We start from the raw sequence: 60948 nt of genomic DNA, 5'->3' as shown, positions 1-60948 counted from the left end.
CGCCATTTATCCCCCTTTCCTTCCTTCACCTCCCCCACCCCCTCCCCCCAGCAATCACCACACTCTTGCCCATATCCAAGAGTTCTTTCTAAATCCCTCAACCTGCCCCCAGTATGATTTGTATCACCATAGATCCATTTTGCCTTTAGGGGTGTGTTGTTTTTAAACATAACTTTTTTGCCTGGCCCCTAAGTTATAAATACTATATTCTCCTATAGACACTATATTCTCCTATAATTTCTTCAGTTTTAGCTTTCATATTTAAGCTTATAATGCACCTTGAACTAACATTTGTGTGTGGTGTGAGGTAGGGATCAAGGTTATTTTACACCCCCCCACACACTCCAGCAGCATGTGCTGCATAGGATTGCAGCCATGTCTTTGTCATTACTTGAGTGACTGCATGTGAAACTTCTGTTTCTATACTTTATTCTGTTCCATTTGGATTCCTTTCTATCAGCAATATAACATGCCTAAACCACTCCCTGCCTGAAAATCCCCAAACCTTTCTTAACTCCACACTTTCCTCTACTTCAAAGCAAAGTTTTTTTTAAGAGTTACTGTTTCCATTCCTTACCTCCCACTTTTCCCATAGTCACCTCCAGTCTGCTTTCTGTCACCCCTATTCCATCCAAACAGCTCCCTCTACATTCCTGATGGCCTTTTTGTCAGTAAATCCAATAGATCCTTTATATTTTCCCCTTTATTCCAGGTAGCCACAGCATTTGACACTAATTTCAACTTTCTACTCTGCGAATCCACTTTCCTTTTCTTCTGTGACCCACTCTCTTGATTTTTCACCTACCTCTTCAGGTTCTCTTTCTCCAGCTACTCCTGGTTTCTCACTACTCTCCCTTTTCCATCTCTTTTTTTTCCTTTAATTTTTATTTATTCATTTCAGGGAGAGAGAGAGAGGAACAGAGAGAAGTATTGGTTTGCTGTTCCACTTATTTATGCATTCATCGGTTCCTTTTCCATCTCCTAAAGTTGGAGTTCCTCAAAGCTTGCTCCCAAACCCTCTCCTCTCCCATGCCCCACCCTGTGCTCTGCGGAGCTCATCTTCTTCCATGATTTCACTTACCATCCACGGTGAGGGCTATCAACTCTGGCTGCATGTCAGAATGTCCTGGGAGCTTTGGAAAAATTCCAGTGCTTAGCAGCATCCTCAGAGATTCTGTTGGTCCCGGGGTAAGAACCAGGTGTCAGTATTTTTTTTTAACTTTTAGTTTTCATTCCAACATGCAGGCAACATTAAGAGCCACTGGGAGCTCTGGCTAGTGTAGTTCAATGGATTGAGTGTGGACCTGTGAACCAAAGGGTCACCGCTTGATTCCCAGGCAGGGCACATGCCTGGGTTGTGGGCCAGGTCCCCCACTGGGGGCACATGAAGGGCCACCAATGATGTTCCTCTTCCTCTCCTTCTCCTTCCCTTTCCCTCTTTCTAAAAAATAAATGAATAATATGTTTTAAAAAAAAAGAGCCACTGGGAGAGATACTGGTAATTCCTAAACCCTTCACTCCAGCATATCTGTCCCCATACTTTGTCCCTAGCACTACAAACTCAGCATCCCCAAGTCTTAAGCACCCCCCCCCATTTCTCTCCTTTACAAACCTGAACCCCAGTAGTATATACTTGAGCTGGAAACAGGGGAGTTATTTTTGGTTCTCCAAGCTCCTCAGACACCCTCGGGTCTGGCCAAGTATCTTCTAAATTCCTCTGGAGACAATCCACTTTTCTCTGACCCAGTGTCTACTGCAAGCTAGGCATTGGGGCCATGGGGTGAACAAGACAGACTTCAGTATTGCCTTTAGGAGACTTACAATTTAGCAAAGGATGAGTGAGTGTGGGAGTGAGAGAGTGACTGAATCATCACGTGTTAACATTTAACCTCCCAGCCACGGCCATGGCCATCAGTCACCTCCTGTCTCCTCCCCAGTTCCCTGCTCTAATTTGTATGGTGGTTGGTTTTTCACAGCTCTATTGAGGTTCAATCAACATATATTAATAGCAATGATCTAAAATGTACAATTTGATATGTTTTGACATATGTACACGTTCATGAAATCATCATCACCTTTATGATAATGAAGGCATCCAGGCATCAGCCCCAGAAGATTCCTCCTGCCCCTTAGTAATCCTCCCCTCCAGCCTCCTAAAATCTCCCAAACAAGTCACTATAGGATTTGCATTTTCTAGGATTTCATACACTCTTTCCAGGGGGTCTGGCTTCTTTCATTCAGAAAGATTATTTTGAGATTCATCTATGTTGTAGCAGGTATCAGGAGTCCATTTGTTTTATCACTAAGTCGTAGTCCACTGTATGATATAGCTCAGTTTGTCTACCCATTCACCCAGTGATGGACATTCTCAGCTTCAGGCTCTTACAAGGACAGCTGCTATGAATATCGATGTGTTGCTTTCTGTTGTGGATGGATGTCTTCACTTCTCTTGGGAAATACCTAGAAATGGAGAGGCTGTGTCACGTGGTAGTTACATGTTTAGCATCTTAAGGAGCTGCTGGGCTGTTTTCCAAAGTGGCGGCCCCATCTAACACTTCACCAGCCATGACCGAGCATTCCAGTTTTTGTCCGTTTTTTGGTCTAAAGTGTCTTCATATACTATAGATACACGTCCTGGGTTGGATATACGTTTTATAGAAATTTTAGTCTGGGCTTTGCTTTGATCATTTTCTTTTTTAAAAATACTTTATTTACTTATTTTTAGAGATGGCAGGAAGGAGGGAGGGAGAAAGAGAGGGAGAGAAACATCAATGTGGGTTGCCTCTAGCATGCCCCCTACTGGGAACCTGGCCCACAACCCAGGTATGTGCCCTGACTGGGAATCGAACCAGCCACCCTTTGGTCCATAGGCTGGGACTCAAACCACTGAGCCACACCAGCCAGGACTATCATTTTCTGAATATGATAGTCCTGGCTGTCTTAGAAGTGTCTTAGAAGAGCTCAAGTTTTTCATTTTAATGAAATCTAATTTATTGATTTTTTTCTTTTGTTGTTTGTATTTTTTGTAATGTATTTCAGAAATATTTGCCAAACCCAATGTAATTAAGGCTTTTTGCCTATGCTTTCTTCTAGAAGTTTCATAGTTTTTGCTCTTACTATTTTTAATTAATTTTTGTGTATGGTGTGCAGGACAGTGACTTTCACCAGCCTTACTTCTTCTCCAAACCACTCTCCTCACTACAGGGTGGTTTTGCCAACATGTAAACCCTTCTATGTCACTCCTGGGCTTAAATTGCCACCGTCGAGGCAAATTCCAGTCTCTCTACGGTAGATGCCTCTGCTCGCAGCTGGTCCCAATCAACACCCATCCTTCATCCCCCTGTTCTGTGAACACCACAAGCCATTTCTCAAACACATTGAACATCTCTTTTTTGCTTGGTTTTGCACATGCTGTTGAAGTACCACCCCCACCACCTCCCTTCTGTCACCACGCACTTTTGACATTTCTTGTGAGTCCTTCAAGGATCAACTAAGATGTTGCCTTCTCCAGGAGACCTGGGCAGAGGCCGACGAGGCCTCTGAGTCCCCGTGTCCTGCTGAACACCGCTGAGCACCGCTCAGCACTGGAACCATAATTACCTAGTTACCTGTCTGTCACCCTCTCATCGACCCCCCTGGGGCCACGGCAGGTGTCTCCCCATTCAGGATGCCAGTCAAAGTATGTAACAACTTAGATCCCCTCTCCGGGATATACCACCTGAAAGTCAGCCTGGCCTTTTTCTGCGTCCTCGGTGGCGCAGAGGAGGCCCGGCCTGGCCGTGGAGGGAACCACCCTGGACATTTACCCCTGCACACCTTCCCCTCCACCTGGATCTTTTCCTTCCAGGACACACTGTTCACTTGGAGGTGGGGGTTGGGGGTGGCAATGTCCTTAGGAAAAGCAGGAGCTGGGCTGGAGAGGGAAGGAGGAGAGGGAAGCAGAAGCCAAGGTTTTTGGCAATACAGGTTCTGGAAGTTGAGGACAAACAGGCCTGGGACCACAGGATGGGGTGAAGTCAGGGCACAGAGGGACAGCCTCCAGTCAGGGCCTGTGGCCCCTCAGCAACTTCCCTGTGAGGCTGTGGGCCCCTGGGCAGCTACAAGGCTTTTGCACGTTTCTCCCTGCTCCAGCCAGGCAAGGGGGTGAACCTGAGGTCACCCCACGCCTCTTGCTGCTTTCTCAAACAGCCGCTTACCACAGGGGACCTGGAAAGCCAAGTCAATAACGTGAAACCATAAAATATCGAAGGCGTTGAACGTTTGGACAGAGGAGCAGACGCGGCAAATGGGGCCTTTTCCCAGGCAACTCGTGTGGAACAAGCAAAACAGATTTATGAGCGTCTGGTTGAAACGGAGTTGTGGGGCGGGTGGGGTGAGGGGTGGGGGCTGGCTTCAGACAGGGAAGTCTGTAGCGCAAAGAAAAGATGAAAAATGGGAATTAATTGCATAGCCCCCATGACCATGATTTAAAATGAGTGAAACACTGTCTCTTCTGTAGTGGGGCTTGTTTTGGTGTCATTTGGAGAAACATAAATGCATTTGTCGGCACTTTTATGGGCTCTCCCAAGACCTTCAACCCCTGATCCTCTGTTCTCTGAAAGGGGGCAACTGGAGGGGGTGCTGGCCTCTGTGTGTGTACGGGGCTGGGTGGGCTGTGAGCCCATCCTTGGCCGGGACTGTGGACTCCCAGATGTAGCCACACGGCCTGCATCGGAGTCACGGGGCGTGTCTAATTCTCGCTATAGACTTTGGACAGACTCTGAGGCTTCGAGTGTGCATGCATACACACACGCGTACACACATGTGCACACTGTGTGCACACTGAGTGAGCTTTACTGAGTGCCAGGCTTTGCTGAAGGGAGAAACGAGAGGCCTGACTCTCTAGAACCATCTTCCCCTCCAGCATCCCTCAGGGATCAGCTCATGTGGGAGCAGGGCTTCCTGACCCTCTGGGGAGCCTCCCAGCTCCCCTATAACTTCCAGCACAATCCAGGAAGGTGTTCGGCAGCTCCTCAAATGCCCTCAGCTGGTATGGAACAGGTGGAAGTTTCTCAGGGTCCGAGGCAGTCTTTGGAGGTGGGAGGGGCAGAGATCGCCTGGGCCTGGTCATCTCAGGTTCTCAGGGTCCCTAGGGGAGGCACCTGCCTACCTAGGTCAGTGGAGTTGGGTTAGTCAGAGTCAGAAGGCCCAGAACAGAGCTGCCTCCTAGGGGCTCCATGTCCTTGGGGTGACTTTTCTTCCCTAGGGCACCCCTGAGCCACCCCTATCTCAGTCATAACCACATCTGGTGCCATGGGATGCCCCAAGGCCACAGGAGCACAGAGGTTGTGGCTCCCAGGGAGGGAGACCCTGGGGCAAGAACCTAGGCAGGGGCCCTGGGGAACAGATGCCTCCTCGGAGTTTACCACCCTCCAAACCTGCCCTTGGGAGTCCCGAGCTGTAGTCATGTGACCGTCACTGTCAGCTTCTAGGGGCTGCAGTCCCAAGGGACAGGGATGTGCTTGAAAAGAGTTACACTGCATTGCCTGGCTGTCAGCACACCATAAGGAATGAGCAAGATCAACAAAACTCTGCCACCTCACACACCACCCGGCTCCACTGCCCGTCTGTGTGCTAACCTACGCTTTTTCTTCCTACCTGAGACCTTCCAACCCCTCTTTCCATGGTCTCCCCTGGCCACCTCAGCCAGGACCACACAGACTTGTGAGCACTCCAGCCCCCTAATTTCTGGAGATGGGGATACCAACTTTTGCCATCAATGGTCTCCCCTGGCCACCTCAGCCAGGACCACACAGACTTGTGAGCACTCCAGCCCCCTAATTTCTGGAGATGGGGATACCAACTTTTGCCATCAAACAATTCAGGCCTTGTGTCTATAGCCAGAGCCCAGCACGGTCCTTCCAGACTCCTAAGGCACGCTGTGAGGCCAGCATCAACACCACCTCCATTTTACCCAAAAGGAAACTAAAACCTGGGGAGGTGAATGACTTGGCTAAGGTCTACACCACTGTGAAGGGGACGACCAGCCTGGAAGCCCGGCCTGGAAGCCCAGCCTGGAGGTCTGCAGGCATCCATGTGCTTAGCTCTCCGGGCTCTGTCTCCAGCAGAGAGGAAGCAAAACCTGACAGGCTGTGGTGTGTGTGTGTGTGCTCGCCTCTTCAACACCAACATACACACACACAGGCACACACAGCACAAGTGCACAAGCACACACGGGCACACAAGAATGCACACATGTGTATGAGCACATAAACACATGCATGCACACATACGTGTGCCCATAATCCACACACGTGCGTGCACACATGTGTCCGCAAGCACATCCCCACACAAAGCACACACATGAGTGCATACATGCCTGCACATGAGTGTGCACACACATGGACACGTGCATATGAGGGACACACCCCCTCCACATGCAGCAGAAAGTGCACAGGTTCCCACCCTGCTCACCAGTTGAGCTCTCGGTTGCTCCCCTGTAGGTGATGAGCCCTCCCACTGCTGCTGTTCAATGAGATGATGGATGAGGAGCCCAGGGGCCCAAGGCCTGGGTGATGAGAGAGGCCTCAGTAGGATGGCATGTAGGCCCCATCCAGACTGGGGCGTCACCTGGAATAAAATCATGAGGCAAACATGAGCGAGGCTGTAAACACGGGCAGACAATAGGGGAGACAGGCCCTGAGGCTCCATAATGAGCGTCCGGCCAGGCCAGAGCTTAGGCCCTGCTTGGCTCAGGGGTGGCTGAGGGGACGGCAGGCGGGGGCTGCTCTGTGCTTGGCTGGGACGGCCGTCTCGGCTGCGGCTGGCCGGTCCAGCTCCGAGTTGGCTGGAAGGCCTGGCCTCCACACAATAAACAACAGAGAAAGATAAATCGCAAATGTGTCTGGAACGGGTGGGGAGTGGGGAGAGGTGCAAGGGGGTCACCAGGGGACCTGTTTCCTTCCTTGGCTGCTTCACTACCCCCCTGACTGGAGGGCCCAGCACTCCAGGGGGCTCAGTCCTGGAGCCCAGGACTACTGGGGGCTGGGATGGTGGGACCAGAGACAAGATGTATTGAACATGTGGAGCCAAAGAGGCCCTTTGAGGCAAATTTCCACCTGGAAAATTCCAAAGAAGTGCAAAGTCTCTGTGTGGAGTGGAAGGCCTGGAGGCGGGGCAGAAGTCCTCAGGCCAGGCCAGGGGGCTGTCACGGAGCCCACAGACCCAACCAGCATCCACTGCTTTGGGCCTCCCCACCCCCACCCCAGCCAGGGATATAGGGCAACTGGCTTGTGTTCTCCCCTTTTCTAGAAAAGGGAACAGGCAAATCAATGGGGGCTTTCTCTTCTGTGCCTCCTTCCTGTGTCCCCCAACACGGTCTTAGATCTCCCCCTTTCTCCAGGTGACCTCACACCCAGCAGTTCCACCTGCTGACCCTACTTCTCCAGCTCTACATCTGGTACAAACCTCCTCCCCCAGCTGGATTCTGGGCATTCCCACCTGCATGGCCCCGGGGCACCTGACAGGTGCAGACCCTCTCGGCCACTCCCCTACCGTGAACCTGACCTCAACTGCCTCAGCCGGAGACCAGGGAGCTAGACCTTCGCCCTCCATCCTTCCTCCTCCCCCAGACCCGCAATGTCTCCTTCCCTCCTGTCCCCCACAGCCAGAGGGATCTGCGGGAATGCACATCTAACTTTCCCCCCTCCTGGGTTCCCCATAACCTACAGGACAAAAGCCCAGTTTTTGGGTGCCACAGGGCCCCCCTGTCCTCTCACTCTTTATCCATTATTTTCCCTCCTCTATCACTTGGCACCCACAGAGGAAAGCTTTGGTAGGGCCTCAAATTCACCATACTACCACCCCCCTCCCAACCAGGTGCTTCTAGAACAGTCTTGCAATTCACCTCCTCCCCTAGTCTGAGCAGGAGTCATGGCGCTGCCCCAGGAAGCTGGTATGAGGGAGGAGACATGGACCTGCCATAAAAAGCAAGTTAGTCCGACGGGAGAGACACAACCACTCTCTGGAAAGGGTCTGAGTGGGGAGTCACAGTCCTGGCCCAGAAAGTCGAGTCCGAGGGGGTGCAAGACCTCTTCTGAGAAGCCCCAGTCACAGGAGGAAGGTGTCACTTAGCCCTGGTTGCTGTGATCAGTGCAGAGATGTGGCCCTTCTTATACAAGTCCCTATTCATCAGGCCTCCCCTAAGAGGGTCAGTAGGTGTGGGCCTGGACCCAAGGCACCTCAGCTCTGGGAGGGCCTGCCAGCGCAGGGCACAAGCCCTCATCCGCCTGCAGGAAGCCAGTGGCCAGGCACTGCCAGAGGGATGTGAGGCACGGAGCCAGGCCTGACGAGGGGTTGGCCCTACCAGTGGCTGCAGGGCCGATGTTGGGCGCACCTAATATTAGCCCTGCCGGACTGCTGAGGAGTGCAGAGGACAGGGACCCGTGGTGGCTTTTGGGCAAGAAGGGTAGACAGGCATCTTTGTGCCCCCGACCCAGGCAGCCTATCTCCCAGGGCAGAGACGGCAGGACCTCAGGACTGCCCTTACATTCCCACAGGGCCGCGTCAGGGTACCTGTATGTGCTGCGGGGTTTCAGCTCTCTGCTTCTTTGAGGATAGGTTCCAGGTGACCCGCACTGAACCAGAAGCTCCCTGAAGAAGGAGAGATGATAACCATCTATCACACGCCCACTGTGTCCTTTCCCAGAACCACCTCACTGCTTACTAAACCCTAAGGGAAAATGTCATTGTGGGCTCAGAGAGGATAAGAAACTTACCCAAAATACACAGATAGAGTGTGAGAGAGCTTAAATTCAAACCCAAGCTATCCCGTGCCCCAAGTTGCCTTAAAATACACCTCCCTGGGAGCAGAGACCAGGGCTTCCCCATCACACGCCAATCATCGTACCTCTCCTTTTCTCCCAGGTCCCATCAGCTGCCCCCAGACCATGCGGTTTGGAGCATGGCTACCAGTGGCTGTCCTGCTTGAGAACGTTGTCTAGTCTGTAAAGAACACCTCAACAGCACTGGAAGGGTGGGTGAATGAATGTGTTCCAGTGCCTCCTCTCTGGGCCAGACTCCATGCCACAGAGAGAAGGAAGAAGGGTTGATTCCCGACCCTAGGAGCTTCCATTTTCGTGGGGAAGATGGGCTAGGACCCAAATCTGCCCTGAGCATCAGTCGCTGTGCCGTATGAGTGCACAGAAGCAAGTAGGCGGGAAAGAGCCAGGGGTCCATCCCCCAGGCCAGACATGGGGAATTAATGGTACACTTCATGGAGAGGGGAGTGTTCCAGCCAAATCTTGTGTGAAGGACTTTTCAGGCTCAGTGCTGAGGAGGCGCCACTAAACAGCCCAGACTTTCCAGAAGCCAGGGGTTTACCTGGAAGGTGGGTGAGGTGCACGGGGAGACTGGGGCCCAGGGAGCATGGATGCCTTAGGACACCAAGGGCCTTGACCACCTGGGTAAGGAGCTGGAACTTTCCCTGCAGTCAACAAGGAGCCTGGGAAAATATAAGGCATGGGGTGACATGGCCACCTTGACTACTGATGGGGCTGGTCAGGCAGGGAGGGCCTGGGGGCAGCGGCTCTGGCAGAGGCTGGCACAATGATCTCAGTAAGGGATAGACAGGTCTGTGCCGGAACACTGACAGTGTGGCCGCCACCGGAAACTGTCAGGACTCTCGAGGGGAGTGAAGGTCTGGCAGGATCGCCCACTGAGATAAGACACTCAAGAGTCTCCTGCTGAGGAGGGGTGCCTAGGGTCCATGCAGTGGGGAGGTATATGGGCCTCAACTTCCCTTCTTTTACCTGGGAATTCCCTCCTGAAATGCTCAGTTGCTGTCTGGGCCCCAGTTTCCCTCTTCCACCTCAGAGAGCTTTCCCATAGCTGGAAGGTGGGCAGTAGGACACTCCTCTACCTGGGCAGCCTGGATGGAAGGCCAGAGCCCAACCTTGTCCAGAGGCAGTTCCAGAGGCCTCACGCCTTCTGTTTAACGGGGTTGTGTGTCCACTGGCAGATCCTAACCCCCTTGCTCCAACGCTGTGGCTGGCATGGTGGACCACAGAGCTGGGCTTGCTTGTGGATGGTGCCCTGGGTGTCCAAGCCCACTGGCAAGGGGAACCGTGCCAGGGCCATGGGAAGAGAGGGTGATGGCCCCAGGAGCTTGGGTGTTCAAGCCACCCTCAGTGCAACAGGCAGCTGGCCCTGGCATGGAGCAGGCTGGACTGTGGGTGGCAGGGAGCTCTGGCCCACAGGCAGCTGGCAGTGACAGCAGCTGCTCATCTTGTTTTCCACTCCCCCAGATCATCATCCAAATCACTGCTTTCCCCTGTGGTCCCTGGTCAAGTGGATAGAGACTGGGGCTATAGTGTGCGTCTTCTGAGGCAGCATCAGGCAGGCCTTGCATCCAACCCCAGCTCTGCTCTAGCTGAGCAGTTTCTCCACTATGAAATGAGGATAGTAACAACCACAGTGCCTGGTCTCTAGTGAGTACTCATGGAAGGGCAGCTCTAACGTAGGCAGAGCAGGCAGCAACCCTAAATGACTTGCACAGGAGAGAGGGTCTCTTGATAGATCTGTGGTCAGAAATCCTAACATTGCTACATCGCTGTCTTGCTTATTGTCTCCCCAAGGCCTCCTCCTAAGCAGGGCCCCAGGTCCCTTGTGCAGGATGACAGGATTGGAGGAAAGTCCAGGACTTCAGCCACCTTTGACCACCAATTTTCATGATGTTGGACAGTTTTGCTGATGGTCAGAAAAACACCACCAGCCCAGGAACAGCTCTGGTCTGGCCCTTGTCATTTGAGTGAGTTGGATACACTGGTGACTCCCAAGGACCATTTCAGTGTTTGGCTTTCAGGATGCAGAACCTTCATACCCACTGGCCAGGCATCTGCGCTCTTTGACTCCATGTCATGCCCCTCCAGTCTGAAATACCTGCTTGCTCAGATTTCTTTAACTGGGTTGCTCATATTCTCCTCTGCTACTCCAAGCCCATCTAGTTTTCTAATACCTACCCCAGCCCAGCCTTTCTGGGATTCTTTCTCCTGAGAAATTCAAGTACTTCTGGCTGAGTTGCACAGCCAGGCCTGGATGGCACGCTTTTGCTCAAACCAGTTCCGCCACCAGAGGCCCAATCTTCTCCCCTCCCTGGCTTGAACTATGGGCTCCAGGGCAAGAGCTAGGCTTTGGCATCCCTCTGTGGCCCTTGCAGGCTGAACACACGCTCTCAAGTCAACAGGAACTCAGAAAAGGAACTGGGAAGCTCGTGGCCTTGTTTCCAATCCCTGCTCTGTTCCTTCTAACCAGATGACCTCAGACGGTTCTCACTGCTGACCTCGACCCCTGCTCTGTTATCCTCTGTGAAGTAGAGAGGCACCACCCACCCCTGCATGCCTAGCACACAGGTAAGAATTTGAACTAAGTGTTCTCCTTGGATGATTTCAGTCAATACTCATAGCAATCTTAAGAGGTAGTCTATTATTTACTCCTTGTTTACAGATACAGAAACAAGCTTAGCAGAAACAGTGAATGACTTCTTCAAGGTCCCAGAGCTGGAAAGAGGTGGGGCCACGACCACACCCAAGCAGGGTGACAGGGCACCCTGCTGTACAGCATGCCTTCAGAGGCTATGAATACACTTTGAGCCCTTGGTGTTCTTTATGGAGAAAGAGAAGGTTGCTCTTGCCATTTTAAGATGAGAAATGGAGGTCCAGAGAGAGGCAGTGACTCTTGGAGGCCACAGCATGTCCATAGCACAGCTAGAGTGCTGACTACTGCTCCAGGCTCCTTCCCCACCCCCGGATTTCCTGATTTCTTTGACATCACATGTAACAAGTCTCCTCTGCCCCAGATCATATGAACCAGGTGGGCTGCCCACTGATTCTCATGCATTGGCTGCATGGATGCCAAGCCACTCAGCCCAGATCTCCACCACTGGGCCATCATCACCATTCAAGGCCATAGTCTCAGAGCAAACATAAGCCATAGGCCAAAACCTATAGTTCTGGTTACACCCCACATCCAGGGACGCTTCGCCAAACAGACACACGCCTGGTTGTTAAGAAACATCTAGTGATGTCAGAAGTCCAACTGGGGAGCTATGTGGGTGGCTGTGGTGATGATGGTTGAGACGGTGAAGTTGGTGGAGGTGAGAATGGAGGTGCATTTGGAGGTGAGGATGGAGGAAATTATAGGGATGCTTGAGACATTAGCAGTGGCAATGGTGGTGATGATGGTAGACCTGCTGAAGATGATGGGGATGGGATTAGATTGATGGTAGTAGTAGAAGTGGTAGATAGTATGACAGTGAGGAAAGAGGAAATGATGGGGATAATGGAGATATTGGTGGTAAGGGATGCTGCTGTGGCTAGTAAAACTGGAGGCAACAGTAATGGTGAAAATAATAGCCAGAGGACTTCTAGCCAAGATAGAGGGGTTCCTAGATACACTTTCTCTCCTCACACAACCAAAAGAAGGACAACAAGAAATTTTAAAACAAAAATAACCGGAACTGCTCAAAAACTGTATGGAAGTCTGACAACCAAGGAGTTAAAGAAGAAACACTCATTCAGACTGATAGGAGGGTCAGAGAGGATGTGCAGCTAGGCAGTGGTGGGAGGACTGGGTGGTCCCACAGTCAAGTGCAGATAGGCCAGGAGGAACAACTGGGGAGTGAGACAGACCACACACACAGGGTTCCAGGGTGAGAGACTAAAGCTTCAAAAACCTCTGGCTATAAAAATCTGTGGGGGTTACTGTGGCAGGAGAAACTCCCATCCTCACAGGAGAGTTTGCTAGAGAGACCCACAAGGTCCTAGAATGTACACAAACCCACCCACCCTGGAATCAGGACCAGAAGGGCCCAATTTGCTTGTGGGTACTGGGGGAAGTGACTGAAAGCTGGCAGAGAGTGAAGCAAGCAGCACTGTTCCCTCTCGGACCCCTCCCTAACATACAGTGCCACAGTGCAACAACATGGGTTCGCCCTGGCAAATACCTGAGGCTCCACACCTTACAATGTAACAGGCACCTGGAGATTTAAAAAAAATGTCCCAAATGAAAGAACAGGTCAAAACTCCAGAAAAAGAACAAAGTGACAAGGAGATAGCCAGCCTATCAGATGCAGAGTTCAAAGCACTGGTAATCAGGATGCTCACAGAAATGGTTGAGTGTGGTTGCAAAAGAAATGAAAAAGTGAAGGCTATACAAAATGAAATAAAGAAAAATATACAGGGAATAAACAGTGAAGGGAAGGAAACCAGCACTCAAATCAACAATTTGGAGCAGAAGGAAGAAATAAATATTCAATCAGAACAGAATGAAGAAACAAGAGTTCAAAAAAATAAGAAGAGGCTTAGGAACCTCCAGAACAACTTTAAATATTCCAACATCCAAATCATAGGGGTGCCAGAAGGAAAAGACGAAGAGCAAAAAATTGAAAACTTGTTTGAAAAAATAATAAAGAACTTCCCAATCTGGCAGTGGACATAGGAAGTCCAGGAAGCTCAAGGAGTCCCAAAGAGGTGGGACCCAAGGAAGCACAAGCCAAGGCATGTCATGATTATATTACCCAAGATCAAAGATAAGGAAAGGATCTTGGAAGTAGCAAGAGAGAGGAAGACCATTGCCTACAAGGGAGTTCCCATAGGACTGTCAGCTGATTTCTTGAAGGAAATCTTGCAGGCAGGAGGGAGCTGGAAAGAAATATTTAAAGTCATGAAAAGCAAGGACCTACATCCAGGATTGCTCTATTCAGTGGGGCTATCATTTGGAATGGAAGGGCAGTTCAAGTGATTCCCAGATAAGTTAAAGGAGTTCATCATTATCAATCCCTTATTGTATGACATGTTAAAGGGACATATCTAAGAAAAAGATGATCAAAACTATGAACAGTAAAATGACAACAGATTCACAACTATCAACAGATGAATCAAAAAACACAAACAAACTAAGCAAACAATTGGAGCAGGAACAGAATCGTGGAAATGGAGATCACATGGAGGGTTATTAGCAGAGAAGGAGAGGGAGAAGAATAGGGGGAAAGGTACAGGAATGAGAAGTATAAATGGTAGGTACAAAATAGACAGGGGGAAGTTAAGAATAGCATAGGAAATGGAGAAGCCAGAGAACTTATATGTACCACCCATGGACATGAACTAAGGGGCAGGAGGAGGAATGCTGGTGGGATGGGGGGTGCAGGGTAGAGGGGAATAAAGGGGAGAAAAAATGGGACAACTATAATAGCCTAATCAATAAAAATATTTTCATAAAACGAGTAAATAAAAATTTTTAAAAATAACAGCCAGAGGAGAGTTGCTGAGAGTAGCTCTTGACCCAAACCCCTTCAGCAAACATAAAAGCTCCTTCAGCCATGACTTCATTTGCAGTCTTAGAAGCTTCCTCTGTCCAGTCAGTGTCATTGATGAGCATTTAGCTTCAGGTCAGATAACAGGAAAGGCACCCAGTTGCCTTCCTGGCATTAGCTAATGTGAGTAAAGCATCAGGCATGACTCAGGCAGCTGACAAAGTACGGATTTCCAACTCAGTGAGAGGCCCAGTGACTGGTGTGCCAGAGAGTCAGGATGTGGCCTGGGGAAAGGCCCTCATCTTCCTACAAGGAAGCAAGGCCCTGACCAAGGTCAGCAGGACATCCAGCAAAGGCTCTACTGGATGTAGAGCAGCTCTGAGTCCCTGGTGGGGAGGCAGGGCCCAGCAGAAAGTCTGCTCAGAATGACCCTGGGAAAGTGAAAATGACATTGGCGGTGGAAGGGGCACCTTGAATGCCAGCACTAAGCTAAGCATTTGGCCTGGATAAAGCTGTCAGGAGAAAGTGTTGAGGCTGATGGAGGTATCTGAAGCAGAGAGGTTTGGGGGACTTGCTAGAAGCAAGGGTGAGGCAATCATGACAAGAAAGTTCCAGGAGTGCTTCAAGCATGCGTTCTGAGGTAGTCATTGGGAATCTTAGCATCTTTGGCAAAAGGTCACAAACTCCTCTTCTATTGTTGACTTCAATACACAAACACAGCAGGCCCGCCATGACCAATGTTTGAGCTTTTCCATTACCCGTGGGCGGCCTGCCCATTTCCCACCCCACGCACAGTCTCTCGGCGCACCCACTTCTGGCCTCAGCCAGGACCCCAGCAAGGGGCTGGCCTGGAAGAGTCTGGCCAGGGTGCAGGCCAGCCTCCCTAGCGTGCTGCCCGGGCAGAGAGCCTTGCCAGGTGTCAGACTCAATTTCCCGACCCCTCTTGCTCAGAGAACCAAGCATCTTTTTCTCCTCCCAAGCCAGGTCCTCTCAGGCCACCTCCTTGGCAGCAAGAAGACCTCTGGGGGTGGGGGGTAGTCAGTCTCACCAATTCACCAGGCAGGGCAGGGTGAGGGTAGATTGCAGAAAGGCCATTTATCCAATTTGTTGCCCACCTCTCAGCAGGCAGCCAGCCAAATAGAAGGCAATGTTGCCAAATGGAGTGAGGACAGGAGGGAGCAACTGCAGGCAAAGTGGCTGGAGCTGGTGGGGGAAAGGCTGGACCAGGGAGTCTGGAGAACTGGGTTCAAGCCCCTGACTCACACTGTCCTGTGGGCAAGACCAGGGCCCAGCTCTCCAGTGGTAAATAAGGTGGGTGAGTAATAGAACTTTTGAAGTCCATCCCACCCTCCATTAGTCAGCAAACTTCCCTCCACGGCCAACCTAGATCCCTTGCACAACTTTGCACTCATTGTTTTTTAAAAAATAACAGCTTTATTATGATAGTGTTCACATACCATATAAATTTACCCATAGAAAGTTTACAGTTCAAGGTTTTTTAGTATATTCACAGTCATAGTCATCTCCAGTCAATTTTTAAAACATTTCATCACTCTAAAAAGAAAATCCGTAACTTTTAGTTGTCACCACCGCACCCCTCAACTCCCAGTCCTTCTGGATCCCACTTGGACCTTCCACCAGCTCTAGGCAGCTACTAATCTATCGACTTTCTCTATAGACTTGCCTATTCTGGACATTTCATATAATCGTTGCTTCTTTAGAGAGGGAGGGCACTGGGCAAACCAGATCTGTTTGCTGCCCCCAAACCAGTGCCTCTCCACAGCCCCATCTTGCCCCGAGCCCCAACTGCTAGGGTTGATGTCACTGCAGCGCTCCTCCCAGATCCCCTTTGGGGGGCTATGTGCTCACACAACTGTGAGTTGCGGACATTGGCTGCTCATGGCTCACGGAAGCCCTTTCTCCAGAGAAGAGCCCCAGTTGATGGAAGTTGATCAAAATACCTTCAATGGCCAGTGGAAATGGGGGCCTCTTTGCCTCAAGAGGCTTCAACACTGTGGTGCAATTTATGTTCCAGAGCCCTCTCTGTGATCAGGCCAAGGACTCATTTTCCCTGAGGCCATATCCTTCTTCCCTCCCTCAGGAAATCATGGTACCCAATCCTTGACTCACAGGCCCTGCTTCTGGAAACCCAAGCCAACTCAGGCATTTTTTGTGAATGGCAGTACACTTGGAGTCACTTGGGTTGTCTACCTGGAGGTGAAAATTTGAAGGGGCTGCTACACCAAATTCAGAGGCTCCAGCCACAGAGGACCAAAATACCTCTGTGGTCTCATCTCCCATCTCATTCCTCCCAAACTGCACCTTTTGGCTTTAGTTGACTAGGGCTGAGAGAAACATTGTGCCCCTTGCACCATGCCAGGACTGTCTGAAACACAAAGCCCACAAGGCACATGAGGACAAGAACTTGGCTGCATGTAGGCCTGTGGACTAGATTTAGGAGGGCAGCCTGGGGAGCCAGCAGCCCTGGGTGGAGTCCAGCTGGGGGTGACCAAGTGACTGATGCTAGAAGATCAAATCTGAGGAGATCAGAGGGTCCCAAAGGCAGGTATCAGCCTTTAGCATGGCCCACAAGAAATAACAGAGTGCTCACACACAACATTCAGAGTCCAGTGTGAATAGGTGGGTGGCTCAGGAAGCTCAGGGCAAGATGCAGAGCCAGAGAACGGTGACTGGCTGGGTAGGCAGATAAGACAGGGACTCAAGTCTGTCATATAAGGCCCAAGTTGCACAATCACAATCAGGGTATGTGGTGAAGCCTGCTTTGAAGGAACGAGGCCAGAACTCATGTATTAAAAATGCAATCATACCCAGAGCCATGGTGCCTTGAAGTGGAGATGCAGATGGATGGTCTGGAACTACTTAACCTGCCCCTGCTTCAGGGAAGGCCCAGCTGGGCCTAAGGCCTGGGCTAAGGCTGAGCCTAACTAGTGGGAGACCAACAAACTCCAGATACATGAAAAGTGGGTTTCAGGGCGGGAAGCAAGTGCCCCAACTCTACACACCCGGCAGAATAAATAAACATTTACTGACTAGTCAGTGTTCATGTAGTCATTTGAAAACTCTGAGCACCAGCTATGGGAAAGCCCGTGCTGGGTGATTTAGGGTCCTGGCCATGTGCTTGGCATCCCTTCCGGAATTGCCTGGACATTGGATTCTTGCAAATACATGCAGACTTGTGTCACAGCTCAGCACCCCAGAGCTAAAGGTGACCTGGGACCCAGGCTCATGACCAATGAGCCTCTTGGAGAACGTCTGAAGAATGGGGACTTCTCAGAGTACAAACACATCTCTCCTTAGGGTACAGGTCTCAGACCTCAGACACTTCAGAGAAGTGTCACCTCTCTGGCTGGAGTTCCTCAGGACAGGGCAGAGCTTGCTCAGACTATATTTTCTAGAACATGGTGTGTCTCCCCTCATCAGACTAACTTGCTTTTCAGAGAAGATCCATGTCTCTCCCCTCATACCTTTTCCAAAAAAATGGCTCTTCTTCCCTCTCAGTGCAAGACCATGTGTCTTAACTCATATCAGTTTCCTGAGTTCTCCTCACTGTGTGGCCTTCTCTTTTACCTCATCCATAAAGTAGGGGATGTCTTATCTGCTTCACAAAGTTTCTATGGGTAAAAGAAGATGGAAGGAGGACAGCATAACATCACAATATTGAATGTGCAATTAAAAATTACTGTATCCAAAAAATGGAATATTACTAGGCCATAAAAGACAAAGTACTAATATGTGATACAAGATAAATTAATCTTGGAAATGCCATATTAAATAACAAAAAATCATATATAACAACCATGATTCTATTTATATAAAGTGTCCAAATATAAAAATTTATGAAGATAGAAAGTATATTAGTAGTGCCTAGGGCTGGAGGTAGTGGTAGTGAGGATTAGTAGACAAGCGCTAACAACATCATGGCTTCCCTTTAGAATACTAAAAATTTTGTAAAATTAATTTTGAATATGAAGCTACAATCCTATGACTATATTGAAAGCTATTACATTTTGTAATTCAATGGGTAAATTATATGGTATGTGATTTATATCTCAATAAAGCTGTAAATAAAAAATACATGCAGAGAAGAAAGAAAATAGGACCCATAACTAAGCAAAAAAAAATCAATGAAATGGATCAAGAAATAGCCCTGGTTGGTGTGGCTCAGTGGATTGAGTGCTGGCCTGTGAACCAAAGGGTACTAGTTCAATTCCCAGTCAGGGCACATGCCTGGGTTGTGGACCAGGTCCCCAGTAGGGGGCATGTGAGAGACAACCACATATTTATATTCCTCTCCTTCTCCTCCCCTCTGTCTGAAAATAAATAAAATCTCTTTAAAAAAAAAGAAATGACAAAGATAAAAAATTAGCTGGCAAGACTTTAAAACAGCTATTATAAATATGTTCAAGATTTTAAAAAATAAACATAATGAGAGAAATAAAAGAGAAACCAATGTAACTTTTAGAGCTGAATATACAATGTCTGAAGGAAAAGATTCATTGGATGAGTGTAACTGTAGATTAGAAGGAAAAATAAGAAAAAAGTTTTAGCAGAGCCTTGAAGACCTATAGAACAACATTAATCCATATCACTGACATATAATTGGAGTACCAGAGTGTGAAGAAATAAGGGCTGAGTTGTTTTCAAATTTCAAATTTAATGAAAACCATAAACTCAAGATGCAAGAAGTTCAAAGAATTCCAAGAAGAAAACTACAAAGAAAACCACACCAAAGCATATCATCGAGTTGCTGAAAACCAACGAGAAAGAAAACATCTTAAAAGTAGCCAGAAGGGAAAATGACAAGTTATGTAAAGGGAATAACAATAAGAATGATTGCTGACTTATTGTCAGAAACAATGAAAGCTAGAGGACAATAAAACTACAACTTTAAGGTGCTAATAGACTCAACTTAGAAGGAAAAAAACACATGTAAACACAATGTGAAAGATAATGAAAACACCAGAAATGATAAATATGTAGACTAATGTAAAATATTTTATCTCATTTTAATTTTTTAGAAAGATAGTTGACTATTACAAAAAAATCACTGTATTGTGCAGTTTATAATGTATGTAGAAGTAAAATATCTGACTATACACAGGATAAAAGGAAAGAAGAGGACAATATTATTGTAAGATTCTTATAACATTTATGAAGTGCTAAATGTACTTTAAAGATAGATTGTGGTAAGTTAAAGATTCAAAGAATAAATTCTAGGTTTATCAAACATACATACAGAGAACTAGCTAATAGGCCAAAAGTAATAAAAATGGAAGACAAAACCAACATTAAAAACCTCAGTCCAAAAAAAAAACAACACCTCAGTCCAAAAGAATAGAGGGAAAGAAGCAAAAAAATAAAAAGAGTCAAAGAAACAAATAGAAAATAAATAGCAAGCCCTGGCTGGTATGGCTCAGTGGACTGAGTGCCAACCTGTAAACCAAAGGGTTGCTGGTTTAATTCCCAGTCAGGGCACATGTCTGGGTTGCAGGCCAGGTTCCCAGTGGGGTGCACGCAAGAGGCAATGTGTAGTTACACGCTGATGTTTCTCTCCCTCTTCTTTCCCTTCCCCTCTCTTTAAAAAAAATTTAAAAATAAAATCTTAAGAAAAGAAATAGCAAGATGGTAGAGTTAAACCGAAACATATCATGCTGCATCTAGCCACATAGAGTAACAGGAACTGGATTTGACCTCCCACCTTTGCAAGTATAAAACCAAAAACATGACACAGCAGTAGTCTGACATGAAAAAGAAGCAGTAATAAAATATAATTCCTAGGAGAAGGGAAACAAGATGAACTCTAAAAATCTGGAAAATTTCCCGAAGATTAGCAAGTTAGCACACTTTTAAATAACTTGTGGGTCAGAAAAAAAACCACATGGGAAATTAGAAAGTCTTTTGAACTAAGTGGAAATGAAAACACTGTACACCGACATCTTTGGGATGCTGCTCTAAGCAGTGCCTCAAGGGAAATATATGCTTTCAATCATTATACACAAGACAAAAAGCTTATAATTAATGAGTAAAGGGTCTACCTTAAAAAGCTAGAGCAAACTTAAAAAAATATAAGAGCAAATTAAACCTGAAATTTTAAAAAATACGAGTAATAAAAATAAGAAAAAAATCAATAGAAAGTGGACAAATAATAGAGAAAATCACTGATACCAAAAGTAGTTTATTTGAAAAGTCCAAATTATTAAAGCATTTTTACCTATTGCCATATAATATTACTACAAATATAGTGGCTTTGAACAACATACATTAATTATCTCATCGTTTTTGTGAGTCAGGAGTCCAGGCACAGCTTAATTGGGCTTTAGAATCTTATAAAGCTGCAATCAAGGTGTCTCATCTGTTGCTCAAGCAGGGAAAAATCCACTTTCAATTTGTGCGATTATTGACAGAATTCAGTTTCAGTGCAATTGGAGCCTCAGTTTCCAGCTGTTTAATAGCTGGAGGCCATCCTCACCTCTTTGCCACATGGTCCTTTCCAAGTGGCAGCTTGAAACATGGCAGTTTAATTCCTCAGAGCCCTGTGCCTGTGGGAAGTTTCATAGTAACGTGCATGAATATCTCATATAAAATCATTGAAAATACATGATCATGTACATCCTTTCACCTTTGTCATACTATACTGATTAGAAGCATGTCACAGGTCACATCCACACTCAGAAGGAAAAGGTAATATAAGGGAGAAAACACCAGGAGGTGAATAGCATAGGGTTACCCTAGAGTGTCTTGCCACAATTAATAAAACTCAGGCTAGATCCTTTAAACAAAAAAATATGACCAATATTAGTAAGAAAAGAAGGGACATCACTAAATCTTATATGTACATTAAATAGTGAATATTATGAAGACATCATGCCAATATATTTGGTAACTCAAGCAGAATGGAAAAATTCCCTAAAGACACTATCAAAACTAGCACAAGTAAAAATACAAGTTTAGAGGAAAATTTATAGCTCAATAAAGAAATATAGATAAAAAAATAAATGAAATAAAATATAATATTACTACAAAATATTACTAAAATAGTGATTTCTTTGAAGAGAAATCACTAAAAGTTATTTCTTTGAAGAGATTCCCCCAAATTAACAAATCTTTAGCTAGATTGAACAGAAAAATTACAAAACCACAAATTATTAAAATTGGGAATGGAAAAAGAGATATTACCACTAACCTTACAGAAGTAAAAAAAGGACTATAAGCAAATACTATGAACAACTGTACACCAACAAAGTAGATCACCTAGATGAAATGAACAGATTTCTAAAAGGACTCAATCTATTAAAACTGACTCAAAAAGAAATTGGAAAGCTGAAAATATCTATAACATGTAAAGGATTGAGTTAGTAGTACTAGTAATAGTAGTAGAAGCTTACAAAGAAAAGCCCAAGACCAGGTAGCTTCACTGATGGATTTTGATAAATGTTTAAAGAAGAATTAATGCCGGAGGAATGATATAAGCAAGACAGTGGAGTAGATGTTTTCTACTATCATCTCTCCACAGAACAACAATTTTAACAACCACTGACAAACAAGAATACCTTTGTGGGAGTTCAGTACTCCAGTGGAGAAGTTCCACCACACCACTGGAGAAAAAATATCAGAGAATTTATGCATTGAAGAGAGTAAGGAGAAGAGTTTTACTTTACCCACATTAATTCTCTCCTAAGGTAGCCTAGCTCAGTGCCAAGAGAGAGAAATTCCTTTGGCCCACAACTTCTCCCATATGGAAAAGATAGTGTAATAAGTCACCATCTAGCTTCCCCAGCCAAGGTAAAGAATGCCCAACAGACCCATTCTTTCTCTCTCCTCCCAGAATGTTAAGGTGATCAGTACAGCTGAGGGGTGGAGAGAGGCTGGGAGCACAGAAACCAAGACTTGAAACTCATCAAAGTGTTACAGATTCTACTAACCACCAGGTGGGCTCCATCAGAAAGCCCATCAATAAGCTGTTTGGGATGCCTCACCTGCGGACACCCCTCCCAAGTGGTCTAAGGTGATCCTCCGTGTTCTACATACCTCATTCACTTCCTATGGCCAGCTCCCTGCACATGCTCCCATGGACAGCAAGTTTGAGCCAATGCAGACAGCTTGAAAGAACATGAAGAAAACAGATCTGACTCTGTGGGACTGAGACAAAGCACAAAGCTTGACCATTTCAGTGTACCACCCTAGGGGGAAAAGGGGAGACACTCAGCTTTCAGCCTTGGTTCATGGAATCAATAGAAGGCATACAATTTTAATAATTTTCCTCCCAAAAGTGGACACATCTACATAAAAGGTCAGAGAAAGTCTCAGAATCCCTAGCAGAGATGACTGCTGAAAGCTTTTCTTGCCCAAACCAGCAGGTAAAGACTGGAGGAGATAACTCCTTCTTTAAATGTGAGTACAACAATGCAAAACTTCAAGGATCACACACACACACAAAAATCAAGGAAACATGACACTAAAAAGTAAAATAATAATTTTTTAGTAACTGACCCCCCCAAGTGGGGATATATAATTGCCTGACAAAGAATTCAAAATAATTGCTTTAGAAAAGCTCAGTGAGCTGCTAGAGAACACAGGTAGATAACTCCATAATATCAGGAAAACAATACATGAACAAAACAAGATGTTCAAGAAAGATATAGAAATTTTTAAAAGAACCAAATAGAAATTCTGGAACTGAAAATTACAATGAATTAAATTTGAAAATGCAATAGAGAGTGTTAGTATCAAATCTGATTAGGTAAAAGAAAGAATCTATGGACTCAAAGATATGTCATTTGATATTATCCAGTCAGAGAAAAAAAGGGGGAAGGAAAGGAATGAAAAGAACATCATAAAGTAAAGAATATATGCATTATAGGAGTCCCAGAAGAAAAAGAGAAGGAAAAGGGGGCAGAAATATTATTTTTAAAAATTATGGCTAAAAATATCCCAGACCCAGGGGTAGATTCAGACAACTAAGTACATGAAGCTTTCATGTACTTCAGTGAGACACATTATAATCAAATGGTCATAAATTAATTACCAAGAGAGAATTTTGAGAGCTGCAAGAGAAAAAAAAACTCATCATCATATACAAGAAACCCTTATAAGGTTGTATGTTTAAGCAGAAACCTTGAAGGCCAGGAGAGGGTAAGGTCTAAATTCTGAAAGAAAAGCCCTGCCAACCAAGAATACTTTACTGAGTAATGATGTTCTTCAGTAATGAAGGAGAGATGAAGATTTTCCCAGACAGACAAAATCTGAGGGAGTTCATCACTACCTGACCAGGCTTATAAGAAATTCTACAGGGAATTATTCAAGCTAAAACAAAGGGATGCTAATTTGTAACATGAAAACGTGTGAAAGTATAAAACTAACTGGTAAAAATAAGTAGGCATATTTATAATACTCTAATGCTACAACAGTAGTGCTCTCATGTTATAACAGTAGTGTGTAAATTGCTTTTAACTCGAGTATAAAAAAGACAAAAGACTTAAAGACAACTATAAGTACAATAATTTGTTAATGGATACACATAAAATAAGGGGAGTAAAAGCATAAAATTTTTGTATGTGACAAAAATTAAGTTGTTATCAGCTTAAAACACACTGTTATTACTGAAGATGTTCTATGTAAGCCTCAAGGCAACCACAAAACAAAAACTTCTAGTAGGTACACAATGAATGAAGAGAAAGGAATCAAAGAATACTACTACAGAAAACCATCAAATCACAAAGGAAGACAATAGAGGAAGAGAAGAACAAATGAAATACAAAACAGCCACAAAACAATGAACAAAGAACAAGAGCAAGTCCTTTTTTACTACTAGTTACTTTAAATATAAATGGATTAATTTCTTCATTCAAAACATATAGAGTGGCTGAATAATTTTTTTTTAAAGAGAACCAACTGCTGTTACTACAGACTCACTTCAGCTTTAAGAATACACATAGGCTCAAGGTGAAGGTCTGGGTAATGATAGTCCATTCAGGGAAAACCAAAAGAGAACAGGGATAGCTATACTAACTTATAACAGACAAAATAGGTTTTAAGTCAACAACTGTTAAAAGAGATGAAAGATACAGAGATAAGGAGATTCATTTATTAAGAGGATATAACAATTGTACATATGCATTCATCCAACAACAGGACCCAAATATATAACACAAATATTAAGAAATTGAAAGGGAGAAATATATAGCAAATTAATCATGGTAGGGGGATTTAATATCCTATTTTCAACAATAGATAGATTATCCACATACAAAATCAATAAGAAAACACTGTACTTGACTACAGTTTACATCAAATAAAACTAACAGACATATACAGAATATTTCACCCTAGAACAGTGAATATACTTTCTTCTCATGTGCACATACATGGAACATTATCCCAGGTAGATTATATGTTAAGTCATAAAACAAGCCTTTAAAAATTTAAGATGGAAATTATAGCAGGTATCTTTTCTAATCACAGTGATATGAGACTAGATTAATAACAAAAGGCAAACTAAAAAATTCACTAATATAGAGAAAAATTCACTAATATGTAGAAATTTTAAAACTCACACCTGAACAACCAATGGGTAAAAAAGAAAATTAAAATAGAAGCAAAAAAAAATCTTGAGACAAACAAAACTGGAACACAACATACCCAAATTTATGCAATGTAGCAAAAACAATTCTGAGAATAAAATTTATAGCAATAAATGCATACACTAAGACAAAAGAAAGATCCCAAATTAACAACTGATTTTATACTTCAAAGAGCTATAAAAAAGAAAACAAACTAAGTCTAAAATAAAAAAAGAAGGAAATAACAAAGATCAGAGCAGAAATAAAATAAATAAAGACCAGAAAAACAATGGACAGATCAATGAAACGAAGCGTTGATATTTTGAAAAGACAAATTTGACTAAGAAAGAGAGAAGACTCAAACAAATAAAATCAGAAATGAAAGAGGAGACATTACAACTGATACTGTTACCAAACAGAAAGTGGGGTTCAGTTGCCCATTGTCACTCATAGGCAAATTGTAGAAGCAGAGGTTTGGTGAGAAAAGGAAAGAGGTCTTTCCCCCACTTTAACACTTCCCTGGATCCTTGTAATCTTAAAAGGGGAAATGGACAATTGTCTCATTCTTCTGTAACTACTTCCTGCTGACCAAAGTTATAGTCCTACCTATCTCTGGGTCCAGAGATTTTTAACAAAAAGGGAACGCATCAGGAATGGAGGGAGGCCTTTATGCAAGGGAGAAAGATCCTGCAAACTCCAGGTCAGTTGGCTGTCCTTGGGAAGTGGTGTAAATGATGTCCAAAGGATGGCATTGCTGGACAAGTTGTCATCCTTGTTGCATTCTAGAGGTGACAAGTTTGGCAAGAAGGTTAGAAGGCATATACCTTGTGAAAACAGAAGGAAGAACATGAAGGTTAATCCACACAACAAATCAGAAACCAGTCTGAGTGTGCAGGACCATTATTTGAGAAGATGTTGAGTTGTAAGGACCTTGCTGGAATGATATTCCAGCAAGGAAGATTAAACAGTGAAGATCTGACATTCTTCTGGACTCTAAATTTAACATCTCTGGTGATGTCATCAGGTGCTGACATATAATCTGTGTGGCATATACAGAAATAAGTTCAGCTTCCAAGTGAAAACAAAACTTTGAAGACAGTTAGCTGCACTAGATTCCAATACCCACAACTGGGCATTGTAATTTTCCTTGAAACACAATTTTTCTCCTTAAGATCATCATCAATGTCATCAAAGGGACTGGATTATATCCAGTTTTTAATTTTTCTTATTTGCATAACAATAACAAATACAGCAATTAATCATATAGCCTCTTTAAATCTGCTTTGCTGGAACTCACACAAGAAACTTTTATTTATTTATCTTTATTCTTGTTCAGTACAGTTATCTCCATTTTCATGCCACCACACCCATCCTCGTCTCCCACCCTTGAACTTACCCGCTTTGGCTTTGTCCATATGTCCTTTATACATGTTCCTTGATGGCCCTTCCCCTATTATCTCCTATTAGCTTCCTCTCCCCTCCTTTCTGCTTACTGTCAGTTTGTTTTTTACTTCAGTGTCTCTGGTGGTATTTTAAAATATATCTTATTGATTATGCTATTAAAATTGTGTCATTTTTTCCTCTCTATTTCCCTCTACCCTGCACCCTCCCTCCCTTCAGCATTCCCCCTCCCCACCTTAGTTCATGCCCATGGGTCATACTTATAAGTTCTATGTCTTCTCCATTCCCTACACTACTCTTTAACCTCCCCTGGTATACTTTGTACCTACCATGTATGCTTCTTATTTCCTGCATTTTCCCCCATTTCCTCTCCTCCCCCTCCCTGCTGATAACCCTCCATGTGATCTCCATTTCTGTGGTTCTGTTCCTGTTCTAGTTGTTTCCTTAGTTTGTTTTTCTTTTTGTTTTGGATTTGGGGGGGGGGGATTTAGTTGTTGATGGTTGTGAGTTTGTTGTCATTTTACTATTTATAGTTTGACCTTCTTTTTCTTAGATATGTGCCTTTAACATTTCATATAAGGGCTTGGTAATGATGAACTCCTTTAACTTGACCTTATCTGGGAAGCTCTTTATCTGTCCTTCCATTCTAAATGAAAGTTTTGCTGGATAATCTTGAATTTAGGTCTTGCTTTTCATGATTTGGAATACTTTTTTCCAGCCACTTCTTGCCTGCAAGTTTTCTTTTGAGAAATCAGCTGAGAGTCTTATGGGAACTCCTTTGTAGGTAACTGTCTCCTTTTCTCTTGCTGCTTTTAAGATTCTGTCCTTATCTTTAATCTTGCATAATATAATAAGGATGTGCCTTGGTGTGTGCTTCCTTAGGTCCAACTTCTTCTGGACAAACTGAGCTTCCTGGACTTCCTGGAAGTCTATTTCATTTGCCAGATAGGAGAAATTTTCCTTCAATATTTTTTCAAATAACTTTTCAATTTATTATTCTTCCTCTTCTCCTTCTGGTGCCCTTATGATTCAAATGTTGAAACATTTAAGTTGTTCTGAAGATTACACAAGGAATCTTTAGACTGAGCTTTAGTCAGCCCTTCAGTGCACAGAAGCCAAGCCCCACAACTGTCATATGTCTTTGCCTGCATGACCTGTATTCCTCAAGTACTTGGGGTTCCCAAAGTGTCTTAAGGTTTCTCCCTTGCCATCTTTCAAGAAAGCAACCTCTGTTCCTTACCTGGAAAGTCTGCCACAAACAACATGACAAAACAAAGTACCAGGCCATTTCTCCAGTGGGCTTTTATTGGCTTCAAAAGTCAATCTCAGTTCCTCAAGACTTTCTGGTGGCATCCACAGTCCAGGCATGTCTCCATCAGGCATGATATTTCAGTCAAAATATTGATTAATAAAACCACAATTGGAAGCTAGTCTCATTGGATTTATGCAAAGAGACTTTGCTATCACTCACTCATTAAGAATGCCAAATTCTGGGTTGCTCCCCCATAGAGAACACCTAAGGCTCTGCCCCTCACTACATAACAGGCACAATAAGACAAAAAAATCATCCAAACAAAAGAACAGATAAAAGCTCCAGAAAAAATACAACTAAGTGACAAAAAGATAGCCAATCTATCAGATGCACAGTTCAAAATACTGGTGATCAGGATGCTCACAGAACTGGTTGAATTTGGTCACAAATTATATGAAAAAATGAAGGCTATGCTAAGTGAAATAAAGGAAAATGTACAGGGAATCAATAGTGATGGGAAGGAAACTGGGACTCAAATCAATGGAGTGGACCAGAAGGAAGAAAGAAACATCCTATCAGAAAAGAATGAAGAAACAAGAATTCAAAAAATGAGGAGAGGCTTAGGAACCTCCAGGACATCTTTAAACGTTCAAACATCCAAATTATAGGGATACCAGAAGGAGAAGAGGAAGAGCAACAAGTGGAAAACTTATTTGAAAAATAATAAAGGAGAAGTTCCCCAAGCTGGCTAAGGAAATAGACTTTCAGGAAGTCCAGGAAGTTCAGAGAGTCCCAAAGAAGTTGTACCCAAGGAGAGACATACCAAAGCACATCCTAATTACATTACCCAAGATAAAAATGAAGGAGAGAATCCTAGAAGCAGCAAGAGATAAAGAGGCAGTCACCTACAAAGGAGTTCCCATCAGACTGTCAGCTGATTTCTCAAAAGAGACCTTACAGGCAAGAAGGGGCTGGAAAGAGATATTCCAAGACATGAAATACAAGGACCTACATCCAAGATTGCTCTATCCAGCAAAGCTTTCATTTAGAATGGAAGGACAGATAAAGTGCTTCTCAGATAAGGTCAAGTTAAAGGAGTTCATCATCTCACCAAGCCCTTATTACATGAAATGTAAAAGGGACTAATCTAGGAAAAAGAAGATAAAAAAAAAACATGTACAGCAAAATGACAGCAAACTCACAATAATTAACAACCACACCTAAAACAAAAACAAACTAAGCAAACAACTAGAACAGGAACAGAACCACAGAAATGGAGATCACATGGAGGGTTAGCAACAGGGGAGTGGGAGAAGGAGAGAAGGGGAAAAGGTACAGAGAATAAGTAGCATAGATGGTAGGTAGAAAATAGACAAGGGGAGGGTAAGAATAGTATGGGAAATGCAGGAGCCAAGAACTTTAAGTATAACACATGGACATGAACTAAAGGGGGAAAATGCGGGTGGGAGGGGGTGTGCAGGGAGAAGAGGAGTGAAGGGGAGGAAGTGGGACAACTAAAATAGCATAATCAATAAAATATATTAAATAAATAAATAAATAAATAAATAAATAAATAAATAAATAAATAAATAAATAAAATATTTAGAGAGTGGAAATTCCCCCTTCTCCCCCCCCGAAAAAGAATACCAAATTCTGGAGAGATCGGGTAGGGGAAAATACAAGGCAAAAAATGAAAATCCTTGCTCTTCCAATACCCACCAAATTTTCATCTCTATTCCTCATGCCTTCTATTACTAAAACAATACAATTTCTTTCCAATTTAATGTGAAGTTTCACAAACTTCTTACCCATTCAGAAACAAGCACTTTTAGCCTAACTGACTTTCAATCCTTGTCCTTTTAACAATGGAAAGGACCATACTCTAACTCTGTATAAGAGAACCAAAAGTCCTTAGATTTGCAAACACATTCCATAACTTCTTGCAACACAGCTGTTTGATGCTATTCCTTTCTAAATCTTCATTGTGTAATAAATAAGGCTTTGGGTGGCACCTCCCTTTTATCCCAGCGGAATAGATTTGCTGAGGAAGCCACCACCTGAGAACTGCAAAAAGGAAAGAAAGGACTTAGCTTTGGGAGCCACTAGCCCTTTCTCAAAGAGAATTTTAAATCTCCTTCAGGAGCATAGGTCCAGCTTTCTCTTTCAGCATCAACCACAGCAGCAGGGGCCCAGTCCTCCTCAGGCAGTGCCTGCTTTATCTGTGTTTGGTGGATCCAAGAGCTTTAGAGAAGAGTGTTTTGTCATCAGGATGCAATAGGGACCAGACTACTACTCAACTAACTACTGCTGAGGACTTGAGCCTTCCAGGCCATTAGTAAGATGTGATGTCCCAGCTGGAATGGGAATAGGGGCTCATCAGATGGATAGACAAACCTGCACTGAGCAAACTTGTGCAAATCATTTATGCTTGACCTAAATGTTGTACATATTTAATTTTTGACTCATACTCCAAATCTAAAGGGGGTATTTCTAAAACAGAGATTTGGAAGGGTCTCCCATAAACTATTTCAGAAGGGCTTAATTTAAGCCCACTTTAGGTTGCTAGTCTAATTAGAAGCAAGGCAATATAGAGTGCCTGGTCCTATTTAAAATGCATTTCCTGGCATATTTTCCTCAGGATCTTCTTTGTTATATAATTAATTTTCTCAGTCTTTCCCATAGACTGAGGTCTTCAAGATGCATTTAGTTCCTGTTGATTTGGTACTGCCTGTCAAATCTTCTGGGAGATCTCTGAAGTGAGTGGTGGTCCACTGCCACTTTGAATACTGTGAGTATGTCAAACCCAGCTTGTTCTTGGCCATTTTCCATAAAGATGCTCCGGCCTCTATATAACTCCCCATTACGTACTGTCAATGGCTGGTCCAAGCAATCATGCTGGGAAGCTCAGTCTCCCTTTTGTCCAGGAAGCCATGTGGCCAGGTGGTGGGCACCAGCCCCCAAGGCTGGCATGATGGAGCCCCTGCATGGATGGCCATAGCAGTTGGGAGCGGCCTTGGGCCCCCCACGGGGGAAGCTGCAGTGGCAGCATGGAAGTGCTGGCCTCACCTGCAGAGTCTAGGAAGGAGCCTGAGCCCCAGCCGTGGCAGGGAAAGAAGCTGAGCTGCTTGGATGATCATGCAGCAGCCACCTGCAGTTCCCAAAGGGTAGTATTTTGAATGGAAGAAGAACTCAGGGCACATCCTTGGACTGGCCTGGCCAGGGGTGGCCGTGTTTTCCCCTGGGTGCTCTGGAGAGGATGGGCTTTGAGGCAGGAAACTGCCATCCTCCCAGACTGTGTAGCTTTTGAAAAAAGGCCTCTTTCCTTTTCTTACCAAACCTCTGCCTCTGGAATTTGCCCATGGGTGATGGCAGACAGCCGAACTCCAACTTCTGTTTGGTAACAATACCACAGAAACAGAAAGGATCTTAAGAGAATACAATAAATAATTATATGCAATCATTTTGTATTACCTAGAAGAACTGGATCAATTCCTAGAAACATAAAAGTTACAAAAACTGAATTATGAAGAAATAGAAAATCCAAACATACCAGTAATAAGAAGATTAAATTAGTAATTAAAAAATCTCCCAATATTTCCCAACTCATTCTCTGAGCCTCTGATACCGAAACCAGACAAAAGCAATATAAAAAAAGAAAATTATCTCAATCATTAGAGATACAGACACAAACAATTCTCAGCAAAATACTAGAAAATGAATCCCTATAAAAGGGTAACATAGTATGACCACATGAAATTTATCCCCGAGATGCAAGGTCAGTTCAACATTCAAAAATCAAGTAAGTTAATACACCATATTAATAGAATAAAGGACAAAACAAAATGACTCAATTATCTCAATAAATTTCAAAAAGGCATTGGACAAAATCTAATACCCTTTTTATAATAAACACACTCAACAAACTAGAAATAAAAAAAGTTTTCTCAGTATGATAAAAGGCATTTATGAAAATACACTGCTAACATCTAAGACCCAGAGTACCTCAAAGATATTCTCTCTCATTATTTATAGACAACATTGTACTGGACATTCTAAACAAAATAAAGGCACCCATGTCAGAATGGATGAAGTATAACTATTTCCATGTGCAAATGACAATATCTTGCATATAGAAAATCCTAAGGAATACACACACACACACACACACACACACACACACACACCTACTAGAACCAATAAACAAATTTATCAAGATTGTAGACTACAAGAGAAATATACAAAACCAGTTAAATTTACATATAATAAAAGTGAACAATTTAAAAATCAATCAAAGAAAACAACTTTTCTCACTATATACAAAAATTTACTCAAAGAATCATAGGCACAAATGGAAGAGCTAAAGCTATAAAACTCCTAGAAAAAAATAAAGGTATAAATCTTTGTGACCTTGGACTAGGCAATAATATCTTAGATAAGATGCCAAAAGCGCAAGCAGCAAAAGAAAATACAAATAAATGGAATTTCATCAAAATTTTAAACTTTCATATTTCAAAGAACCATCAAGAAAATAAAAAGATTACCCACAGAATGAAAGAAGATATTTACAAATCATTTATCTGATAAGGGGCTAATTTCCAGAGTATCTAAACAACTCTTACAACATAACAATAAAAAAGATAAATAACTCAACTTTTTAAATGCGAAAAGCATTTTAACAGACATTTCCTCAGAGAAGATATACATACAAATGGCCAATAAACACATGAAAAGGAGTTCAACACTATTAGTCACTAAGAAAATAAAAATCAAAACCACATTATGATGGCTATAATAAAAAGAAAGACAATAAAAAAGTGTTGACAAGAATGTGGAGAAATTGAAACTTTCATACATTGCTGGCAGGAATATAATATGGTGCAGCCACTTTGGAAAACAGTTTGGCAGCATCTCAAAAAGTTAAAGATAGAGTTGCCAAAGGAGAAGTTCCACTCCGATGTATGTACCCTAGAGAAATGAAAAAGTATGTTCACACAAAAACTCGGACACAAACTTTTATAGCAACATTATCCATAGTAGCCAAAAAATGTAACCAACCGCATACCCAGAGCTGATGGATGGATAAATATCATGTGGTATATCCATACAATGGAATAATATTCAGCTATAGTAAGGACTTCATTAATAAAAAAACAAAATACTTATAAATGCTACAACATGGATAAACCTTGAAACCATTATGCCGGCCACAAAAGACCACATATTATGTGACCCCATTTATACGAAATGTTCAAAATAAGCAAATCCATAGAGACAGGAAGTGGTTGCCAGGAGCTGGGAGGAGGGGAGAATGAGGAGTGTTTGCTAATGAGCCTGGGAATTTGGGGGGCAGATAAAAATTTATGAAATTAAGTGATGGCTGCACAGCTTTGTGAATGCACTAAAAACCATTGACTTGTTCACTTAAAAAGTAAATTTTATAGCATATGGATTATATGTCAATAAAAAGAAGACCTAGGTAATCTGAATGAATTTACATCTACCAAAATTTATATTTTATAGTTAAAACTTTTCAACAAAGAAAAATTTCAGGCCCAAATGGCTTCACTAGTAAATTATAGCAAGTAATTAAGAATGAGGTAATCCTAATCTCCAAAAACTTTAAGAAGACATAGAAGGGAATATTTCCCAACAGATTTTATGAGGCCAGTGTTACTGTGATACCAAAACCAGACAAAGACATTACAAGGGGAAAAAAACTCTAACAAATATAGACAAAGGATCAGCACACCAAGGCCTGTGGGCTAAAGCCAGCAGCCAATCTGTTTATCAAAATAATGTTTTGTTAAAACACAGCCACAGCCTTTTATTTACGTATTGTCTATTGCTGCTTTCATTCAGACTTGAGTAGTTATGGCACAAATCATATGGTCCACAAAACTTCAAATACAGGGTGGGGCAAAAGTAGGTTTACAGTTGTTTGGATGGAAAATAATGTAATAATTCATAAATAATAGTATAAGAATAAACTCTGTGTTTCTTATACTCATAACAGTAAACCTACTTTTGCCCCACCCTATATTTACTACCTGACTCTTTACAGAAAAAAATTTGTTGATCCCTGCTATAGACTAATAGGTCTCAGGAAGACAGTTGCAAATCAACCAAGAAATATATAAAATAGATAAGACATCAAGATCGAGTGGAATTTATCCCAATAATGCAATGTTGGTTTACAAAAAAATATCAGTCAATGTAGTGTAACATATTAATAGAATGAAGGTTAAAAACGACATGGTCATCTCAATAGTTGCAGGAAAAAAAGCCTTTAATGAAATTCAACATCCTTTCATGATAAAAATACTTTTCAGCAAACTAAAAATAGAAGGGAAAGTTTCCCATCCCACATGTAGGAAGTTTTTAAGTCACCACCCTGTCCTGACAACAAGTAAGAGGCTGAACAAACTGAAAATCAACAACTCTTCTTAGACCCATCAGAGAAGTTAGGTCACAGGGAAAACTGCTGCACCCAAAGCTGTGGACATCAACATAATTAGTCACGGAGAATTACAACTTACCAGGACAGAAACCCACGAGCAGAAACCAGGGGGACCAGTGCCAGGGTAGGCAAACCTGACAAATTGCTGGAGGCTCAGTGTGGACAAGTTTGAGAGATGAAAATTCCAGAGGGACCAGTTATAAGGTGACCCCTCCACCCAACACACACACACACACACACACACACACACACACACACACACACACACACATACAGTTTTGTGAGTTTGTGAATTTACCTCCTGGAGCTCTACCAGATTCTCACAATGAATATCAAAAAAATCCCTTCATACTTTTGGCACTGGGGAGGGGAAAATAAACCATTATGTAATATGCCAGAGCATTCTGTTCTTCTTAATAAAGCCCTCCCTCAGGAGAAACTATCCAACCAGAGCCTAACTCATTGGGTTTTATCAGAACCTAACTAACTTGAGGGAAGAGAAATACTCAGTTCCAGCCTAATCGAGCCATCTTGTTCCACCCAAGGGAGAAAAAATAACTGAGAAACACTGGTGAATTTCACAGTCCAGAGGCATCATTGCACTAAAAGACTGAGACCTAATTATAGGACTGTAGAATGCTCTCCCCACGCACTACATCACTGGAGGCCTATTTACAGCCATTCCTTTCACCCAGTACATCATGTCCAGCTATCAAGGAAAAAACTACAAGCCATACTAAAAGGTAAAAAAAAAAAAAACACCATCTAAAAAGAAAGAGTAAGCATCAGAACCAGACAAGGCAGGGATGATGGAATTATCAGATTAGGAATTTAAAACATGACCAATGTGCTAATGTCTCTATGGATAAAGTAGACATCATGCAAGAACAATGTAAGCAGAGAGATGGAAATTCTTAAGGAGAAATGCTAGAGATTAAAAAGCACTGTAACAGAAATGAAGAATGCCTTTGATGGACTTATTAGTAGATTGAACACAGTTAGGAAAAGAATCTTTGAGCTTGAGGATACCTCCATAGGGACCTCCCAAACTGAAAAGTAAAGAGAAAAAAGACCCGAAAGAAAAAAATAGAACATCTAAGGACTGTAAGACAGCTACAAAAGGTGTGACATATGCGTCAGGTAATACCAGAAAGAGAAGAGAGAAGGGGTAACAGAAGACATATTGAAACAATAAAGACTGAGAATTTCCCCAAACTAAATTCAGATGCCAAATACAGATCCAGGAAGCTCAGAGAACATCAAGCAGGAGGCATATCATATTCAAACTACAGAAAATAAAAAGATAAAGAAAAATCCTGAAAGTAGCCAAGGGTAAAAAAACAACTTACCTATAAAAGATCAAAAATGAGAATTACATCTGACTCCTCAAAATCTTTGCAAGTAAAAAGAGAGTGAAAGAGGGGAAAGTTTTGAGAGAAAAAAAAAACCACCAACCTAGAATTTTGTACCTTATGAGATTATCCTTAAAAAGTGAAGGAGCCCTGGCTGGTGTAGCTCAGTGGATTGAGCACAGGTCTGTGAACCAAAGGATTGTGGTTTGATTCCCAGTCAGGGCACATGCCTGGGTTGCAGGCCAGGTCCCCAGTTGGGGCCTCATGAGAGGTAACCACACATTGATGTTTCTCTCCCTCTCCTTTCCTTCCCCTCTAAAGATAAATAAATAAAATCTTTAAAAAAAAACACCCTCTATTCAATCAGAGAGACAGGGTGGAATGCTTTTACTCCACTTTATCCAGAACCAGAACACAAAGGCTTCTTTGGACATTTGAAAGAATTACTCACTAGCAGATCTTCATCTCAAAAATGTTAAAGGAAGTCCTTCAGACAGAAGAAAAGTGATACCAGATGCAAATGTAGATGGACCTAGAGAAATGAACAGATATGGTATGTGGATAAACACAAAAGACTTTTTCTTATTTTAAAAATCTCTTCCAAAGATAATTGACCAACTAAGGCAAAAACAATGACAATGTTTTCTGGAGTTCATAACATGTAGGAGCAAAATATATGACGACAAGACACGAAGGCCTGAAAGAGGAAAATAGAAGTACAGTGTTGAAGTTTTTATTCTGTATTTTATTTTCTTTTTTTAAAGATTTTATTTATTTATTTTTAGACAGAGGGGAAGAGTGGGAGAAAGAGGGAGAGAAACATCAGTGTATGGTTGCCTCTCACGCGCTCTCGACTGGGGACTTGGCATGTGCCCTGACCAGGAATCAAACCAGTGACCCTCTGGTTCACAGGCCAGCATACAATCCACAGAGGCACACCAGCCAGGGCTTTATACTGTGTTTGAAATGGCATAGTGCTACTTGAAGGTAGACTGGTAAGTTCAAGATGTATACCATAAGCCATAAAGCAATCACTAAACAATAAAATACTGAGTTATAACTAAAAAACTGATGAATAAATTAGGATCGTAAAAAGTCTTTAATTAATGTATTTAAAGGCCAAAACGAGGGAAAAGGAAAAGTAACAGGTGGGTCAAATAGAAAACAAATATCAGGATGGTGAATTTAAATCTCACCATATCCATATCAATAATCACATGAAGTGTAAATGCTTTACTGGGATGGGGACAAACCACGACCTGTAGGCCTAACCTTTTACTGTAGCAGGTTTGGACATGGCTCTCAAGCTAAGAATGGTTTGTACATTTAAATTATTTAAAAAGAAGAGAAAGAGAAAAGTATGTAACAAAGACCACATGTGGCCCACAAAGCCTAAAACATTTATTATCTTGTCCTTTACAGAAGACATTCTTCAATTGCTGGACTAAATGCTCAGTTGAAATTAAAATGAAGAGAGTTTCATATTGGATGAAAGACCCAGCCTTGGCTGGTGTGGCTCAGGGGATTGAGCGCCAGCCTGCCAACCAAAGGGTCACCAGTTCGGTTCCCAGTCAGGGCACATACCTGGATTGTAGGTCAGGTCCCTGGGGTGGGGGGCGGGGGAGGGGGCGGGGTACGAGAGGCAACCACACATTGATGTTTCTCTCCCTCTCTTATTCCTTTCCTTCCCCTCTTTCTAAAAATAAATAAATAAAATCTTTTTTAAAAGACCCAAGTATGCTGTCTACATAAATCAAAATAGCAAAAGAATATCACACATGTGATAATAGAAAAATATTATCTATATCTACCTATGTCCCTGCCTCCAGTTCCTAGCACAGAGCTCCTAAAATTCCTATAATTTTCTAAGTGATAAGAGCACTAGGAACATTTATTGTTTTAGTATTTGATCTTTGACCCTGGTTTTGACTTCCTGACAAAGAGTTCCCAAGGTCCCAAAGAATCTCCTGGGTGATATCAGTGTCTTTGGTTGTAATGAAGTGATACTTCTGGGGGCTGGTCACCAGAAAGACCAAGCCATGATTAGAAGCTTGAAATTTTCAGCCCCAACTCTCATTCTCCAGAGGAGAGAGGAGCTGGAAATGGAGTCAGTGATGGACTGTGCCTATGTGATAAAGCCTCCCTAAAAATTCCGATAGTATGAGGTTCGGAGAGCCTCTGGGTTGGTGAACGCATGGGGAGAACGGCTTTTCTGGAGAGAGAATGGAAGCTCCATGCTCCTTCCCACATACCTCGCTCTCCTCATCTCTTCCATCTGAACGTTCACTCATATCGTTTACTGTGTCCTTGTAAAATAAACTGGTAAACAGTAAATGTTCCCCTGAATTCTATAGTCACTCTAGCAAATTAATCACACACAAGGAGGGGATCATGAAACCTCAGATTTATAGCTGATTGGCCAGACGCATGGGTGACCACCTGAACTTGCAATTGGCATCTAAGAGAGGAATGGGAAAGTCCTGTAGTACTGAGTCCTTAACCTGTATGATGTGATACTATTCTGGGTACATAGTGTCAGGACTGAATTAAATTGTAGGACACCCAGGCGGTGTGGCAGAAAATTGCTTGATGGGAGAAAACAGCACATATCCAGTGTCAGAAGTGTCATGAGTGTCCTAACACTGTAAAAGTAAAGGAGAAACAGGAGAGAGGCACTGGATTTTTTATGTACTATATACATGTAAATTGTGTGTGCATATGTATGTATGTGTGTACATGTGTGTGCATGTACACATATACATGTATATATTTTTGCTCTGTTCAGAAGGTATCTAGCCCTGTAATATGAAAACTAGAAACATTTACTGAAGAAGATACAAGAAACATTGTACATAGGACAATGATGCCTTAGTCTCCTTCAAAGTAGGGATCTTGGGACCTCACACAGTTCTACCAATTGCCATTATCTGTCCCTTTGTGATTTCCAGAACCTCACTGACAGTCTGAAATCTCTTCCCTCTCAGAGGTAATTTTAGTTTGGGGAAAAGCCAGAAGTCACAAGGCAACAAGTCTGGGCTGTCAGGGGACTGAGTCACCTGGGTGATTTGATGTTTCACAGAAAAACTGCACAAGATGTGAGGCACGAGCAGGTGTGTTGTTGCGATGAAGCTACCAATCACCAGCTGCCCATGGCTGCAGCCTTCTGAATCATCCAAATAGTTTCCATGGAGGAATGTTCAAGCTTAATGTAAAATTTAATGCAGATTCGTTGCTCTACTCACTCAGTTATTTTGAATGCAATGGCCACACAGTACACATGCTCACTCAATGGCATCTGCCATCTACCACCCCCACTGACTAGTACAGTGACATCATCATTGTTCACACATGCACATTCCAGTCCACTCTCCTTGGCTGCCAAGTTACATCAATGTTGTGCAAACCTTTCTTATTATATTAACAATGGCTGGACTTTTTCCATATATATACACATATGTATACATAGTGGGATGGGCAAAAGTAGGTTAAATCATTACCTAAAAAATAAATCAGCCCTGGCTGGGTGGCTCAGTGAATTGAACACCAGCCTGAGAACCAAAAAGCTGTCAGTTTGATTCCCAGTCGGGGCAAATGCTTGGGTTGTGGGCCAGGTCCCCAGCCAAGGGCATGCAAGAGGCGATTGATCAATGTATCTATTTCTCACACATTGGTGTTCCTGTCCCTCTCTTTCTCCCTCCCTTGCTCTTGCTCTAAAAGTAAATAAATAAATCATAATAACAATAATAAAAAAGACAAATAATATAAATAAATACAATAATCAATAAATTATCATACAAGAATAAACGTTCACGTACTTACAACTGTGAACCTACTTTTGTCCTCACTTGTGTGTGTGTGTGTGTGTGTGTGTAGTGAGCACTAATCAAAGTAAAACCATAGTGGCTAAATAAATAATAGATAGAGTAGATTAGATTTTAGGGCAAAAATAATGTAATAATACTAATAATATGATCAATTCATTAAGAGGTTGTAGCACTCGTGAATGATTATATTTCTTACAACAGAGATTCAAAATACTAAAGCAAAAACTCCAAATGGAAACAGATTTGTCAACAGCTGCAGTCAGAAACTTCAACACCATTTCTTAACAGCTGGTAAAATAATAGATGGACATCAGTAAGGATATAGAAAATTTTAACAACACTATCAGCCAACCAATTTGACATTTATAGCACCCTTCAGCTAACACCAGCCGAAAATATTTTTTCAAGTGCAAATGGTCATATTCTGAGCCATAAAACAAGTTTCAATAAATTTAAGAGGATTCAATTCTCACAAAATAAGTTCTCTGACAACAACAAAAATAAATTAGAAATCAGTAATATATATATAAACAATATATATATGCACATATATATCTGGAAAATCCTCCTAAATATTTGAAAACTTAATAACATCTCTTTAAATAAGCTTTGAATCAAGGAAGAAATTACATGGGAAATTAAAATGCATTTTAAGTGAATGAAAATAGAAAGACAACAGGTCACAATTTGTAGGATGCAGCTGAAGCAGCATTTTGAGGGAAATTTAGTAGTACTGGTCACTTATATTAGAAAGGAAGAAAGGTCTCACATCAATGATTTAAACTTACATATTGAGAAACATGATTTTAAAAGAGTAAAAACTTTAATTAAGGAAGAAACATTACCAAACTTAGACAAACTCTTCCAGGAAACTGAAAAGGAAATAGCTCTTCCCAGCTCATTCTATGAGTCCAGCATTATTCCGACTAAAACTTACAAAGATATGACAAGAAAAATACAGACTTCCCCCAAGATGGAGGCACAGGTGGATACGCTGTGCTTTCTCACACAACCAAGTTTAGAGAAAACAAAATATTAGCAACAGAAAACACAGCCAGAACACGGAAAATTGAACTTTTCAGAAGTCTGATAACAACAAATTCTTCAGCCTGACTGGTAAGAGGGGCAAAGCCAGCAGCTGGCGGAGCGGGGTTGCACAGGAAAACTCGGTCAGACGGACTCAGGCACGCGGATCCCAGGCATGGGGTTGCAAAGGGCCGACCCAGTGAGCGACCCAGTGAGCTACCGGAGACCAGAGGACCCAGCAAGGGCGCAGGGCAGCGGGTCGACTGTGGTGGCGCATTCCTGTGCAGATAGACCGGCGAGGGAGTGGGGAGTGAGATGGGCCCCAGCAGGCCCCAGCTGTGGGAGGCAGCAGAGAGGGACGCCATTTGCCTGCTCTGACCCCTCCCCCACATACAGTGTCTCAACCCAGCAACCCTGCCCTGGTGGCCCTGCCCCACCCCTAAGGCTCTCCTCCTCATACTTAACAGGTGGGGACAGACAAAAAATGGCTCAAGAAGATCTCAAAGCCCCAGAGCCCATAACTCTAAGCAACAAAGAAATAGCAAAACTTTCAGATGCACAGTTCAAAACACTGGTGATCAGGATGCTCACAGAACTGGTTGATTTAGTCACAAATTAGAGGAACATATGAAGGCTAAACTAGTTGAAATGAAGGGAATTGCACAGGAAACCAATAGTGATGAGAAGGAAACTGGGACTCAAATCAAGGGAGTGGACCAGAAGGAAGAAAAAAAATGACCGAACAGGAAAATATGAAGAAACAAGAATTCAAAAAATGAGGAGAGGCTTAGGAACCCCCAGGACATCTTTAAACGCTCCAACATCCGAATTATAGGGGTACCAGAAGGTGGAAAGGAACAGCCACCAGTGGAAAACTTATTTGAACAAATAATAAAGGAGAATTTCCCCAATCTGGCAAAGGAAATAGACTTCCAGGAAATCCAGGAAGCTCAGAGAGTCCCAAAGAAGTTGGACCCAAGAAGAAACACACCAAGGCACATCATAATTACATTAGCCAAGATTAAAATGAAGGAGAGAATCCTAGAAGCAGCAAGAGCTAAGGGGGCAGTCACCTACAAAGGAGTTCCCATCAGACTGTCAGCTGATTTCTCAGACCTTACAGGCAAGAAGGGGCTGGAAAGAGGTATTCCAAGTCATGAAATCCAAAGACCTACAACCAAGATTGCTCTATCCAGCAAAGCTTTCATTTAGAATGGAAGGGCAAATGAAGTACTTCTCAGATAAGATCAAGTTCAAGAAGTTCATCATCACCAAGCCCTTATTATATGAAATGTTAAAGGGACTTATCTAAGAAAAAGAAGATTAAAAATATGAACAGTGAAAGGACAGCAAACTCACAGTTATTAACAACCACACCTAAACCAAAAGCAAACTAAAAGGACAGCTAGATCAGGAGTGGAAACATAGAAATGAAGATCTCACGGAGGGTTAGCAACAGGGGAGTGGGAGAAGTGGGGAGAAGGTACAGAAAATAAGTAGCATAGACAGTAGGTAGAAAATAGATAGGGAGAGGGCAAGAATAGTATGGGAAATATAGAATCTAAAGAACTTGAGACACATGGTCATAAACTAAAGGGGGGGGAATGGTAGGAGTGGGGGTGCAGGGTGGAGGGGAATGAAGGGGGGAATAGAACAACTGTAATGGCATAATCAATAAAATAAAAATAAAAAAGAGAAAAAATACAGACTGATGATCCTCATGAGTGAAATTCAAACCTTTCTACCAACATTGCAAAATTTGATAATATGTTAAAATGGCAGCACATCATGATAGAATGGGGTTTATCCTGGGAATACAAGGTTACTTTAACATTTGGAAATCAATTGGTGTAATTTGCTACAGTTACAGACTAAAAACAAATAAAAGTCCCCTATAAAACCCCAGTGGTCATTTAAGTGGATGCAGAAAACCTTTTGACGGTATTTAATATTTGTTATTGAAAATACTAAGGATACAAAGAGACTTCATAAACTTGGTAAAGAATTCACGTTGTCCTCTTAAGGTCAGGAACGAGGCAAGACTCCGCATTTTCACCACTGATGTTCAGTGTAGAACCAGAGCGTCCAGCCAGAGCAACAGAGCAATGAAGAGAAATAAAAGGCATCTAGGCTGAAAAGGAAAATCTAAAATAGACAATCTTATTAACAGACAACCATGTATGGGGGGAGGCCCCCCCAAACAAATGCATTTATAAAAAATTGTGTATTTATTCTTACATTTTAAAACTTCAGTCATCTTCAAAGTAATCTCCATTTGATGTAATATACATATTAAGACATTTTTCCCCACTGCTCAAAACAGTTTTTGAGCATGTCAATTTTGATGCGTTTTAGTGCTTCTGCCATTTTTTGTTTCACCTCTTCCAGATTGGCAAAACTCTTCCCTCTGAGGAGTTTTTTCATCTGGGGAAACAAAAAAAAAGTCACTTGGGGAGAGATTGGGTAAATAGGGAGCGTGGGGCCTGGGGGTCATGCTATTTTTGGTCAAAAACTACTGAACACTCAATACGTTGTGGTCAAGTGCACTTGTGAGTCACCCATTGTGAATTGGGCAAATGTGTTGCAAGAGTCTTCAAAGAAAAATTCACTGAAGCCACATGCAGCCTCTCACAACAACGCCAGCTGGTAGACTATACAGATGGTTTCCTAGAACACTCACCTAGCAGGGAAAGCCTGTACTACAAGGGGCCTACCTTCCAGAAGGTAACTTTGGTTTTTCTGGGGGGGTCCCCCCTCATATGTAGAAAATCCTATGGAATCTACAAAAAAATTAGAATTAAAACTTTAGAACTACTAAAACTAATAATAATGAGTGAGTTTATCAAGACTGCAGGATACAAGATCACTACACAAAAATCAGTTATATTTTATGTGTTAGCAATAAGTAGTCAAAAATAGGAATTAAAAAAATTATTTACTATAGTATCAAAATATACAAAATCATGAGTGATAAACCTAACAGGAATATTTAAGACCAGTACACTGAAAACTTAATATTACTCAGAACAATTCAAGAAGACTTAAATAATGCATTATCAACCCCCCAAAGAGAGAAAGTCAGTTCTTAGGGGAGGTGGTATGTGAAGAATCTTCCTCTTACCTAGAAAGCGCAGACAAACATACAGTTCCAAAAAGATATAAATAAATCCATTTTATTAATCTGATTAAATATGAAAATAATGTCTAAAAAAGACATTATAGGAAAGCTCCTCCCCCCTTAGAAAAGGTTGAAAAACAGTGACTTAAATAAATGGAGAGATCACCATGTTCTCAAACAGGAAGACAGAAATAACTGAGGTGTCCTTTCTCACAACTAGATCTATAGATTTAATGCAGTATCAATCAAAATCATGGCAAGATTTTTTCTTCTTTTAAAAATTTACAAACTGATTCTAAAATTTATATAGAAATGCAAAGGGTTTAAAATAGCCATAACGATTTTAAGAAAGAATAAAGTCAGAGGACTTGAACTACCTGGTTTCAAGATGTATCGTAAAAGGACAGTTACCAAGACATTGTGGTATTGGCAAAAAGATAGGTACATGGACCAATGGAACAGAACAGAGTCCAGAATATCTATGGCCAATTCGTTTCCATCCAAATGCTAAGACAATTCAATTGGGAGTGGATAATGTTTTCAACAAATGGTGCTGAAACATTGGATAATTATATGCAAAAAATGAACATCAATCCTTACTTCACATCATATACAAAAAATGAAGTCTCATTTCCAGGTATTGGAGGGGATAAGTAAAAATGGTAGTGATTTTAGAATGTGTTAGGACTTAAGCAACCATGAACTTAATATAAACTGCTATAAACATAGCTTGGTATATATGGAGCACATGGTAAACATGAGTCAAAAAATCTATAAGACATGTACAAGGCATAAAAAGAAAGAAATCCAAGTACAAGATACAAAGAGTCATCAACATACAAGAAAAGAGCAAGAGACTAAGACACACAGATCAATGCAATAGAATACAGAGTATGAGAGATCAATGTGAAAGAATAAGTAAGTACAGAAATAAATGTATACAAATATATAACTAACTTTTTACAAACACTCAAACAGCTCAATGGAGTAAGGACAATCCTTACAACAAACAGTGCTGGAACACTGGATATTCATGTGTTAAAATAAATTAACACCAACCTAACCTCACAGTTTATACCAAAAAATTATCTCAAAATATAATAGATCTAAGTATAAAATGTAAAACTCTAAAATTTTTAGGAGAAAACTGCTGTGACCTTCAGTTAGGCAAAGAGTTCTTAAAAATTACACCAAAAGTATGACTGGTAAAATAAAAATATTTGGCACTTCATTAAAATAATAAACTTTTGCTCTGTGAAAGACATGATTAAGGGAAAAACCAGAGGGGGTGGGGCAGGGTACAGTGCAGCTATCTGCCCTCTTTGCTTTTGCACGGTTGGACAGGCGCAGGCCCCTGACACCATGAGGATCTGGTCTCTGAAGCGTGTCCTTGATGGCCCACGGGTAACTGTTCCTAGAGCTCCAATGCTGAGATGCCCAAATGCTATGAACTCAAATGTGGATGGAGTGGATGTATTGGACAGACATATACATCCTTCTGGAAAATTGCACAGACATAGATCTCTCAGCACAGAGTGGGAACTGCCTTCCATTGTAAAATCTCTCAATGGTGCAGCAAGAACCAAAACATATGTACAAAAACTTGTGTATAGTTGACTCTGTATAGAAAACCATGGAACTTAAATCCTTTACTATTTTATTGGCAAATGTGGTTTCAGTAGATGAGAGACATATACAAACCACATCCTCAGGACCCAGATAAAAACTATTTTGACTCAAGGGGCCATAATCAGTATAAAAGGAATCAGTCTCAGCTGTTATCTTAAAGGCCTGATGGCAAGTTCAACATATTCAAATGCTAACAAAGGCCGAAAACAGCAAGGGAATGGCTAATACATAAATCAAATGGGGAGAATGAAGAACTGACAGCTTCAGCAAGAGGGGGCATAAGCACACCAAGGTGGCAGCAGCAGCATTTTTAGACCAAAGATGATAAAAGTTTTCACAGAACACCCAGTCTCCGGGATCTCAACTAGTTGGCATTACATCGATTTGTTATTTAAAAATACAACTATAGACCATGGGAAACCAAGATGGGCTCCTCCATCAAATTTCTTGCTAGACTGGCTCAGCCCTAGAGGAAAGCCCCCCTCCATGCAGGGACCAACTCATCCCTGTGACTGACTCTGCTGCTGCTCTCAGGAGCAACCAAAGCTTGCCAGGCCTGACGCATCTTGTGTTACTCAGAAATAATGTTGATACTTGGAAACCCATTCAAACTCGTATGCAGAAAGGGCAATAATGACGGCAGCCAGGGATTTGCAGGAACTTGTTCCTTTGGGTAGACACCACTGCAAGCACTATCCTAATGCTTTGAATCTCAGCTTCAGCACCTGCAGCCAGCCTCTGAGGTATGGTCTTCTGATGGTGCTGTCGGCTTGGTGGAATCCCTTATGGAGGATACAGTCCATAAGAAAGAGGAGGAATATTAGCAGTTAAGGGAAGACATAAGGAAAATGGGAGAAGTGAATTACAATGAGGAACTTTTGTGTAGCTGAAAATATGGTGATCTGGAGAAAAGAAAGTAAAAGTCAGGCATTGACTGTTTATAAAGCATTTACATTTGATAGTCTTGTTGAATAGGCATTATGGTATGACTTCGTTATATCACACAGTAAGTCTAAAAAAGCCTACAGTAGTGCTAAAGTAGAAAATGCATGTGTGTATTGCAAAGCTCGCATGTCAACATGCATAGCATAGAAGGAATGCATAGCTTCTTTACCTTTTCAGGTTGCAAATGTCTGGTCCACCAAATATGGATTGTTGTTCTAACAAAGCAGTTCTTCACGTGAGTTGCCTTCAGGTCCAACCAGAGAAACTTTACCAACTATGTTCAGCATGCTACATCCCCTGGATAAAATAACCGCACTTGTTTGTAAATTAGAAAGTCTTTTTGATTTATTGCAGGTGCAATATATTGTAGATCATGCGATGAAAATAGTGTTTCTCCACACTGACTCCTCCACTGTAATGACCTATGACACTGTTCACAATCAGCATCCTGTGTGGGTTCTCCCAAGAGGGAAAAAGGTAAAATAATGCTGTTTTAAAGTTCTCTGAACAGGGGGGAAACCCCAGAATGTGGTCAGTAGTAGCTTTCTCACAGCACACCCCAGAGGCCTCTGCAAAGGAGGTTCCCTCCTGGCCTCACCTTTTCGTAGCTACTCCTCCATCCCCCAGTCAGAGTTGCTCCACCTCCTCACCCAGACTGCAGAGAGTTCTCCTTCTGTCTCCAACGTGGTGGCTCTTAATCGTACTCATTCCCCTGCCTTGGGAGTGCACTCTTTCTCAGGGGTGCAAAGGTTCAACCTTTCAAGCCATAATGGAGCTCCAAGGAGACACAGTATTTCTCTTCTCCAGTCAGTAATCCAAATGGCTCTTTTCTCATACCAGAAACAGCCAGTTATTCTTGAACTTTTTATTGACTATTTATGGCCAGGAAAAATTACTAACATAAGGTTTGGAGTATATATTTTTATATCATAAGAAAAAGTGTTGCTTAAAGTCTTAGAAAATACTTGGTATTTTGCTTCAACTTCCTTTTAGTAAACTTGGTTAATAATACTTATAAAAATACATAAAGATAGGTATTCAGTCCACCTCTGTTTCAGCAGAGGATATTAATAATATTAAAGTGATCATAAAAATAAAAATTTAAAAGTACAGCTACATTTTAGGTAGAATTTTTTAATAAGCTGAAAAGAGGCTATGTACTTGATCAAAACAAAGAAGCACAGAGTTTTTAGATAAAAGGGAAATCTGAAAATGTTAGTGTTATTTGAAATGCCTGTCTGGTTTTGAGGATTCCAGTATTTATATGAAAATTTAATATATATTTTTTAAGTACTAAGAAATTGGTGTTAAGATATTAAATCTCCTTAAGGTAAAATTTTAAAGCTTTTCATGCATTGGAACTCTATCTGCTTGGCTTTGGACCAACCCCAGAACAAAGCAGAGCCACTTCTAAATAGAAACAATTGCCCTGCTGTGCTAAACTTCAAGAGGGAACTCACTTTAAAAGAAGAAATTCTAGGTCCGGCTGTCCTTCCCATCCTCTCTCCACCACCCTTCCCTCATTCTCTATGTGCAGAAGACCCCCAGCCAAGCACTCTGCCAGGAGGTGCAGAGAGATGCTGCCAGGGTGGGCACCAGTACCACCAAGGTTGTCTTTCAGGTCGAAGATGGAGGTATAAGTAAACAAGCTTCACCTCCATGCACAACTACAGCAAAAATTACAACTAAACTACAAAACAAACATCACCCGGATTCATCAGAAAATTCAGCTCCCTGAAAGTTTGACAAGCAAGGAATTAGGAAGCCACGTTCATCCAGATGAGCCATGCTACAAAGACAGGGAGTCAAAGCAGCTCTACCTAATACACAAACAAATACAGGGAGGCCTTCAAATTGTGGAGACAAAGAAATATGGCCCAAATGAACGAACAGGAGAAAATTCCAGGAAAAGAACTAAATGAAATGGATATAAGCAACCTATCAGATACGGAGTTCAAAATACTAGTTACCAGGATGCTTGAAAAAATTACTTGGTACTGCAGTAGCACAAAATAGACCCAGGCAGAAATGAAGGTTGCATTAAGTGAAACAAAACAAACAAAAAAATCCACAGGGAACCAACAGTGGAGGGGATGAAGCCAAGATTCAAATCCATGATTTGGAACATAAGTAATAAAAAAAGCACTCAATCAGAACAGTACAAAGAAAAAAGAATTAAAAAAAAACAAGAATAGAACAAGGAGCCTCTGACCATCTCCAAACATACCAACACCTGAATCATAGGGGTACCGTAAGAAGAAGAGACAGAGCAAGAAATTGAAACCTTATTTGAAAAAATAATGAAAGACAACTTCCATAATTTGGTGAAGGAAATGGACACACAAGTCCAGGAAGCACGGAGTACCAAACAAGTTGGACCCAAAAAGGACCACACTAAGATACATCATAATTCAAATGCCAAAGGTTAAAGATAAAGAGAGAATCTTAAAAGCTGCAAAAGAAAAGCAGAGAGTTACCTACAAAGAAGTTCCCATAAGACTGTCAGCTGATTTCTCAAAAGGTAATTTGCAGACCAGAGGGGACTGGCAAGAAGTATTCAAACTGATGAGAAACAAGGACTACAACCTAGATTACTCTGTTCAGCAAAGCTATTATTTAGAATTGAAGAGCAGATGAAGTGTTTCCCAAACATGGGAAAACTAAAGGACATCATCATCACCAAGCCATTATCATATGAAATGTTAAAGTGAACTATATAGAAAAAAAAAGATCAAATCTATGAACATTGAAATGGCAACAAATGTACAACTATCAACGACTGAATCTAAAAAACAAACTAAGCAAACAACCAGAACAGGAAGAGAATCATAGACATGGAGATCATTTCAAGGGTTACAGTTGGGAGGGAGGAGGTAGAGCATGGGGGGAAAAGTGCAGGAGCTGAGAAGCACAAATCTGTAGGCACAAAATAGACAGGGAGAGATTAAGAATAGTGTAGGAAATGGAGCAGCCAAAGAACTTACATGTACAACCAATGGACATGAACTAAGGTTGCAGGGGGAATGCTGGTCTGAGGGGGGTGCAGGGTGGAAGTGAATAAAGGGGAAAAATGGGACAACTGTAATAGCATAATCAATAAACTATACTTAAAATTAATCAATGAAATATACCATATTAATGAAATAAAAGGGAAGCATAGCCCCAGCTGGTATAGCTCAGTGGATTGAGCACAGGCCTACGAGCCTAAGGGTCTCTGGGTCAGTTCCCAGTCGGGGCACATGCCTAGGCTGCAGGCCAGGGATCCAGTAGGGACTGCACAAGAGGCAACTACACATTGATGCTTCTCTCCTTCTCTCTGTAAATAAATAAATAAATAAATAATTTTTTTAAAGGGAAGAACATATGATAATCTCAATAAATGAAGCAAAAGCATTTAATGAAATCCAATACTCTGGTAAAAAACACTCCACAAACTAGAAATAGAAGGGAATTTCCTCAATCTGATGAAGCCAAATTATGAAAAACCAGAGTTAACATTATAATTAATAGTAAAAGACTGAAAAGTTTCTCCCCTAAGATGAGAAACAAAACAAGAATATCTGTTCTCACTACTTTTCTTCAACATTGTACTAGAGGTTCTAGGTAGGCCAAGGCAAGAAAAAGATATATTCAGATTATAAAAGAAGTGAAACTATATCTATTTGAAGATGATATAATTTTATACACAGAAAAATTTTTTAAAAACTGTTAAACTGGCCCTGGCTTAATGGATGACAGCTAGAAGGGGGAAAAGGCAACTAATTGATGTTTCTCTCCCTCTCTCCTTCCCCTCTTCCCCTCTAAAGATAAATAAAAAAAACTGTTAAACTTACAGGATACATAATCAATGTACAAAAATGGTTGTTTTCCCATACACTGACATTGAAAAATCTCAAAATAAAATTAGGAAAATAATCCCACTTACAATAACATCAAAAAGAATAAAATAGCCTTGTCTAGTATAGCTCAGTGGGTTTAGTGCTGGCCTGTGAACCAAAGGGTCACTAGTTCAATTCCAAGTCAGGGCACATGCCTGGGTTGTAGGCCAGGCCCCCAGTAGGGGGCACTGGAGAGGCAACCACGCATTGACATTTTTTTTCCCTCTCCCCCTCCATTCCCCTCTCTAAAAGTAAATAAATAAAATCTTTTTTAAAAAGGAATAAAATACTTAAAAATAATTTAACAAAAGAAATGCAAAGCTTTCACTGAAACCAGAAAACATTGTTGAAAAAAATTAAAGAGTATTTAAATGAATAAGAAGACATTCCATATTTATGGCTGGAAAACTTAATATTGTTAAGATGGCAATAATTCCCAAATTGTTATGCATATGTAATGCAATCCCACTCAAAAATTCAATTAGCACCCTGGCTGGTGTAGCTCAGTGGATTGAGCATGAGCCTGTGAACCAAAGGATCGTAGTTCAATTCCCCGTCAGGGCACATGCCTGGGTTGCAGGCCAGTTCCCAGCAGGGGATGTACCAGAAGCAACCATACATTGATATTTCTCTCCTTCTCTCCTTCCCTTCCCTTCTAAAGATAAATAAATAAAATTTTTAAAAATTCAATTAGCTTTTTTACATTTGGGTAAGTTGAACCTAAAAGTCATATAGAAATGCAATGAATTTTAAGTAGCCAAAAAAATCCTTTTAAAAATGCAAAAATTAGTTAATAAAGTTAGAGGACTCTCAGATTCTAATTTTGAAATTCACTGCGAAGCTACAGTAATCAATACTTTGTGTTACTTCCATAAAGACAGACATATACACTAATGGAATAGAATTGAGAGTCCACAAATGAACTCATACAATCTGTGTTCAATTGATTTTCAATTGCAAAGATATCAAGACCATTTGATGGAGAAAGAATAATATCCTCAACAAATAGTTCTGGAACAACTGGATATCTACATGTGAAAAAAGGAATTTGGACTTTTACCTCATACCACAGTTCAAAATGGATCAAAGACCTAAATGTAAGAGCTAAAACTATAAAACTTTTAGAAGGAAATATAGAGATAAATTTGCCTGACCTTGGATTACACAATGGATTTTCAGATGTAACACCAGAAGCTTAAGCACTCAAAGAAAAAAATGTATATAAATTGGACTTCATAAGAACTTTAAATTCTGTGCATCCAAGAACAATATCAATAAAATGAAAAAAAACCCAACCCATTGAAAGGGATTGTAATTTCAAGTTCACAGGGTAACTCTGTTCAGCTTTTTGAGGAACTGCCAAACTGTGTTCCATAGAGGCTGCCTTTTACATTTCCACCAGCAATGCATGAAGTTTCCAGTTTCTCCACACCCTAAATAACACTTGTTATTGCTCTTTTTTTTAATATAGTCCTGTTAATGGGTAAATACAGGTATTTCATTGCAGTTTTATTTGCAGTTTCCTAATAACTAATGATGTAGAGCATCTTTTCATGGGTTTACTGCCTATCCATATATCTTATTTGGAGAAATATCTATTCAGTTTACTTGCCCATTTAAAAATTAGGTTATTTGTTTTGATGTTTTATTAAGCTGTAAGGACTAAAACCATAAAACTCTTAGAAAAAAACACAGGAGTAAGTCTTTATGACCTTGGACTTAGCAATGGTTTTCTAAGTATGACACCAAAGACACAAGCAACAAAAGAAAAAGTAGACAAATTAAAATTCATCTAAATTTAAAACTTCTGTACATCAAAGGACACTGTCAAGGGTATTTAAAAAACACAGAATGGAAGAAAATATTTTAAAAGTGTATTTCTGCTAAGGATGCAGTATTCAGAATACATGAAGAACAAACTGATGGTTACCAGAAGGGAGAGGTGGGAGCTGGGTGGGAAAAGGGAAGGGGACTGAGAAGGACAAACATCCAGTTATAGAATAAATCATGAGGATATGATGTACAGCACATAGAATGGAGCAAAAAGAAGAACACTTACAACTCAATAACAAAAGATTTAATAAATACAACTTCTCTAGATAAAATATATGAATGGCAAAAAGCTAACACGAAAAAATGCTTAACACTATTAATCATTAGAGAAATATAAATCCAAAGTACAGTGATACCACTTCATACCCACAAGGATGGCTATGATCAAAAAATGGGAAATAAATTTTGGTGAGAGTGTGGAAAAATTGGAACTCTCATATATTGTTGGTGGAAATGTGAAACCGTACAATCATAGTGGAAAAACAGTGTGGTAGTTTCTCAATAGTTAAACATAGAATTATCTTATGACTCAGCAATTCCATTATTAGGTATACATCCAAGAGAACAAAAAACATATGTTCACATGAAAACTTGTACACAAATATTCATAGCTATACTACTCACAATAACCAAAAGCTGGAAACAGGCCAAATGTCTATTAGCTGATGAAAAGATAAACAAATTTTGATATATTCATATGATGGAATAATTGTTCAGCTATTTTAAAGAATGAAGTTTTTATACTTTCTATAATGTTGATGAATCTTGAAAACATGCTAAGTGAAAGAAGCTAGACATAAAAGACCATATACTGTGTGATTCCATTAATATTAAATATTCAAAATAGCCAAATCCATGGGGATGGAAAGTATATTAATAATCACCAGGGGTTGGGAAATGAGAGAATGAGGAACAGCAGCTTGATGGGTATTGGGTTTCCTTTTGGAATTTTGGAATGATAAAAACTAAAGTAGATAGTGCTAATGCTTACATATATTGTGAATGTCCTAAATACTACTGAATTTTATATTTCAAAGTGATTAAGATGGTAAATTTTATGCTTTGTGTATTTTACCACAATAAAAAGTCATCAATAAGAAAATAAATAGACAAAGCAGACTTGGAAGAAAATATTTGCAAAACATATATCTGACAAAGGACTTTTACCGTATTTTGCCATGTATAATGCACATCCACATTTTTGGCCCAAGCTTTCAGGGAAAAATAATCTTTTGCTTTAATTTTTTAATTCAACTTTTTATTTATTCATATTTAGACACAAAACCAATTATCATAGTCTAGGGTATTATTTTGTATACAGATATCATTATTGCTTATCAAAGTTATACTTTTAATGCATAAGCATAAATAAAAGAATAAAAAACATTTGTATAGATATGGAGTTAGTACTACCCATGTACAATGTGCATCCTTATTTGCCCCTCAAAAATCTGGGCCAAAAAGTGCACATTATCATGGGAAAATATAGTATCCAGAATACTTGTATATCAATAACTCCTACAAATCAATAATAAAAAAATAACTCAGTTAAAAAACAAGAAAAGCACCTAAACACTTCTCAGATAAAGTTTATAAATGATAATACGTTCAACATAATTGTTAGGGTAGCTGGTGATGTAAGCTGTGAAAGAATTCACACAGAGAAGAAAATGCAGAAAACAAAGTTTTATTCACTTTTCAAGAGTGGAAAGGGGCTTAAGTTTGGAGAGATACACCAGCAGCAAGATGCAGGGGCTTTGAGTTTTTATTGACTTATAAAAGGGTAAGGGAGGTTGCCGTTGTGTGGCTGCTGGGCTGTAAGGGGGGGCATAGCGATACAGGAGGTTTGGGTTGGTTTTGCATAGGCTGCAATTTCCTCCAAAGTTATCTTTTGTCTATAGCTGTGGGGGTGCAGGTAGTTAGTCACATTCTGTTCTTGCTTTTCTAGTCGTCTTCCAGTCCTGGGGACATAAGCTCAGAAGAGTAAAATGTAGTCATGTTTAACAAGGTCATAGGCCTGCTCAGCAAATGGTGCCATAATAGCAAATGGCACTGGCCTTGTATTTTGAATAATTATTCTGCAATAAATTGCTAATTAAAATCACACTATGGTACCACTACATCTCTGTAAGAATCCAGATTTTAAAAGAATATATACTGTACAATTCTACTCTAAAGTCTGAAATTAAAAAGGCCAATAATAATACCAAGTGGTTGTGAAAATGTGGAACAACAATCTTCTTCATTATTGGGGTGAATGGAAAAAATACAAAAACTGTGGGAAAGGTTTTGACTGTTTCTTATTTAGTTAAACACATACTTTCTTTAACACCCATCAATTATATTTCTAGTTAGTTACCCTAGAGAACATTCTGATATAATGGAAATTTCTACCTTGAATAGTATTATTACTGAAAGTGTGTGTCCCTCCAAAGCTGTATGTTGAAGCCCTAACCACCAATGTGATGATGTTTGGAGGTGGAGTCTTTGGAAGGTGATTAGGTTGAGATGAGGTCATGAGGGTAAGGCTCCCATAATGGGATTAGCAACTTTACAAAAAGATCAATTAATCTCTCTCTCCCCAACTGCTGCCACGTGAGGACACAGCAAGAAGATTGTTACCTGAAAGCCAGGAAGAGATTTCTCACCAGGAATTGAGTCTGCCAGCACCTCGATCTTGGACTTCATAGCCTCCAGAATGTGAGGAATAAATGTCTATTGTTTAAGCTACCTAGTCTGTGGTATTTTGTTATGGCAGCCCAAGCTGACTAAAACAATTGGGCCATGGGTAATACAGTGTATGCATTTGATAAAGTTCATCAAATAATACACTTAATTTTTGTACATTTTCTATTTTAAATTTTATCTTAATAAATGTAAAGCAATATTGAACACCATTTAGCAGTTGGACCTGTTATAGTGGTATGCGTTACCAACTCTGAAACTATTTTCTTTATATTGTAGGCTTGAGCAAATAAGTAAAAAATGGGAACCAGGTTTCTCACTGTTAGAGGAGAACATACAATAGTCCCTCCCCCATCTATGGGGAATATGTTCACAGACACATAGTGGATGACTAAAACCATGTATAGTACCTAACCCTACATATACTGCTTTATTTCTTTTCATAGATACATTTTTACTTAAAGGGAGCATATATCTGAAAGGCCAACATCACTAATCTCGCACTTTGGGGCCATTACTAAGTAAAATAAGGGTTACGCAAAACTGCAATACCATTGATCTGTTAACCAATGGCTACTAAGTTGTTAATACGTGGGGAGTGTACATAAGATTGATATGCTGGACAAAGGGATAATTTACATCTTGGATAAGATGGAGCAGAATGGCCTGAGATTTTATCACGCTACTCAGAATGACACACAATTTAAAACTTAAGACTTCCGGACCAGAAGGCAGATGAGGTAAATGCTGCGCTTGCCTCCTCCCATGATGACATCAAAATTACAACTAATTTATAGAACAATCAATCACTCTTGAGAACCACCTTAAGATTAGCTTAACAGAAGTTCTGTAACTAAGAAGCCATGTTGAGACTGGTAGAAGGGTCAGGCACACAAAATGGTCTGGTCCAACACCTACATGTGGTGATTAAGAATCAGGAGTTCCGGCCAAGATGGAGGCATAGGTAGAAACCCTTCACTCCCTTGCACAACCGAAGGGAGGAAAACGACCAATCTAAAATCAATAAACAACCAGCAGTGCCAGAAAATCAAGCTGCATGAAACTCAGACAGCCACAGAATTAAATAAACAGTCAAAAAGAACAACCAGACCAGCAGCACCACAGCGCAGCAAGGAGATTTGCCCTGTCTGGGTGAACACCTAAAGCCCCTCCCCCTTACGACTTAACAGGGGCCCCCAAAAAAGAAATAGAGCCAAAATGAAAGACCAGAGCAAAACCTCAGGAAGAGAGCTAAGCGATGAGGATATAGACAACCTCTCTGGTGGAGAATTTAAAGCCCTGGTAATCAAAATGCTCACAGAACTGATTGAGCTTGGCCAAAAAAATGAAAGATACCCAAAATGAAATAAAGTAAAATATTCGGAGAACCAACAGAACAGGAAGGAAACCAGGACTCAAAACAACAATTTGGAACAAAAGGAAGAATAAACATCCATCCGGAACAGAATGAAGAAACAAGAATCCAGAAAAATGAAGAGAGGCTTAAGAATCCCTGGGACAAACTGAAACATTCCAATACCCAAATCATAGGGGTGCCAGAAGCAGAAGAACAAGAGCAAGAAATTGAAAAATTATTTAAACAAATAATGAAGAAAAACTTCCTCAATCTGGCAAAGGAAATAGACTTTCAGGAAGTCTAAGAAGCCCAGAGAGTCCCAAAGAAGTTGGACCCAAAGAGGATCACACCAAGGCACATCATCATTAAGTTACCCAAAATTAAAAACAAAGAGAAAATCTTAAAAGCAGCAAGAAGAAAGGAAAGAGTTACCTACAAAGGGGTTCCCATAAGACTATCAGCTGATTTCTCAAAAGAAACCTTACAGGCAAAAAGGGGCTGGAAAGCATTCCAAGTCGTGAAAGGCAAAGACCTACATCCAAGATTACTCTATCCAGCAAAGCTGTCATTTAAAATGGAAGGGCAGAAAAAGTGCTTCCCAGACAAGGTAAAGTTAAAAGAGTTCATCATCACCACACCATTATTATATGAAATGTTAAAAGGACTTATGTAAGAAAAGGAAGATCAAAATATGAACAATAAAATGACAACGAACTCACAACTATCAACAAATGAACCTAAAAAAATTAAAAAATGAAAACAAAAACTAAACAAACAACTAGAACAGGGACAGAACAGAGAAATGGACACCACCTGGACAGTTTTCAGTGGGGAGGGGAAGGGAAAAAATACAGGGAAAAGGCACGGGGAAAAAGAAGCATAATTGGTAGGCATTAAACAGATGGGGAGAGGTCAGAAATGGTATAGGAAACAGAGGACTCAAAGAACTTATAAGTACAACCCATGTTATGACATGAACTAAGTGGGGGATTCTGGAAGGTTGGGGATGCCCAACCTGGAGGGGGGATAAAGAGGGACAAATTGGGAAAACTGTAGTAGCATAATAAAATATAGTTTTAAAAAAGGAATCAAGAGAGTTCTCTCAGCTGTGGAGATCTCCCTGAAGAGCGAGAAGTCCCAGCCCCACATTTGGCTCCCCTGCATGGAGCACCAGTGCCAGGAGGAGGAGTCCCCACAACATATGGCTCTGAAAATTGCAGGGATTTCATTCTGGTGAGATGGAGGACAGCTGTAGATGCAGGTATTTCATTAAAGGGCCAAAGCACAGATTAACTTACTCACAAATATACTCCTTCATCTCCAGCAAAGGGAAAGGAGTTCTAAAAGCCCCAGGGACACATGGGGAAAACGGAATTATCTGGCTTAAGGGTTAGGGCCAGAAGGGCAGTTCTCTCCCAGACAGAAGTGCTGGCAGTCACCATTGCTCCTTTATTGAGTCCTTCCCCACCCAGCCATATCTGGGTCTCCTTCAACTTGGCTAACACTGCTCACCCTACCCTGCTGATTCCCTGATACCCCACTCCACTTGACCCATGCACCAGCCTAACCCTCTTTCACCAGCTATTTCTCTCAAGCTGCTGATCCCAGTCCATGCTGCAGACCTTCCTAAAATCTCTCAAAGATGCATAACTCCAAACAAGCAGCAGCTGGCATTAGCATGCCTCTACACAAAGAAATAACATTTAAAAATCCAGTCAGAAATAAAAAATACAATAACTGAAGTAAAGAATGTATTAGGAGGCATAAACAGTAGATTAAATGAAACAGAGAATCAAGTCAGAAATATGGAAGACAAGATCATGGAAAACACCCAACCAGAACAGTAAAAAGAATCCCTTCCAAAAAAGAAGACAATTTAAGGAACCTCTGGAACAACATCAAGTGTACCAACATTCACATCATAGGGGTACTAGAAAGGGAAGAGAGAGAGTCATACATTAAAATCCTATTTGAAGAGACAATGGCTGAAACTTCCCCAGCCAGGCAAAGGAAATAAACACACAAGTCCAGAAAGCACAGAGAGTCCCAAACAAGATGAACCCAAAGAGGATCACACCAAGACACACTATAATTAATACCAGAAGTTAAAGGCAAAAAGAGAATCTTAAAACTAGCAAGAGAAAAGCAGTTAGTTATATACCAGGGAGCTCCCATAAAACTGTCAACTGATTTCTCAACAGAAACTTTGCAGGCCAGAAGGGATTGGCATAAAATATTCAGTGATGAAATGCAAAGACCTACAACCAAGATTACTCTACACAGTAAGATTATCATTTAGAATTGAGGGAAAGATAAAGAGCTTCCAAGACAAGAAAAAGTTAAAGGAGTTCACTACCACCAAACCAGTATTACAAAAAACATTAAAGAAACTTATTTAAGAAGAGTAAAAAAATTAAAATATGAATAATAAGTGGCAATAACTATATACCTATTAATAATTACTTTAAATGTAAATCTATTAAATGCTCCAATCAAAAGACATAAGGTGGCTGAATGAAGAAGAAAACAAAACCCATACATATACTATCTACAAGAGACTCACTTGGGTTTGAAAGACAAACATGGACTGAAACTAAAAGTATGAAAAAAGATATTTCATGCAAATGGAAATGAAAAAGAAAAAGCTGGGATAGCAATATTTATAAGGTCTTTCTGGAAAAGGCCCAACCATTGTTAATATCACAAGAATGGGTTGCGTGACATTGATGTAACCTGGAAGCCAAGGAGAGTGGACCAGAATGTGCATGTGTGAACAGTGACTTCACTGTACTAGGCAGTGGGGGCAGTAGACGCTGTTGAGTGAGCATGTGTACTGTGTGGCCATTGCATTCAAAATGACTGAGTGAGTAGAGCAATGCTTCGGCATCAAATTTTGTATTAGGCTTGAATATTCCTCCAGGGGGACTATTCAGGTGATTCAGAAGGCTGCAGCTATGGGCAACTGGTGATTGGCAGCTTCATCACAACCATACACCCACTCATGCATCACATCTTGTACAGAGTTTTTTTGTGAAACATCGAATCACCCAGGTAACTCAGCTCCCTACAGCCCAGATTTGGTACCCTGTGACTTCTTTTCCCCAAAACTACAATCACCTTTGAAAGGGAAGAGATTTCAGACCATGGATGAGATTCAGTAAAATACAATGGTCAGCTGATGGCAACTGGGAGAACTGTGTGAGGGCCCAAGGTGCCTAATTTGAAGGAGACTGAGGCGTCATTGTCCTATGTACAATGTATCTTGTATCTTGTATCTTTTTCAATAAATGTCTCTCTTTCATATTACATGGCGGGATACCTTCTGGACAGACCTCATATATCCAATAGACTTTAAAACAAAGGCTATAACAGTGACAAAGAAGACATTTCATACATAATAGCCAAGATATGGAAGCAATCTAAGTGTCCATCAATAGATGATGGATAATGAAGATGTGCTACATCTATACAAAGGAATATTACTTGGCCATAAAAACAGATGAAATCTTAATATTTGCACAACATAGATGGACCTAGAGGTTATTACAAGAAGTAAAATAAGTCTAACAGAGAAAGAAAAATACCATATGACCTCATTTATATGTGGAACGTAAAAAACAAAATAAACAATCAAAACAAATTCATAGATACAGAGAACGAATTGGTGGTTGCCAGGTGAAGGGGGATTAGAGGGCTGGGTGAAAAAGTTGAAGGAATTAAGAAGCACAAATTGGCAGTTACAAACAGTCATGGAGATATAAAGTACAGCACAGGGAACATAGTCAGTAATACGGTAACAGCTACGTGTGGGGGGCACTAAACCTATCAGGAGGATCACCTCATGAATATAGAAATGTCCGCCCTGGCTGGTGTAGCTCAGTGGTTGAGCGTGGGCCTGCAAACCAGAGGATTGAGGTTTGATTCCCGGTCAGGGCACATGCCTTGTTTGCAGGCCAGTTCCCAGCGGGGGACACATGAGAGGCAACCACACATTGCTATTTCTCTCCCTGTCTCCTTCCCTTCCCCTCTAAAGATAAATAAGTAAAATCTTTTAAAAAAGAAAAAATAAATGTCTGACCACTATACTGTACCCCTGAAACTAATATAATGTTGAATGTCAACTGTAATTGAAAGAGAAAAATAACAAAATTAAAATAAATGCCCTTAAATAAAACTTATGAACTGTTTATTTCCTGAATTTTCCACTTAATATTCTCCAACCATGGCTGTCCACAGTAACTAAAACTGTGGTAAGTGAAAACTGCAGATAAGGGGAGGAGCTCCTGCACGTGGTAAGGCCTAAAAGTACTACGAGATTGTGGAACTGAAGTTAGACATATCGGTACGAAGTCACAGTTCTTAATGTGTGCGTTTGTGTAACTGGAAAGCATACGATGATAGAGCGAAATGTAAACAAACAGTGACTCTAGGTTTAAAAGAATTGCAAGAGAGTTCCTTGTAATATTCCTACAGCTTTTCTGTACATTTAAAATTATTTCTAAATTAAAAGTTTCCCAAAACGGTGAAAAAAATACTGTGACTTGGCAAAGGCAACTTTACAAGGCTGCAGGGAGTGGAGGTGCTGTTGAGACTCACCCAGCGAGGAGACTTAGAAAAGAAAATCCACTTCACACATGCAGGCTTGTGAGCGTCCCCAGGCACATTTTATTACTCCTTCCAGAATTGAGGAGAAATGCCACGTGGATCTTCCTGTTTGGAAGAGGCGGCGGTAGCCTGGCAGAGAGTAGAAGTCCAGGCCAGGAGCCAGGATACCTGGGGCCACAGTCTCACTCGATGCAGCTGCGGAGGATGGCCCCTGTCCTCTGGACCTCACTGTCCTGTCCACACTACAAGGTGGCCAGAATCTCCAGCCACTCTGTTTTCACCACTCTGGATGGTCCTAAAGCCAGAATGGTGCTCGCCAGCAGCTCAAAGACCCGCTGCCGCCTCCTTGGGGGTTTCCACTTTCCAAGAATTAGTCTCTCTACTTGCTCTGGCGGCCTCTTGGAACACCAGCCTCTCAGCACTTTTCCCTGCCTTGTCCCGGGGCCAGCCCCAGGCTCGTGATGCGATTTTCCAGGCTGAGGCATCTCCTCACCCTTGGAGCCTCTAACTCACCACTGCCGCCGTCTGAGGACCACCCTTGCCCTCAGCTTGCAGATATGCAGCAGCAGCAGCAGCAGAGAATCCACTCATGTCCGACCCTCTGACCTTCAGTGTGGTAGCCACAGAGACACTTGACCTCAGGGCTCGGGGCCACTGATGCTCACTGGGCTACTACTCAGGGAGAGAGGACTCACCTGCTGGCCTGTACTGTCCACACC

The 60948-nt window shown here is 41.5% G+C and overlaps 1 long non-coding RNA gene and 1 pseudogene across 1 annotated transcript; one reads left to right on the top strand and one right to left on the bottom strand.

Annotated features, from left to right (window-relative positions):
• Positions 1-572: 572 nt before the first annotated feature.
• Positions 573-34156, bottom strand: LOC128628048 (uncharacterized). The gene is made up of 4 exons (XR_008392378.1): positions 34057-34156; positions 8554-8631; positions 6454-6609; positions 573-2460 (listed from the first exon to the last, which is right to left on the bottom strand). It is a non-coding gene; the product is annotated as an uncharacterized LOC128628048 (long non-coding RNA).
• Positions 34157-44659: 10503 nt separating this feature from the next.
• Positions 44660-45251, top strand: LOC119056336 (PRELI domain containing protein 3B-like; annotated as a pseudogene).
• Positions 45252-60948: the final 15697 nt, after the last annotated feature.

This window comes from Artibeus jamaicensis, unplaced genomic scaffold, assembly GCF_021234435.1.
Source record: "Artibeus jamaicensis isolate MK-2021 breed Jamaican fruit bat unplaced genomic scaffold, CSHL_Jam_final contig_1582, whole genome shotgun sequence".
Taxonomy (NCBI): domain Eukaryota; kingdom Metazoa; phylum Chordata; class Mammalia; order Chiroptera; family Phyllostomidae; genus Artibeus; species Artibeus jamaicensis.
Note: the sequence above shows the minus strand (reverse complement) of the source record. Positions and strands in the feature narration are given on the sequence as shown.